The sequence below is a fragment of the Fukomys damarensis genome, unplaced genomic scaffold (assembly GCF_012274545.1).
Source record: "Fukomys damarensis isolate Sample0158 unplaced genomic scaffold, DMR_v1.0_HiC HiC_scaffold_18, whole genome shotgun sequence".
Taxonomy (NCBI): domain Eukaryota; kingdom Metazoa; phylum Chordata; class Mammalia; order Rodentia; family Bathyergidae; genus Fukomys; species Fukomys damarensis.
In genome coordinates, this window is record NW_022900930.1 from 11,503,391 (window position 1) to 11,575,479 (window position 72,089).

Sequence of the window (72,089 nt, forward strand, 5' to 3'; positions counted from 1 at the left end):
CCGCGGCTCTGGGCCTTTCTTTCCAGGGCGGTGTGGGGTGAGTGCTGTGGCTTCCTTTGACGCGTGAATCAGCCTGTGGCTCATGTCTAAGCTCTGCCACAGGTAGGGAAAGTCATGTGGTGGTCCAGGCAGTTCACACTGGAATAAATGTGGCCCAGAAGTTAGACTCTTGGTGTTCCACCACCTTCCCTGCAGCCTTGCCAGTGAGGAGTAGGGACTGTGAGTTTTGGATCCTAACAGATCTTGATGCAGATCTTCACTTTGCAAGATATGGCTGTACAGCCCGCAGGAAAGTACTTAACTTCAGTGAATCTCAGTTTGCTCATATGGAAAGTGAAGATTATAACACCTTACATAAAAGTTACTGGGAATAATAAAGTGAAATGATGTAGGCACGTAGCTCACAGATGCTTTGAAAGATCCTTAGTTCTCTTCGTTTGCCTCTCTCCTCTTTCTCTGTAATTTATCCAGATCCTGGGACACATGCATTCTAATTTAGACAATATTGTAGCCATTCCTCATAAGGTTCATCAAGAAGTCAACCCTGAAATATCAGACTCAGTGCCTGCAAAAGAGAAGAAAACTAGAACTAAGTTCTAAAAGTAGAATTGACATTGGAGCTCACTGGAGGCTTTGATGGGAAAAGGGATTAAGGTTAGAGGACATCGTGGGTTCAAAAGAGAAAGGTACTCAAGATTCCTGCAGTGGTTTCTGAGCACTGTCTGCCTGATGAAGTAGCCACTTGTGCCTCTGACCTACACAGACGCTGACAAGATCTTCAGATGTGAACTTTCAACTCTCTGCTCTCTTCATTGAGCATCAGCCAAGGAGAGGGATGGGGGCCTGATTCAGCAGGAGGGGGACCAACTGAGGATAAGCACACTCTTCAAAAAAGCATGAGAGGGGGCTGGGGATTTAGCTCAGAGGTTCCACTGCCTGCCCTGTAAGTGCATGGACCCGAGTTCAATCCCCGGTACCAAAAAACAAAAAAAAAAGTATGAGAGGTTCAGGGTTGGCATTGCACGGGCTGAGAGCTGCAGGCAGCTATCGCATGTCAGTTTCCCAACTGTGCGATTCTGAAAGAAAACTGCTGCAAGACTTTCACTGCCTGCCCTGTAAGTGCATGGACCCGAGTTCAATCCCCGGTACCAAAAAACAAAAAAAAAGTATGAGAGGTTCAGGGTTGGCATTGCACGGGCTGAGAGCTGCAGGCAGCTATTGCATGTCAGTTTCCCAACTGTGCGATTCTGAAAGAAAACTGCTGCAAGACTGTCCTTGGTTCTCAGATGAGGCCTGAGAGTGGAGGCTGGCAGAAGCAGAGCCCTCCTAACAGTCACCCTGACCAGGGTTCTCCCCATTGTGAGAAAGTTCTGAACCTGTGCAGCTGTGCCACCACCCTGCAGAATGCCTCCTCTTCGCCTGCCACAAAAGCCATTGCAGAGCTGCCCAGCTCTCCAACACCCAGGGCTTCCCCTGCTTTGCTGATTACACATTTGCAGAAGTTGAAACTACTGCTTTCCCCTGAATTAGCACAGCCACAACAATTCAGATCAGTTCCTGAGATGCTTATTGCGAACACAAGGTTAGGACACAGCTGTAATTCTTCCAGGACTTTGTATCCTCTCCATCCACCTTGCTAGATATGCTAGATTGGCCCCAGGGCTTAGGGGAAAGCATGGCTTCATTGTACATCCAGCTGAGGAAAGAAAACGCAGAATGGGCAGGCAAAAGGGACTCCGCTCCAGGTGTGCGGGTGACAGACACATCTCTAGGGTTCAGAAAAGAAAGAATAATTAAGGTTAAAGCTAATTTATTTTTTTTAATTTTTATTTTTTGGTTTTTTGAGACAGGGTCTCACTATGTAGTTGACACTGACCTGGAACTCACTATGTAGCCCAGGCTGGTCTCAAACTCACAGTGATCCTCCTGCCTCAGCCTCCTGAGTGCTGGGATTACAGGCGTGCGCCACCATGCCTGGCTTAGTTAAAGCTAATTTATAAATCAGTGTAGATTGCCTAAGTCTGGGACCTGAAAGGGGAAAATGTGAAGACTAAAAGCAAACAAAATCTTAGCATAAGAAATATTAAAACCAATATTTGGGTTCTTTCCTGACTGTTTCTCAACTGCTTTCAGAGAATAACAGTCTATCTATATTTCTGATTTTGAGGACCAAATAAAACTTATAATAAATTTTTAAGTGTATCTAAAAGTAAGTCAGCTTTACTCTTACAATAGAGAGCACCTGTGTAGTGTTTAAAATGTGAAAAAAAAAAAGCACCAAGAATTAAGTAAAATTTATCCTTAATCCTTTGGAGGTTACAAAGTCTTTGGAGACACAAACTCTTACCTATTGGTAAGGGGAAGCTTGTGACCCTGGAAGTCCACAGGGTTAATTCTATCATACTCTCTAATATCAAGAAATCATTATTAGTCTTTTATTCTTTTTCTTCTGTTTTGAGTGTATAGATATTTTTACATAGTTGAGATTAAATTATACACAAGATGTTAATGCTTTAAAATTTCAGCTAATATATCATTAATGATTTTGATGATGTTGACTATTATAAAGTGCATTGGAATGGGAAATAATTGCTTTTTCCAGTGTAAAAAAAATGATTCATGCTTTTAAAAGAACAAAAATAGAACATGATAAATTTAAGTAAAAATCATGCTGTCAATTTGTTCTCAACAAAGTTGGCGCAGTGGATCCTTCATAGCAACCGGTTCTGCGTTCTCAGATTCAAGTAACTGTAAATCAAAAATATTTGGAAAAAATGTGTCTGTGTCTGCTTCTTATAAATCATTAACTGAAAGACAAATAAGAAGAAAATGGATTTTTAAAATTGACATAAATTTCTGAGGGAAAATGTCTGAGAAACAAGTAAAAGAGCTCAAGCTTGTCTGTTATCAGAGATGCAAATTAAACTATCTAAAATACGTTTCTCTCTCTGTCAAAGCCACAAACATAAGAAGATTAGTAATAGGATTCAGTATTGACAAAAGGGCATAAACATGGCATTCTCGTCTAATATTGGTTGAGAAGTAGGTTAGTGTTGTCTTCGGGAAAGACAGTTTGGCAGTTGGTGTCATCTGTGCGAAAGAATGTATTCTTTCATCTGGCAGCTGGGTTTTAACCCTACACACAATATTTACGAAGGGAACCAAGTAAAGTGTTCACTGAAGCCTTGCAGTTTGTGGCAGCAAGAGAGTGGACTAGAGTACACGCCAACAGCGGGGTGACTCAATGAGCTGGTCGTTCCCACGCCTAGTAGAGGCTCCGTATTCTAATCACAACAGCTAAACGGAAGCAGAGTAAAATCACTGGTACGGAAAGATTTATGACCTGTGTTCTTAAATGGAAAAGATAAGGCTCCGTATCTCTGTATTTATATTTGTTTTTTGTTTTGTTTTGTTTGGTTTGGTACTGGGGAGCAAACTTGGGTTCTTGCGCTTGTAAGGCAGGGAACCACTGAGCTAATTCCCCGGCCCTGTTTATATGTTCTTAAAGATCTGGAAAGACACAAACAAAACTGAAAACAATGGCTATCTCTAGAAAGAAGGGTGGGAGCTAGCATTATTTTTGTGTTTATGGACATGCTGGTGGGAAGCAAGGGCTGAAGGTGGAGGCTCAGAGAACCCTACTACATACTCAATCTTGAAGTCTTTGCATACATTATCTTTCCAAGCGTCTTTCTCTATTATTCACAGAAATAGAGACACATGATGCACAGGGTGACACTGATTTACTTCCTTGTGCATCAGACATTTAAAATATCAACAATGCTCAAGGTTCTTGCATACAGCAATAATCTTAATTTGCCTGTGTTAGTGAGGGTTAGATAATATACTATAAAAATATATAATTTCAAGTGGACACATATGCTACAAAGCAAATAAATGAGTGATCATACTATAACCAAATGCAATATACCCAAAAGTATTTTGGAAAACGTGGCTCCATAATAATATTTTAATAATTGCATTCCATCATAAAGATGGGTTTATTTCAGTAATTGAGCGTTGATGAATCCTTGAGCTACTATACTCATCTTTGTGCACTTGGTATTATTTTCTTCAAATAATTTCTAAAATTGGAATTGCTGCAAATTTCAGTCATTAGTTTCAGTTTCTTCCGAAAATGCAACCAACACAGGAGTGGTGGTATACGCCTGTACTCCCTGCTACTCATGAGGTTAAGGTAGGAGGATGCTTTGAGTCCAGCAATTTGAGACCAGCCTGGGCAACATAGCAAGATCTCACCTTTTAAAAGATGATTTTTCAAAAAGTGCAACAAACACACATTGCTTTCTTCTAGTCACGTGGGTTCTACCTGAGAGTCCTTAAGGAATCTTGCATTCTCTTGCAGAAGAGAGGCAGCAATTCTGTTAGCCTGTTTCCGCAGTTATAACACTAATGTTGCAGAGTAGAAGTCATGGTCTGTCACATGGGGTGCTCTATGACAGAACCAAATACGTCCCTAAGTTATAATGTCAACTAAGTACTACAAGCATTGTCAGCAACCTTAAGGAAAGTGTCCAGGCATTTATACAATGAGTTATAAGTAAACCATCAGTCTCCTAAATTCAAATATAGTGAAAACTTCAAGCATGTCTTGACATCTAAAGTTAAACTGATAAACTACCAATTTGTCACACCATCTCATCTATTATTTGGCTTTTAATTTAATTTTTAACTGACAGATATTATTGCATGCTTTTAAGGGTGAAGGGGGTGAAGAAGGGAGGACAGGGGTATGGGGAAAAAATAAGAACCAAGACACATCATGTAAAGGTACAAGATCCCAATGATAAATGTAACTGTATTGTTTGCTTTAAATGTACGAATAAACTTAATGGGGGGAAAAGAAAAAATATTGCATGCTTTTATGAGGCACAACATAATTCACTTATAATGACAGAACCAAATACGTCCCTAAGTTATAATGTCAACTAAGTACTACAAGCATTGTCAGCAACCTTAAGGAAAGTGTCCAGGCATTTATACAATGAGTTATAAGTAAACCATCAGTCTCCTAAATTCAAATATAGTGAAAACTTCAAGCATGTCTTGACATCTAAAGTTAAACTGATAAACTACCAATTTGTCACACCATCTCATCTATTATTTGGCTTTTAATTTAATTTTTAACTGACAGATATTATTGCATGCTTTTAAGGGTGAAGGGGGTGAAGAAGGGAGGACAGGGGTATGGGGAAAAAATAAGAACCAAGACACATCATGTAAAGGTACAAGATCCCAATGATAAATGTAACTGTATTGTTTGCTTTAAATGTACGAATAAACTTAATGGGGGGAAAAGAAAAAATATTGCATGCTTTTATGAGGCACAACATAATTCACTTATAACACGAGGACTACAGATTCAATTAATTTAGATAATATCTTTCTTATGAGGTGGTTTCTGCTTAGATGGTCAAGGATTTCAAAGAGGATTTTCACGAAGACTGAAAGCATTGATGCCGACTCATCACGTGCCATTCACCATTTTAATCACTCAACAAACATTGATTAATTCAAACTCCATAATAACTCAATGCAGCAGGTATTTAAAATTCTCAACTGCTGGGCATGGTGGTGCATGCCTGTATTCCCAGTACTTGGGAGGCCGAGGCAAGAGGATAGCCTCAAGTTCCAGGCCAGCCTAGGTTACATTGTAAGACCTTGTCTTAAAAAGATTAGCTAAAATAAAATACTCAGCTGAAAGTAAAACAGAGAAATGTATAAATGTCTTGAAATCACACAGCAAGTTTAATAGAAGAAAAGAAGAAGAGACTCAGATATTGCTAAGTGGCGTGCCTGAGTTTCTTTTCTGGTCCATACAATAGAGACTGTACTGCCACCTACTTCATAGACTTGTTGTGAGGACTCCATACATACATACAGCATTTATAATCCTACCTAAAAGGTGGTAATCTGCGTAGCTGTTGTGACCATGGTTGGTGTTGTTCCCCTAGAGGGGTGGAGGCTGCAGGGGCCAACTAGGTCAGTGATGAAAGAGAAGATGCATAGAGATTTGTGGCTTACAAGCACTTTCCAAAACCTCTTTCAACAAGAAGAATTCTTGTCAAGGGCAGTCTTGTGATCTGAAAAGTAGACGGAGAGTCCTACTCCCTTTGATGGAATCAGCTCTACAGCCAGGGGTGATACAGTTGAAAGAGGTGCCGTGGTGTCAGGGGCCCTGCTTTTCAGAGCTCACTCCATCATTTGCTATGAGTATGGCCTTGATCGAGCCCCTCAGATTCACTGAAGTGTGTTTCCAAATCTGTAGAATAAGGGTGGCATTTTTGAGAGGATTCAAGGAGACAGTTTTTGAAAAGAAACTCAGACACACCACTTAGCAATATCTGAGTCTCTTCCTAGCCCCAGCACTTCTTTTCAGGTTGAATCTATGTTTTTTTTAAAGTTGAATTCTCTTCTGTCCCATCCGCCACGCCAGACGGCCGCTGGATGGTGTTTGTAGTGTTCTTGCAGTTGCAGAGGTGGCCTCTCCACCCTGTGTGTGCTTGAGCTGTTTCCTGTCCCATGGGACCTGTACAGCGTGGTGCCCCTTTGCTGGACCCTCATGACCTGTAGCAAGAGGCTACAGTGGCTCTTGGCCAGCCAGGGTCAGTAGTTCCCAGGCTGACTCAGCCCTACTTGGCTCTCACTGGCACTGAGAGTCCCCAAGACTGAAGGTGGATGAGAACGCTACTATGGTCCAGCCTCCAGGACCCTCCTCTCCTTGCTGCTTCTGCTGGCAACATCTACTGGCAGCTGCTCCCCCATCTATCCAGCCCCTGGGGTCGGTGCATGTTCCATACGTAGGGAATTCCGGACGCTTACTGAGCCACATGGCGGAGCTCTGTCCCAACACAGCACTCCATCCATTTTACTCTGTTGCCCTCACTCCACAAACATTTATTGAGCATTTATTATTTCCCAGGCACAGTTTAGGTGCTTGGGATCAGAGAACAAAACAAAGACCCTTTGAGGGGATCACCTCCATGGGTCCCAACAAGAAGTACAGAAAAAGCGCTCATCATCTAGGCCTAATGTGTCCCCGCTCCCAGAGGGGAAAGTCAGACTGAGCCCAGGAGGGAGAGTACTTGTTCCCACGTTCCAGGGGGTCAGAGGTGTCGCACTCTGTTTTGTCACCCTCGTGGCAGGATAGCTGCTGTCTTCTAGTCGTCTGATAGAGGCACAGTGGGGTTTGGTTCTTAAGACTCTTTCAAGGGAAATATTTAAAGTGTAGAAATTTCCTCTTTCCCCACAAAGCTTGACTTTCAGGACTATTGTTTTGATAAATAGGAAGAAAAGTTAACTTTAAGAGTCATGGGAGACCCTTTGTTCTAGGGGTCCTGCCCTTGGATACATTCAGTCACAGGGTTCATTGTTGGAGATATAATGGAAATAGAGAACAAAAGATTTACGGGGAAAGTGAAACTACAAAAGCAATAATAGGGACTCAGCAGCACAAATGATCAAGTCTCATATTCCCAAATATGTCAACAGTAGGTAATTTCTTAATGTGTCCCTGTAGCTGTAATTTCAGCACTCGATAACAGTGACCCTCAATAGATTTTTTTGTTGAATAAACAAATCATTTACGGAAGAACACATTCTAGTTATTCATGTCAAAGAGTATAACGTCTGAAGGCCCTAGAGTCCAGTTGATTCACACGCTCACACACACACACACACACACACACACACACACACCGCACACACACACACACACACATACACACACACAATCCTATTTACACCCAGAATGAAAGCATAGACCAAGGAGAGTTCTGGCCTCATGAGGAGGAAAAGAAAACCAACAGAGATGAAACAATTACCGACCTATTCATTCAGGGAACAGAGAGCAGTGTGGAGAGAATTGTCTAAAGCTTTTCTGGAAGAGCCAGAGATTGAGATAAGCAGAGGAAAGGAGGCAGAGGGCAGGAGAAATAGGAGGTATGTGCAGCGAGGCAGGAGTGGGCATGCTCAGGGCCACAGAGAGGCCAGCCTGGCCAGGCAGAGAAGCAGTGCGTGAAGCCAAGTAAGAGAAGAGGCAACTTAGGAAAGACCTTAATCAGATGGGAGAGTTTGTATTTGAAGTAGATTTTGGTAGGGTGAGGGTGTAATGATAAATAGACCCAAATATTTTCAAACACAATATAAGCTCATCTTGCTGCTGCCCCATGTTACTGGTCAGTAGCTTCCTTCATTATAAAAATTTAGAGGCACGATAAACTTTATTTCCTATGCAACCATCTCCTCTGATTTGTCATCCACACATAGTTGGTGTTCTTTAAATATTGGCACTGACATTCCACTGCCTGGAATTCAGTTATCAGCTACACTGTAATACATGAAAGATCAGGAAATGTAGGCTAACCAGGTTACAAGGAAAAAGAAAGGAATTTTCAGTGCACAGGTGGTGGTCTCTGCTGCATATAAAATTTCCCAAGGAGCTGCTAGAGCTGTTCTTGACACAGCCCACCACCTCCTCTCTCCAGCATGATTTGGGGAGGTTCAGGGAAGAGAAACACCAGCTACAAATCGACAGCTCAGAGATCATGTGTAATATTGTGAAGATCAAAAGTTGGCTGATGGCAGTAGAATGTAGAAGACGCAAAAAGGTTGAGAAAAGAGCAACACAGTTAGAGAACAGAGGACTGATTTTAGGAAAGGAACAAAAGTCACTACAGATTCTGTGACAGAAATGCTGATGGTGGACATTAGATTCAAGGAGCCCATCTGAGGGGAAAGAGCAGTGATGAATGAGTGTCTTGCAAATGCACGAAGAGAGAATTTCTATAAAGGAGATTCATGTTAAATTATCTCAACTTTCTTATAGCGACTGAGACCTCAATCCTTAGGTCCATGTCCTGCTGTCTTCAGATGATGAACCTCCTGGCACTTGGAGGGCTATCCTAGGTAACCTGGTACTTCCTAACTGGTACCTCAGCTTGGCCCTTAACTATTTTAGACACAAGGGAATACACGCTATTTTTTTCAAGTTCCAGAGAAAGTTTCCAGAGAATGGTTCAGGTTGCTCCTTCCACCCCAAAATCTAATACCACATCGCTCAGCTGCAAATTTTAGTGCCTTCCCATGAATCCTTTTCAAATGCAACAGTCTTGCATAACCCAGCTATGGAGCAAGAAGCCCCCACGGGATCTCCCACATGTAGACACTCGGTGATGCACACTATGGTCTTTCATGGATCATGAAATTTCCATGGATCATGGATCTGAATGAGCCACATTTTACTCTTGAACTGTATTTAATAAGTGGCCCCAATAGGTGGCAGGCCCCACTGCTCCCTCTAGTCTCTTCTCCTTGGCAAAATCCCCACCTGCACCCAGAGAGGGCATCTTCTCCCGAGTTCAGTGACTCATGTTTGATTCAGCTGTACTCGGCTTGAGTATCATTTTTTCCTAGCAGCACATCCACCCATTCTTTTCTCCCCATGTCAACCTGAGGCGATGACTCACCTGCACTGTGTTATGCCCAGCTCCTCCTACCTCCTCAAAGACTGGCAGGGCTGGAGGGAGGAGTAGAGGGGATGTTTGTCAGGAGGGCTAAGCTCCCCTGGGATGATGGAGCCCACAGCTAAACATTATGAGGACAGTAGGCCTAGGGGAGGGTCTGGAGCTTGTGGGATCAGCAAGGATGAGGTTCTGACACGAGCCAAGCAGCTGACTAAGCCCTGAACCTCCTTTAGTTCCCTCCGGGGCCCCTGTGTGACACCCACGACTCTCTGCTAGGCTTTGTTGCATGATTCATTGTGTGCATTCCTAAGGTAGCTTTAGGAAGGCTGGAACAAAAGGAAAAGCACAGGAAGAAAGCTCCAGTAAGATGACTTGTCTGCAGAAGTCACATAAAGATAACTTAGGAATCATAGTTACATGAAGAGCCTACAGGCTGCCAGGGATCTGGTTTCACTTGTCATGTGGCCACTCATTGCCTGAAGATAAACATACCCTAGGGCTAGAGTGTAAGAAAAAAATGCAGCCCCTGGGGTCTGGGGGATCCTGGGACTCTTCAAGAAACAAAGCCCCCCACCTTTTAAGGAAGCAAGCAGATTCAGTTCAACAAAGTCAATCATCCAGCAAGTCTGAGCACAGAGTGCATCTCAGGCACAGTGCTGGAATAGAGCCACACTCCAGATTTGGAAGGAGTTCTAGAGACCCTCTAGTCAGAAGGGCCCAGAGAAGAGGAGTAACTTTCTGAGAACACCAATTAGTAGAGACTGAGACAAAAGGATCCCACCTTCCACCAGGAAGTTACTTAATAATAAAGGAAATATACTTACCAGGAAAACTCAAAATTAATAGCTGGATAAAAAAAAACTATACTGAAACTTGTAGGCCAGTGTAGGATGACCAACCCTATAGAGAGTACAAGCCTCTCTCCCGAGTTTCTATGCAAGGACATTTTCTATTCCAGTTCATTTATGTTCCTCTAATCAGGCAGCCTTCCTCTCTTGCTTCATTCTTGAATGTGAACAAGCACTCAGAAATGCGCTCAGAAATGCAGGAAGGTAGCGAGGTGTGGTGGCACACGCCTGTAATCCCATGTGCTTATTCTGCGTATTCCACAGAGGAGAAAGCTGAGGCCTGAGGAAGCATGGCATAGCGAGGTACCACTGTTGGTTAATGCAGAGCCAGGATTTGGACTCAGGCTCCCAGGCCCCTGCTGCTAACGGCTGCCCTATGTCACGGGACAGCAGACTGAGAACAGTTATTATCTATGCCTGTTTCTCACAGTGACCCTTAGATTCCAGCACTGGGCAGGAACATATGAGTCCCTTATTGAAGAGTCTGACTCACAAGGTCTGATGTAAAGTCCAGAGAGCTGGATTTTAACCCTTGTCTCAGATTTAAAAAAAAAAAAATGGGCTGATATTGACTCAATTCTATCTTCCTGTTGCATTTTAAAGTGAGGAAAGTAACTCAGAGGGTTAAGGAAAAGGCCCAGGGTGGCACACCCAGTTCATGGACAGTGGTTGAGTCAGCCCCAGAAGGTTATCCTGGATTTTTCAACCCCTGCCCCCCACCTACCATTTTGTCTACCCTTGTGTGAGATAGGCTGTAAAAACCTCTGCTGACTTAAATAAACCTCTGCTGACTGAAATAATATGCTTCCTAGGGTCTGCTGTGTGCAGAGGTATAGTAGGAAGTCATATATGTCCTGTGATTTGAAGGACTTTGTTATAATTTGGATCAAAACAACTCCCAAAGGCTCATGTGCTGGGGGCGGGGGGGCAGGCAGAAGGTGATAAGATCATGAGGTTGCAAACAGCATCAATGGGTTAATCCACTGATAAGTTTCTGACTGAATGTGCTGTTAGGAGGTAAGGTCAAGTCAGAGGAAGTAGGTCACTGGGGGCATGCCTTTGAAGTCTAGCCCCTTCCTGTCTTCTGGCTCTGTTTCCTGGATTCCATGAGGTGAGTATCCCTCCTCCACCATGCCCTTCCACCATGCTGCTGCCTTAAAGCTACCAACCAAGGACAGAAAAACCTCTGAAGCCAAAAATGTAGATATTTTGCTCACAGCAGTATACAGCTGAGCAATAGAAACTGTAAGTAGCACTTCCCTGCTGCCCTGTTCCACCACAGGTCTGAAGTCTCCACCATTTCCGGACATCCTAAATACAGCATTAAAATGCAAATGGCTTACCCAGATGTAGTAAGATGCTCAAATAATGGTCAGGAACTTCCTTAATCAACAGGCTCAGAGTTTAAAAGCTAGAGGCACAGTATAGCTAGACTTTGATAGAGAAAATAGATAAGACAATGAAAGTGTGAAGTCTGAGTGTCACAACGAAAGTGAAACCAGATGGAAACTAGGTTCCTAAGGTGGGGAGGTGGGTGGGGCTATCAAAGACAAACTGTGAGATCTTAAGTATCTCCTAAAGGCCCTTTGGTTAAAGCCTTAGTCAGGCCTCAGCTTAGCAATCAGGTAAGAGGGCAGACCTTTAAGGGGCAAAGCCTAGTGAGCAGTCTTTAGATCTTTGAGGGCATGCCCTTGATGGGGATTTTTGGATCCTAGCCTTGTCTTCTTCTTCTCTTTCGTGTAAAGCCATGAGGTAAACAATTCTGCCATATGCTCTCACCATGACATGTTGCCCAAGACAGTGTAGCCTGTAGGTCATAGACTGAAACTTCCAAAACTATGAACCCAAAGAAATTCCTTTTCTCTATAGGCTGATTATCTCAGGTGTGCAGTACAGTAATGGAAACCTGATTGACACATAGGCAGAGCATCTCTGTTAGTCAGCTTTCCTTCACAACATAACCTGAGAATCATTTATTTTGGCTCACGGTTTTAGACGTTTGATTCCAGAGTCAGCTGGCTCCATTGCTTTTAGGCAAGACAGAGACATCATGGTAGGAGGACATGGTAAAGGAGAGCTGCTCACTTGATAACAGATTAATATTCCAGAGTCACACCCTCCCACCATCTGGAAGGAGTGACAAAAACCTAACGAGGGCACAATCCTTTTCATTTCTGTATAAAAATTAAATCATTGGTGTAAAATATTCTAAAAAACACATCATGCCATATCTGAGAAAGAAATTTCCTTTATTTCCATGATAAATCAACCCAGCTATTCAAAGGATGGTACTAGTCAGCATCATCCCAAATATTGCCCAAACATTTGGGTTAACAACCTACCATGTTCAACCTCTTATTTGAGTACTAGGATGCCAAAAATGGAGATGATTTAATAGACCATATCACCCAGGGGACACAAACTAAAATGCTCATAGGAGGAAGATAAGTAATGTAATGAGTAATTCAAACCATATGGGGAATATTGTGACTCAGAGAGTTTATACCTCATCTAAGAAAGTAAAATTCAAATAATTTCTTAGTCCTATCTCATTCATAATCCCTTGGCCTTGTCTTTCAAGTCAAGTGTGTTAACTTTCTACATTGCTGTACCTAATTGTCACAAATTTGGTGGCTGAAGGCAACAGAAATTTATTCTCTCACAGTTCTGGAATGTGAGAAGACCAAACACAAGCAGTGCCGTGCTCCCTCTGAAGGCTCCAAGGGAGAATCTTTCCTTGGCTCTTCCCATTTCTGTCTGTTCTACATACCCTTTGGATTATGGTCTTGTATCTCCAATCTCTGATTCTTTCTTCTCATCTCCTTCTCTTTTGTGTGTCTATCTCCTAAGAATGATTGTCATTGTACAAGAACAACTTCTTGTGATAGAGAAAACTTTAATAGCAAAAATCTGTGAAATGTCACAATGTAAAATGACTTCTGCCATCCCCAACAGCAGTTTGCTTTGATTAGTTTAGAATCAACAGGTCAGAGGCATCTAGTCTTATCCTGAGATAACAGGGCACAGCAAGACCCACTAGCTCCAAAGTTTTGTAAACCACATGACTGTAAAGATGAAAAGAAACATCCCTAAATTTGTTTTCCTGACCAAGAAAGCCCCTTGCCCTGGGCTAGAATAGATAGCTAAACAAATCTTAAGGGTAAACTGCCCTAACAAGGAAGTGCTGTATTTGGGTTGAAATTCAACGATCTTGCAACCATGACTTGTACATCAGCAGTGTGGATTGCAAGAATGAAATGTAACCACCTGAATGAGATCAAGGCTGTAAAACCCTATAAAAGAGGGAGTTGTAATCTAGTACTTGGCCAATCAGGGCACTGCTATTAGGTGTGATTGACCCCCCTCCATCGACGGAGTAAACTTTTGTTATTTTACTTCCATTCTGCCCCCTCTCTGTGTCACTTACGAATTCCTTCCATAACACTTGAACATCATACAGCTTTTTAAGGAAATGTGATAAGAATATGGTGAATACCTCTTCTGCCATGGAATGGAAAGGAGACTCACAAAATCCTTACAGTATGTTCCCATCTACATTATTCATCAGCCCTGGCACTGTGTGACTTCTGGCTCTTCCCCAAAGCCAAAATGACCATGACAGGTAAACATTTTAATTGATTCAGGACATTGAGGCAGCCATGATAGTGTAACTAAATACACTCAAGAGAGAACTTCTATTTCCAGGAAGATGGCAGTGTGGTAAGCAGAAAACATCAATCTCTCTGAGATTCAGAATCCAGACACTGGAATAATAACCTAGGTAAGAAAAGAAGGAGAGAGATGGATTCCCAGGACCCAGGAAGGATCTGAAAAGAATGTTGGAGCCCACAGAGAAAATGAAGAGACAGACCTTGATGCGGAAAAATCTACACTTACTACCCAGCTCCTTGCTCACGGTGTGAGAAAAGAAGATCAAATCTACAGAGACACAGTGAAAGCAGGTGACTGAAGAGGCCTCCAGGGAGAAGCACACTGGTGGAATGGAGCAGTGGACACTGTTCACTACAACAGCTGGTGAGTGACACCAGTCCAAGTAACTACAGTGTCCCCTGGAGATAGTGCTTTGTCAGATGTCGGTTTAAGGAGGGTTCAACAGAACCTGGGACCCAGAGCAGCTATGGTTGGCTTCATCTTAGAGCTCCAGTGTTAAAAACCCACAGTGACTAGGTGAGGGACAGCCATAGGAGACATGCAGGGTCAGGGAGTGGTGGGCAGGCTGGCAAGAGACCCAGAGTTATAAGTTATAAATGACTCAGGCCCTAATTCAACTAACAGAGGCTAGGGCCAGCCTAAACTGTGGATTTGAAAGTAGTAGAATTGGCACCCCACCCTAATCCTACTGCAGTTTTACTGGGATTATCCAGCATGGATTTGAGCTCTGGCTGCCTCCTTAGTCTATAAGAGGGAATAGAATCAGGCCTTGAATTGCACACTACCACAAAACTGTAGACCCCAGAAGATAACCACAGGCCTGGACTCATAAAGCCTTTCTTTCTTTCTTTCTTTCTCAGACTCACTCTTCCTTCCTTCCTTCCTTCCTTTCTGTGTTTTGTTCATGGGTTTTTTTTTTTATAGGTCTGAAGAGTGTTTTAGTTTTTGTTTTATTCTTGTTTTTGTTTCTTCCTTACTTCCCTCCTGTCTTCTTCAGTTTCCCTTTATCCTTCATCCTTGCTTCTAATTACTGCCTGTTCTTTTCTCTATTTTTTTCTTCTAGTCCTTTTAAATTTTCTCCACTTAGGGTAAAATTGTTGTATTGTTGTATATTGTTTTATGATTTGTCTTAGATTTTGTTATATAACTATAAATCTAGTACCTGTGGTTAAAGGTGACAAATTAATATTTATTGTAGTTTGTCATTTTCCAGTCTGTGCTTGATGCTATTATTATTACTAATTGTACTACTTTAGCCACAGTGTCCTAGTTGTTGTGATCAACTGATCTTCCTTGTGTGCCAATACATAGCTTGTCTGGGGGATCATAAACTATGGTACAATCCAGCACCTAAGAACTCGTTGGCAGGCCAAACAGGTAGCAACCTTTCATTCCTAATGAGGAGGCCAGATCCTGGAACAGACTCAAAAGCTAAAAGCCAGCTAGCCTAGAAGACATCTCTGAAAAGTAGTTATTTCCTAAAGAGGTCTAGATACTAGTTAAAAAAAAAATCTACCATAAGAAATTTACAAGCTTCAGTGAAGAAAACAAATACAGCAGTACCTCAACTCATGAACTTAATCCTTTCTACGATTCTGGTTGCAAGCTGAATTGAATGAGAACCAAATCAAATTCAATGGTTAGGATCAATGTTGACCTTAGGGGGAAATTTTATTTAGTATCATCCAGCTTGGTTTATGCGCAGTATTGTCAAAAGTACCTTGGTCCATTAATTAATTCTTTCCATGATTCTGAATGCAAACAAAACTGGAGCAGAAATCAAATTTCCCCATAAGATCAACATTGACTGTAACAACTGAATTTGATTTGGTTCTCATCCAATTCATTTTGCAAACAAAATTATGGAAAGAATCAAGTTTGTAAACAGAAAGAAAGAGAGAGAGAGAGATAAGGAAGGATAAAAGAAAAGTGAGAAAACATGGAAACAAGAGGAAGCCTAAAACCCCCAACTCACCCAAGGAAAATCAAGGGGCACTGAGTTCAAAAATTGAACCTAGACCCATATCTCTCACTATGCACTGAACTAAACTAAAATCAAGATGGATCAAAGATCTAAATACAGTAATAACTCAGTTCCTGAATGCTTCCATATGTGAACAGTTTGGTTCATGGACAGAAAATTTTGCTTCCATCAGGTGACAAACACAACTGTAGCCATCATTCCCAGAATTGTGGAAAAATTAAGTGTTTGAACCAAAGTACTACTGCATTACAATTGAAAGACTAACTCTGCTGGAACATAGAGTAGGTAGAACTCTTGAAGACATGGGTGTAAGCAGAGGCTTTATGAACAAAAACCCTGATCACACAAGAAATATTACAAAGAATCAACATCTGGGATCTCATCTTATTAAAAAGCTTTTGACAGCAAAAGAAACCACTAACAGAGTGAAGAGAGTGGGAAAAGAGTTTTACTAGTTACTCATCAAAGACTAACATCTAGAATATATAAAGAACTCAAAACAATCACAACCCCCAAATTTAACGATCCAGTCCAAAAATGGGCATCTGAAATGAACATTTCTCAAATGGAGAAATACAAACAGGAAATGAATATATGAAAATATCCTGGTCATTCAAGAAGTGCAAATTAAAACACTGAGTTTCCATCTCACTCCAGAAACAATGGCTATCATTAAGATATCAGCCAATGACAAATACTGGGCAGGCTGTTAGCAAAAAGCAACTCTTCTCCATTGCTGATGCAAGTGTAAACTGGTACAGCCACTATAGAAATCAGTATGGAGATTCCTCAAAAAACTAAAACTAGAAGTGCCATTTGACCCAGCTGTTCCCCTCCTAGATATCTTTCTGAAAGTTAAAAGCATCATACCACAATGATATATGCATACCCATGTTTATAGCAGCACAATTTATAATAGCCAAATCTCAGAAATAGTCCATATGCCCATCAACAGATGAGTGGATAAAGGAAATTCAATATTTGTATACACTGGAATATTACTCTGTCATAAAGGAGGATAAATTTGAGTCATTTGTGGAAAAATGGATGCGCCTCAAGGTCATAATCGTAAGTGAAATAAATGAGACACACAAGTTTAAATATCAAGAAAGAAAGAAAAAGAATGTCTAGAATTGCTTCAGAAAGTGGCAACAATGATAGAATGTGTTTGAAGTGAGGGAGAGTATCCTACGGGAATTAATGGCAATGTATCTTTACATAGTAAATTTTTAAATTCACCACATTTTTATCACACCTCATATTTAGCTCTTATCCAAACAATCCAGAATGGTTTTGTATCAATATCTTTAATTTGATTACATCGGCAAAGGCCCTTTTCCAAATAAAGCCATATTCATTATTTCCAGGTTTAGGCTGTAGACACATCTGGGGAGAAGGGGAACCATTCATCCTACTGCACTAGAATGAACGGAAAAGTCAACAAATGTCATGACCTGTGGCAATGTAACTTCCCTTAGTCTGGATCCTAAGATTGATTGGTGTCAAGGCTTGTTCTTTAACTTTGTTAGTTGAGACTTTCCTTAAAATGTCTCTGTGAAGTGAAGAATGTAATAACCAAGAAGCCAAGCTCTCTTGAGCTGCTATAACCTGGATTCACAGTCTCCAGTTCTCATAGGCCTCACTGCTTTCTTCCTTTTCTACTCCCCTCCCCCTCCCCCACTCCTCCATAACATTCTGCCCTTTATCCTCTTCCCCCGGCCTCCTGTGCGCCCCTCACTCTCTCCTCCTCATTTCAGCGGTGCTCTTCATTCTTCCTTTCAGTTCCTTGGTGACTGCCAACCTCAAGAGTCTCGAACTCAGTGGTTTCCCGATTTCAGTGTGCTTCAGAAGCGTCAGAGCACTTGCCCAAGTACACATTGTGGGGCTCTACCCCCGGGGTCTCAGATACTGTAGACATAGTGGGGAAGCAGAGTTCACATTTTCATGCTGGTAGATGTTATGCTGCTGGTTCTGAGGCCACCATGAGAACCACGACCCATGCTTGACCCCATTCTTCTTGTTCTCCCAGTGGTTTTTCCTTTCTTACTCTCATCCCATTACCACATGCACCTCACTGTCTTCATTTGCTCCCTCTTGTCACTTCCTCAATCCCATCTCCCAAAATTAGTTTTAATCCTATAGCCATAGACTCCTTCATATCTTTTTTTTTTAATTTTATTGAGTTTATTGGTACATTTTAGGGATACAGTACAGTTACATTCATTGTTGGGATCATGTACCTTTACATGGCAAGTCTTGATTCTCATTTTTCCCCTTACCTCTGCCCTCCCTTCACCCCCTCCTCCCCTCCCCATCTACAAACACTTTATTTTCATCTTTTCATTCTCTCACATTTTTTTCTTTTCCCTTTTTGTTCTTCCCCTACACATCACACCTTCCCTACACCTTTAGCGCCTTTCTTCAAATTTCTAAATGTCAGTAATCTTATTAGAATCTTATGCATTGTTGCAGAATATTCACACCAGGGAAACTATTTGGTATTTACACATGTATTAAAACAGAAACATTAAACTTGCTGGAAGGTAAGTTAGGCAGAACTCTGGAAGACATTGGTATAGGAAAAGACTTTATGAACAAATCCTCAGTAGCACGGGAACTAGCAGAAAGAATCAACAACTGGGATCTCATATTACTAAAAAGCTTCTGTACTTCAAAAGAAACCATTAGCAGAACTAAGAAACAATCTACAATGTGGGAAAAAATTTTTACCAGCTGTACCTCAGACAAAGGACTATTATCAAGGATATATAAAGAACTCAAAACAATCAGTCCCCCCAAATATAAAGACCCGATCCAAAAATGGGCATCCGAAATGAACAGACATTTCTCATACAAAGAAGTGAAAGCAGCAAGAAAATATATGAAAAAATGTTCCACATCACTGGTCATTCGAGAGATGCAGATGAAAACAACACTGAGATTCCACCTCACCCCACAAAGAATGGCTGCTATCAAGAAATCACACAATAACAAATGTTGGCGGGGTTGTGGGGAGAAAGGAACCCTCCTCCATTGTTGGTGGGAGTGCAGACTAGTGCAACCACTATGGAAATCAATATGGAGATACCTCAAAGAGCTTGGACTGGAGGTTCCATTTGACCCAGCCATCCCTCTGTTGGGTATCTTTCCAAGAGAACTAAAAGAATCATATCACAGAGAAGTATGTGCACCCATGTTTATAGCAGCACAGTTTGTAATTGCTAAATCTTGGAAACAACCTATTTGCCCATCCGTTGGAAACTGGATAAAGAAGTTGTGGTTTTTCTATAAAATGGAATATTACTCAGCCATAAAGAGCGAGAGAATAGATTCATTCATAGGAAAATGGATACATATTGAAGATATACTCCTAAGTGAAATAAATAACTCCTTCATATCTTGATGTTCAAAAACCTTTCCTCCATTTTTCCACCCTCTTACTTCTCTAAGTCAGTCTGAGGAAACTCAGGTTACTAGGTACACTTGGAAGCCCTCAGAACATGAGCAAATCTGATCCCAAGCATGGAGCAGCTTTGCTGACAACACTGACTTTAAATGAACTAATGAAGTAGATAGCCTGGAGTTGGCTCCTGGTTGGTGGAGAAAGATCACAGAGAAAGCATCCAAGCCTGTCTCCACCTGTCCATCAGCCCATGTGCCTTCTGTCCTCACCAGATCCACGTGCCCCAAAGCACAGCAACTCAGTTCTCTAGAGTGAGCCTCCAGATGCCAGCCGACTGTCTTCCCAGGACATTGAGCAACATTTGGTGATTATTTCCAGCATTCGTGCACTCCCCAGAAGCCTGCAAAACATTTTCTCTAAGGAGTTTCAACACATATAACTAGTGCTTTGTTCCAGTGTGAATGAGGGTTTGTCTGGGTGCCAGTGTTTCACCATACAGGAGATTAGCAAACATGATCTGAAGCCTCCGAGCGGACCATTTCAGTCTCAATGATCTTTCTTCATACTATGCACAAATGTCAAACCCCTCTAGAAAAAAAGTGTGTGGGGGTGCCAGTCCCACTTGTGGATCTAATTAATCTAGACAATCTGCTGTTACAAACCCTTTTAATGTCAAGTATCCACTATCAATTTTGCAAAAGATGGTTTGAGCTAAGCTTGACTGTACCATCATCAGAGTTCTGATAATAGTGTGTTGACACTCAAAAGCTTCTCACACTTTCCCCTTATGCCCTCATAAATAGAATTTTTTTAAAAAATAAGAGGTCAAGAAATCATGGTGCTAGTTCACAGATAGCTCTTATATTCCAAGTGAACAGTTGTGTTCTACAGGAATGGCTTGGAGATCCAAGTGGAAGGGAAGATCTGACTTAGGACAGAGGTCATTGAACACAAAGAACTGGCTAATGCTGGGCTGGCAGGTTTCCTCCCCAAACAGGATTATCCCATATCTCAACTCCTTGCCCTGTGGCCTCAGAAAGTTTTATTAAAATATCTGTATCACTTTCTGGGGCTCTCATAACAAAGAACCACACACTGAGATTAAACAACAAAAGCTTATTCCCTCACAATTCTGGAAGCTGGAGGTTAAAATCAAGGTGTCAGCAGGGTTGGTCTCCACTGAGGCCATTCTCCTTGGCTTATGTATGGCTCCCTTTGCCCTGTGTCTTCACACACTGAGCCTCCCTCACATGGTTCATATGGCTCACCTTCTAATTGCGTCTTCATGGTTCTCCCTCTATCTGTGTCTGTGTCCTAATCTTCTCTTCTTATGAGGATCCTAGTTATGTTGGCTCAGGATCTGCCCATATGAACGCATTTTACCTTCATTACGAAAGATCTTATGTCCAAATACAATTTCATTCCAAGGTACTTAGAATCAGGACTTCAGCACATAAATCTGAGGAGAACAGTATTATCATTCATTAAAACCACTGGCCACATTTCACTGCTTCTCAGACACGTTCCTCGACATTTTAATCATCTATGAAATCAGGCCCTGTCTAACAATCTACAGCGTTCTGCTTAATTGGCAGGCATTTGTCTTCATTAGTGGTTCATAAAGTAATGGGAAATGCCTTGGACTTAATAAATTATGATAATCTTTGCAATACCCTACTGAATTAGATACTGTTTTATCCCCATTGTGCAAATTAGAAAACTGAGGTATGAGGCTAGTAAGTGGTGGGTCTGGGTTTCGTTACACTGGACTGTCTTGTGGTGCTGCTATAAAGGTGAATGAGTCAGTGCCCATGAGGCATTTAGAACAGTGAATGCAACAATGTACACACTCACACACACACACACACACAATAGTGTTATTAATCACTATTCTTTATTTGGGGAACCTGAAATGGTATGCATGATCCTAATAGTCACAGTGTACTAAGCATGTACTCCTGATAGCAGAGTCATTCCTACATTGATGCATGGCCCTGCTACTTCCCACCCTGTAAGCAAACATTTTCAGTCCTACAAAATATAATGAAAGTTTAGTCATTGTTCTTCCAACCTAAGAGCGTGCTTTCAAATCCTATACAAGCTTTGATAAAACTTCGAATGAATGTTTTTGAAATGAGAGGCTGAGGACAGAGGATCACAAGTTCAAGGTAGCCCACACACTTTAGGGAGACTATCTTGAAAAAAAATAGAGGGCTAAAGATGTACCTCAGTGGTGGAGCAACCTTGAGTTTTATATCCAGTGCTGAAAAAAAGTCAGAAAAAAAGGCTCCTGTTTTTAAATGGCTTGGTGTCAAGTTGGGGAAGAAGACAGCAGGTGAAGGGCATACCACTGGTGTGTGTGAAAAGTGCTGTATGAGAAAGTGCTATAAGGTTTAAAGGATGGGCTTTGATTTTGGCTGGGTGACCAGGAGGGTGGTGTATAAGAGGTGGAGGCAGTTGAACTACACTTAAATAATGGGTGTCTTAGTCCATTCTCTGTTGCTGTATGAAAATACCTGAGACTGGGTAATTTGCAAACCAAAATAGAGGTCTATTTACCCCACAATTCTGGAGGCTAGGGAGCACATGAGCAGGGCTCTGCATCTGGTGAGGGCCATCTTTCTGTATCATAACATGGTGAGGTGTCACAGGGTGGGGTGGTATAGCATGCTAGTTTAGGTCTTTCTTCTTCTTATGAAATCACTAGTGCTATCATGGGGAACTAACTCTCCTGACTTCATCCAATCCTAATTGGTTTCCAAAGGCCCTGCTCTCAGATACCATCAACACAATTTGGGAACTAAATTTCTAGTTGATGAACTTTTAAAGTACACATTCAAATCATAGTAGCCAGTAACCTTTCAACAGGTAGTGAAAGTGACCACGAGGTAATCAGAGGCAAACAACAACTCAAAGATCTGAAACTGAGAATAACTTATGGGAAGTGATAGTCCAGTTTGACAAAAACTATGTCTAGAAGAGTACTGGAAGATAATTTTAGTAAGGCAATGTTATGGACTGAATGTTTGTGTTCTCCCAAAATTCTTATGTTGAGGCTCAAGTGAAATGATATTGGAGATGGCATCTTTGGAGAATAATTAGATGTCACCATGAGTGTGAAGCCCCTAGGTGGGGTAAGTGCCCTTAGGTGAAGAGGGGCAGGGCCAGGAATGTAGCTCAGTGGTGCCTGAGCTCTATTCCCCATACCAAAAAAAGGTGGGGGCGTGGGAGATATCAGATATCTTGCTCTCTGCCATATGGGCATGAAATGAGAAGGTAGCCTTTTACAAGCAAGGAAGCAGCCCTTACCAAGAGCCAAATCTGCCACTGCCTGGATCTTGAACTTTTTGTCACTAGACCATGAGAGATAAATGTCTGTTATCTAACATCTCAGTGTGTAGTATTTTGCAATGGTAGTCTGGACTGACTCAGACAACCATTTTGGGGCCAGGTTGTTATGGTTTCTTGAGTGCTACAGAATTAATTTAAACTAATTAGAAAGAAAATTAATTTCTTGAAGGTTGAAAATTTGGGAGTGAAAACAAAGGTTTATTCAAAATTATAAGTGGGGACATTCAACTGGACCCAAGGTGAGACGATCTGTTGAAAGAACAAACTACAGACTGAGGCCAAGAGGATTCATTGCCATGGGCCAGGAGGAGCTTCGCAGTGCATTCTGGTTTGCCCACTTTAGTGTGGAAAGTCCTGTTGTCCTTCAACCCAGGCAAAGTAGGATGGTCACTCTGTTAGCAAGGACATGGCCTTAACACTACCCCTGTGGTGAGTCGTGGGCATAAAAGTCTGTTTAGAGAGCTGGAGAGAATGGGAGGGGGGAATATGGATATGGTAAGGATAATCAACTCTTTCAAGAAACGTTCCGGCTTGGCGTGGTGGTGCACACCTGTAATCCCAGCACTTGGTAGTCTGAGGCAGGAGGATTGCTGTGAGTTCAAGGCCAGCCTGGGCTACACAGTGAGGCCCTGTTTAAAAAAAAAAACAAAAAAACAACAATAACAACAACAAAATGAACATTCTATTGTGGGAGGAGAGGGGACAAAAAACAGCAATATTATTGAGAGAGGTGGCATTAGAAGAAGGAATTTGGCCATTTGTCTTTTTTAAACTGAAAACTGGATGTGAAAGGGAGAGGTGCAAAGTCCTAGAGCTGTGACTTGAGAGAGCAAAGCGGGCATAGGAGGTTGAGATGGGAGTGCAGGGTCCACCTGTAGCTGGGGAAGGCGGAGGACAGGAGCAGACGTGGGAAAGGGTCCGATGGAGCGGTACAGTCTGTGGACGTCCTCTTCTGATGCCTTACGTGTTCCCGGCGGGAAGTAAGAAGCCAGCTAATCCACTGAGAGTGAGACCAAAGAATAGTGTTTGAGAAGGAGAAAGGAAGCACATGTAACTGTTTAGGTTGGGAGGAGCGACTGGGACAGTGCTCTGACCTGCTCCGTGACAGTATTGAAGGTCTCGCCGAGGATGGTCGTCTTGACCTCAACGTGAAGCCAGTGAAGGAGGCTGAGTGCTTCTTTCCAGCTGTATTCAACTGCAGAGATGCAGAGATGAGGCAGGTGGAAAATACGGCAGGTCCAACGTGAGCTGTGACTTTGTCAGAGCAGAGCTATGTCAGAGAGAGGCTGGGGAAGCCGGAGTCCTTTGTCGAGTGGTCATAATGATTAGCCATGGGTGTAAGATGGGTAAAGAGGGCAAGGGATCTGTGCGGGGTGTGCAACAGTGAACAAATGGCAGGACAAGGTGGATAAGAGGTTGGGAAGTCTTGGAGCCAAGCTCCTAAGGAGAATAGACAGGAGATAGTGGTCTGAGATTGGGCTGCATACACTTGAAGTACAGAGGAGGTACAATTATTGGTTGATTTGGAACATAACATGGGAGTGTGTGGCTGCACAGCTGGGGACAAAAGCTTTGGAAGGAAGGAATTCAAGGAATGGAGAGCCTAGAGCACTAAAAAGATCGTCTATCAGAACCTCAAAGTCACCAAACATTAAGATAGAGAAAGGCTAGAAAGTGATAGAAACCAGGAGCTAAACAATCTTCAAGAAATGAGAGGGCCGGGGAGAGGGAGATCTTCTTAATACACTGTAGAAACAGTGAAGGCCACTGAGTGAAATAATGTGGTCTAGTCTGACATGAGACTTGGGGAAGAAGTCGGAGGACTTGGAGAGACAGTGAGGATTATGAATAGAACCTAATTCTCAGCCTGGCAGGCCCAGGGGCAGACAGGCTACAGGAGCACAAAAGCCTCCCTGCGAGGGCCTGCACGGTCTTCTGGGGAGACTTGGGTAAAGGGAATAGTGAGGATACTGGGATTTTTCCAGTGGGGGACCAGGAGTGAGACAGAGGCCATAATGAGATTAATTCTGCTGTACTCGGACACTCGTGATAAACCTGTAAGTATCAAAAGGTAGAGAGGAGGCATCAGCCTCCATCTTCAGCCACAGAGTTGGGGGACATTTAGCCTAAGGAGGCAGGATCCTAATTCCTGAGCTCCAGGAGTATCCCAAATACCTTTAAGTGACTCTAAGTTCTGAGTCTCCTTCTTCATCTTTGTATGTGAGGTTACAGACATTTAGGAAAATCAAGTGCTTCTCTAAGTCCAGCTTCCATTTGCCCTTCATATCAATGAAGGGTAAAAGGGTCATTGTTTTTCACTTTATTATAACAGATATAATGAAAAATATTCAGGGGATTTAAGGCATCAATAAGAAGAGAAAAAAACAACCTTTAATTACGCAGAACTGTTGAAATTGTTTTCTGATGAGAATGCAATCAGAAGAGGAAAATAAAAACTTGTTTGGATGATAAAATTCTGACTTCAATGTACTTAGTGTTGCTGGGTGTGGTGGTGCACGCCTGTGATCCCAGCCCAAGTCAGGAGGATCACCATGAGTTCAAGGCCGGCCTAGGTTCCACAGTGAGTTCACAACCAGCCGGAACTACATAGTGAAACCCTGTTTTAAAAACCCAAAACCAAAATAAAACAAAAAATGTATTCATTGTCAGCCTCAGAACAATGAATCTGAGGAGGGCCAGGGAAACCATTAACAAAAACTGCCCCTGTCCTCCTTTTCAGAGTCTACTGTATTCAATCACATCATCTTGGGAGATCCCTTTTTATATTTGTATTGCTGTTTCTTTTTTTCAGCTATTTCCTGTCAGGCATGGCTTAAACCAACAGGACAAAGCAAGCAGGCTGCTTTCAGCAACAACAGTGGCTTCTCAGTAAATAGGTCAAATGGACTCAAAGTGAAGTATACGACCCCCCTGGTGCCAAAGAAGTCCAGTATTTGTGTACACTTCTGAGCAGACCATCTTTGGGCGTCCAAGTCATAAATATTTCACCCCAGATTACTTAGCTCCTTCAATATCTATATGATCCTAATTCCTTTCCCAGTTAGTTGCTAATACCTGGCCCAGTGCTAGTCCATCCACTCAAGGATGGAATCTCTCCCAGTTAGCTGCTACTGTCTCTCTCTAGTGTCAGTCCATCCACACATAGATGTGAGAAGCTCGGCTTTTCCCAGCTAGCTGCTAGTAAAAATTTCCTGATTTTAGTCTCTGTTTTCTGGATAAGCTTTCCTTTCAAAAGCCTGTTTTGACAAGTGGATTCTTTATGACACTTACATCTTTACTTTTGAACCTCCCCATAAGCTCCTAGAGTGATGTCTTCTGCGTAATTGTGACACACAAACACATACTTTATGTCAGTACCATTGGTCTGATCCAAGTCGACAAGCTCTAAGGGACTTACTGTCTGAGTTTTCTCTCTTACTTTATGCTTCCTGTTCAGAGTTCTTCTTTTGCACTACTCAGCAGTTTGACCTTTGTGAAGAGATTCTTAGTGAACGCGAGCAATCGATTCCCCAGAACCTGCAGGTGAGGGGTTTCAGGAGGCATCTTCTCTCACATTCCCTTGATAGAGTCTCTTGTTAATGGTAAAATGCTCATGTCTCTGATAATCTTGAGTCCAAGAGATAGAATGATTACAGAGAAAATGGGTCCCTGGAAAGCATTAAAGGAAGAGTGAATGTCCCCTATTTTCTGACTTTTGGTCTCATTTATGCTATAATACCCTTTCCAAAAAGAACTTTTTAGGTTAGGACCAGCTGTCCCTTCTCTGTGCTCCCAGCCTCTCTTGCACCAAGGTATCCTTTGGAATTATCGTCCTCCTCCTTTTCATGTGTGGGATTATATCCTGGGTTCAGGGTGCACGCCCTCTAAGCTCTTCTCCAAGCTTGGGGACATTTTCTGCTTTTGGGAATCACTGTGTGCGGGGTGTGTGTACGAGGAAGGAGGTAAAGGTATGGGGGCGGTGACCATGCTACTCTAGACTGAAAATTCCTTGAGCACAGATACTTTGTGTTTTGTTTTTCCCTCTGTTTGAATAATAGTCTTCCCTCATTGTTTACTTCATGAAATCCTACTCAACTTTTAAGGGTCACTGCCTCTGCGATCCAGCCAACATACTCCAAGTCAAATCAGCCACAGTCCCTTGTCCCCACAGCCCTCTGACTTTCCTTACACAATCACTTTATCCTTCCTCCGCAGGTTTTTCTCTTGAGGATCTGTATTAGCATTCATTATTTCAGGGTTCCTGCTGATAATTTGGGACTCCAGCCCTTTCAAAGCAGATTCATAAAGCCTCTTATTACATATTAAAATATTATGATTTCTTTAGTTATAAATCTACCTTTCACTAAAAGGCTGAGACTTTGTTTTTTGTAGTGCTGGATATTGAACCCGGGCCTTCATATATACTAGGCAGGTTCCCTACCACTGAGCCATTTTGATATTTTATTTTGAGACATGGCCTTGCTAAGTTGCCCAGACTGGCCTTGAACTTGCAATTCCCCTAAGGCTGTGACTTTGATATTATTATTTCCATTTCCTTACCTCCTTGCCTAGTGTCCAGAAAATATTAGGGCTTAAAAAAAAATGCTTCTTGAATTAAAGAGATTTCACAGGCAAAAGTCCAAGTAACTAAGATCAGATTTACATAGTGTGACTAGGATTCTGGAAGATCTTTCCTTATCCCCAACAAACTTATTCTTCACCTCTGACCAGGGCAGGAAGTTGCATTTGTCCCTTTAGTCTTTAATGCTTTAGTTGGGTCTTTTGGGTCTCCCAGGATGGGGGTCTGTTTGAAGCTACCCTTTCCCAGGAAACTTGGAGGGTCATGACACTGAACATCCAGACGTTCTGGGAAACACACACTGTGTCTGCCAGAAATTGGCTCAGGGTATCAGATTCCCTACCATGGTTCTGCAGCAACAGTCAAGACCATGATGAGGAAGTGGGCAGGAGTAAAGAGAGATCAACCAGAGAAAATCCTTGGAGGGAAGAAATGGGCTACAGAGAAGGTAAGAAATGAGAGAATCCTTAACTCTACAATTAATTTCCAACTCATTTTTTTACCATCATCACTATCACCCACCCATGAACTCTGTTAAGTCCATCGCCCTGTAATTTATAAAATTAAAGCACTTCTTGCCTTGCAGTACATGTAACACACACTCAGAGGAGGAATTTAAGACTCATTAATGCCAACCCTCCTTACACAGGTTAGATAGAGGAATCAGAAACTGATCTCACCTTTGACAGAATTATGCTGACTGCTTTGAGCAGGACAGAAGTAGACTGAGACATGGGGAACAAGGTGAAGCCAGTGCGGTGATAGAGATGGAACAAAATGAAAGTATGCTGTTGGTGTAGAGGCAGACACAGTGGGCATCCTGTGGAGGCTGGCACGCATTCACATGGTGATCCAGGAGGTAACTACTGGGTACAGCTGATGCCCTCATGGGCCATGCACATCATGGGCTGATCACCTGATGCCAAGCAGAGGTGTTGGGAGTTTCCTTGATAGCTTTGTCTGCTCTAAGAAACTAGCACTGCGGATAAAATACAAGAATGATTAAGTATGCTTGTCCATTTCTATGTATTTTCCTGCATAAGCCCATGTTACATGGATGCTTTTCCATTTGTTTTACAAAAGAAACAGAAAAAAAAAGAGAAAGAAAAACAAAGGAGAAAAAAGAAATTAACTTTTAAGTATATAATAAGGATATTGCCTTTTCTTTTCTCTTGTTCCTTACCAAATCCCCAACCCCAGCCATCCCCCAAATCTGATGAAAAATGTAATTGGCTCAGTGAAAAGAACAAAGATGGTGAAGATGGCGGTAGGGTTAGGAATACAATAGACATGAATATTTGGTGACCTCTATTCAAATATTGTATTATTTGATGAGAACCCCTAATGCATCCATCACACTGATAGGTGCTGGAACAGTTGTAAAAAAAAAAAATGCATGTTCTCTGGTCCCTACCCTCAAACAGCTACATGCACATTCATAGTGATTCAAGGCTCCCATTAAAAACAAAGCATTCTATTGCACTATCTGATGAATAGCAACAGCCCTTTCTAATGGCCTGGCCCCTTTCAGAGAGTTTCAGCAAAAAGGACCCAGCACCCCAAGTCTTTAGTGTTTCCACCACTGATCTCAAACAGGATCTGGGGTGGTTCAGATTGTATATTTGTGTAATTACCAAGCTTTACCTTATTAGCACTGCATAGGAACCAATTCCAAACATTTCACATTATGTTCGACTAGATGACTTCCTGGAAAATAGTTCAATAATTCAGCAAAGCAGCAATCAGTGCTCTAGGTATGAAGCTAGTACCCTTCTCTTCTCCCCAGAGTCTTATCCTCAGGCACAGCCTAGGCCTCTCCTCTACAGGTGTTCCCTGCCTTACAAGTGTTTCACCTTCTTATAGGATATCCTTGAACCTATGTGTTCTGGGTTCCTCAAGTCTGTGTTTTCTAGACTGCATCCTTGATCAAGGCTGCTCCCATTAGATGTGTCCTCTGGGGGCACATTTCTCTTTAAAACAAACCTCCCCCATCTTCACACACACACATACTTTCTAAAATATACTTATAAACTGCAACTTTACTTCCTCTGAAACATGGCATTGGTACATAGTAGGGTAGGGAGCAGATTTAAGGGAAATGATTTCAGTTTGAAACTTTTAATTTGAGAGTGGCTGTGAATTAGTAATCTGGCAATGTTTCATTTGCAGCTAGATAAGTGTGTCTGATATTCACAAGTGAAGTTAGTATGCTAAAGGCGTAATATAGGAGATTCATGAATATGTAGGGATGAGTAAAACAACACAAAAAAACCCCACAATCACAACACTGGAGTGGATAGAGATTGCTCAAGGAGTGCCAGAAGAGGGAAGAAGTCTGCAAGTGGTAGCCCTTGAAGGATACAAATACATTTAGAATGTGGGCAGTGGCCTGAGGGAAAATGAGAAAGATCTAGAGAAATAGGAAAGCCATTTGGATGTAGAGTCATGGGAGGGATGGGAGGAGACATAAAGCACTCGTGACTATCACTGGCCACCAGAAAAATGGCAAATGTAAGGATGAAAAGGGAATTGATTTTGGCCACCACATTATGGGTCCCAAATTCATGAAATACACAAGTTTCAGAGAATAAAGAACCTAGTGTGTTAGGGTGAGGATTAAAAGAAAGGTGAGATATCAGTTATAAATCCTTCTTTTGAAGAGCATTAACCAGAAAGGAGTCAGGTATTGGCTTGAGGACAATGTAAGATGAAAGGATTTTCCCTATTTTTTTTATTGTGGCTGTTGCTTTAATATGAGTTAAAGAGTTGAACAATTTAGGAGCAAGAAACCTATAGACATGGAAGGTTGAGAGTCCCAAAGGGGATATATAATTGTGGAGCAAGAACTGAAAGAGATGAGATTTAGGAATGTAGGTAGATTTTTAGCCTCACACTTATTTCTCAACTCTAGGAGAAGAGCAGCCAAGGGTAACTTGACATGTGAGAATGTGGCCAGAGGGCTTTGCTGTTTCTTGATGAAGGAAGAGAGGTCATTATTTTCTAGGAAGAAGAGGGAAAGGGCTAAATATATAAGGTTGAAAAAAGCGGTGATGGTTTGAAAAAGCAGAAATAAATGGGAGGAAGAATTGACCAAGGACAAGAATAGAATTATTGATCTGTGGTTCAAGGACAGCTGAGACAGTGTGCCACCAAATCATGCATCTGTATGCACAATTGTCTTGAGTTTCTGTTCCTGTGTCTGGAAACATCTTTCTCTATATATAGAAGCAGAGAAACAAGATCAAAAATTGAACTCTATATGGGGAAGCATTGTTTATTGGGTCATTGCATTAGACTATTTTCTGCTACTATAATAAAATACCTGCAGCTGGATATTTTATAAGTTAAGAGTTTCATTTGGCTCATTATTCTAGTAGCTGGAGGTCTAAGCAGCACTGTGTTGGCATTCTAGTGAGGGTCTCCCATCTGCATGACAACATGGAAGAGAAGTCAGAAGGGAAGTCACATGCAGAAGGGACCTCCTTGAGGGATCATCTTGATCCTTTCTTGAGGGTTCTACGAGAGCTATGTTAATCCCAGCTCAGAGTAGAGCCCTTAATGATCTAATCACCTTTCTCTGGGTTCCACCTCTTAAAGGTTCTTCCACTTCAGCATTGCTACACTGAGGACCAAGCTTCCAGCACATGAACCTCTGGGAAACACAATTAAACCATACCCAAACCAACTAGAGCAGTTAGTGAGCAGAATCTTCTTTCACTGAGATACATGCCAAACAAGCATATGATATGAGTTTGTTTTCCTTGTCTGCCTTTCTGCTACTGCCACATCCTCTATGGGGTTACTTAATGCCTGATTCACCATTGGTGTCGCCCATACAATACTGCTTTTCTCAAAAGAATGTATTTTATAGGAAGAGAAGGTCATATGTTTGTGTTTATGCTCACAAGATTTTCTGATCTTAGTGTGTGCCTTTCATCTAGAAATACGTGACCTCACAGAACAGGGACATGGTCACTAAAGCTAAGTTACTGCATTAGCTAGGTGATAACACTTAGCAAGTTTGTGGGATGTGGTATATGCTCCAAATCAGCAGCAAGTGATGATGATGTTTCTCCCATAGCCAGGATGCTAAGCCACAAGAGCCAAGTGTTAAACTCTTGCTCAGTCTTACAACTGATGACTTATTTGCAAAATATTTGTTTCCTGTTCCTGAGACCATGCTCTTCAGTTTTAGAAATCACGACTATTCGGGAGATATAATACTGGAGCCAGTGAACTACATGCTGAGGCTGCCATCTAGCAATATTGAGCTCTTCCTGCCACTAAACAGTAAACAAAAAAGGGCATGATCTTATGGTATCAGGCTAATTGGTCTTGGTGACCAAAGTGACCAAAAGGTTGTTGTTGTTATCCAATGTAATCCAAAGGGCAGGAGACTATGTGGGAGACCTCTTAAAATGGACATATATATAGTGGCAATAAAATCTGTAGCAACCCTGTAAAGGCAAGACCATCAATGACTAGACTCCTCGGGAATAACCATTTAGGGGACCCAATATATAAAAAACTTTGACTAATTGAAGTAGTGTCTCAGAAATTGGTAATAGAAAGAGGAAACTATAGATATGAATTCTAACCTTGGTTAGCATTTACAGAAATCAAGGCTGTAACTGTTTCCCATATTTCATCTCTCCTCTCTCTCTCTCTCTCTCCCCACCCCCCCCCCCCCCTATTTCTGTAACTGTGTTACCATATATACATAACATCTTTAATCTCTCTTTTACTGCTAAAGTTGTGATAGCTGTCTTTCTAATTTATACCATAGACTAGAAGACAGTAAAATTAGATTGTCCATGAACTAGAGGAGGAATAGCTCATAACCCAGACATGAATGTTCTGACCAATAAGACTTTTGGAAAAGGCAAACATGTAAGTGCTTGATTATACTTAAGCCAGTTATGAGCCACACAAATTTGAACTCTTTAGATCAAAAAGGCAAATATCAGCACTTTCATAAGCTCCAACCTGATACCTTTTGTTAGGCAGTGTAATGGATAATTTTATGTAACTTGACCAGGCTATAGGATGCCCAGACAGTCAAACATTATTCTGGGTATTCCTGGGAGGATGTTTCTGGATGAAGTTAACACTTGAATTAGTAAAATGCATAAAATAGACTTTCCTCTCTAACATGGATGGTCTAAACCAATTGCCTGAAGGCTTAAACAGAACAAAAACTTTGACCTTTCTGTGAAGAAGAAAGAATTTCTTCTGCCTGCCTATGAGCTGGGCATTGTTTTTTTCCTGCTTTCAGAGTGGAACTGAAGTATCAACTTTTTCTGAATCTTGAGACTGCTGGCATTTGAACTTGAACCAAAGTGTCAACTCTGCTAGGTCTTCAGCTTGGTGACTGCAAATCTTGGGACATGTCAGCCTCCACAATCCCACAACCCAATTTCTTATAATCAATATATACTATTGAGTCTGTTTCTTTGGTCAATCCTGAATAACACAATCAAGAACATATGTTGTTGTTGCTGCTGTTTAGAAAGTTAAGTCTAGGAGATGATGTGTGTAAATGTTGGATGGATTTTGGGCTTTGCTCGGTATTTGTTTGATACTCATTTCAATTTCTCTGGTCCTATGGATGCCATATTTCTCAATATGCAATAGTGAAGATTCAGTATGTGAGTCAGGATCTGTCTGCCATTCACTTGCACTTGTATTAGTCTTCCACTGTGAATTGAGTTATGTGAGAAGAAAAACAAAGTGAAAAGCACTTGTTTTTTGATGAATGGACCAGTAAAAAGAATTATTTTTCTAGATCAGCTGCTATAGTGATGGCTTTTTGATTGGCTTCTTTTTCTCATTTTGTTCTTTTCTTCATTGAGTTTGTTGGTACATTTTAGATATACAATATAATGACATTCATCACTGGAAATTTGTACCTTTACATAGTCTAACTGGGTTCTTATTTTTTTCTCTATTCCCCTGCCTTCCTTTCAACCCCTCCACCATTCCCTATTTACAATGACTTTGTTTCCATTTTTTCATTTTCTCATATTAATTCCACACCCTTCTTTCTTTTCCCCAACCCATCTCACTTCCCCTTTGGACCTTTTCTTCCTATTTCACATTATAAATTATAAATTTTGATCCTTATTTACACTTTTAATTTTTCACACCAGAGAAACTATTTGGTATTTACTCGAGTTTGTCCTATTTATTTCATTTAAGAGTATGGCTTCACATCCCTCTGGCTGGGTATCTTTCCAAAAGAATTAAAAGAACCATATCACAGTGCTATATGCGCACCTATGTTTATAGTGGCACAGTTGGTAATAGCTAAAACTTGGAAACAGCCCATTTGCCCATCATTTGGAAACTGGATTAAGAAGATGTAGTTTTTCTATAAAATGGAATACTACTCAGCCATAAAGAATGAGAAATTAGATTCATTCATAGGAAAATGGATACATATTGAGGATATACTCCTAAGTGAAATAAGTAAGTCATACATGTGTAAATACTGAATAGTTTCTCTGGTGTGAAAAACTATAATAGTACATAAGATCCTAATGATATAATTGACAATGTGAAATAGGAAGAAAAGGGCTAAAGGTGTAGGGAAAGTGGGAAAGGTAGGGGAAAGGTAATAAGGAAAAAGAAAAAAGTATGAGAAAATGAAAAAATGGAAATAATACAAAAAAAAAAAAAAAAAAAAAAAAAAAAGAGAGAGAGAGTATGGCTTCAATGTACAAACATTTAGCTATAAATGTTTCTAGTTTATCTTTCTCTGTGGCTGAGTAGTGCTTCATTTTATTTTTAAAAAAACACACATCTTCTTTATTCAGTCTCCAGTTGATGGGCAATTGGGCTGTTTCCAAGTTTTCGCTATTACAAACTGCCACTATGAACATGGGTACGCATATATCATTGTGATATGATTCTTTTAATTCTTTGGGGAAAATAACCAGCAGGGGAATAGGTGGGTCAAATGGGACCTCTGATCATAGTTGTTTGAGATATATCTATAATGATTTCCACAGTGGTTGCACCAACAATGGAGAAGGATTCCTTTCTCCCTACAACCCTTCCAGCATTTGCTATTTATTGGTTGATTGATTTATTTATGTATTTATATATTTTTATTTTTTTGTGGTGCCAGGGATCAAACTCAGGACTCTACGCTTCCAAGGCAGGTGAAGGTACCACTGAGCAAAATCCCCTGCCCAGTTGATTTCTTGATAGCAGCCATTCTTTCTGGGGTGAAGTAGAATCTCAGCATTATTTTCATCTGCATCTCTACAATGGCCAATGATGTTGAATGTTTTTTCATATATTTATTTGCTGCAGTATTTACTTCCTTGTCTGAGAAATGTCTGCTCATGTCAGATGCCTTTTTATTTTTTTATACCAGGGACCGAACTCAGGTCCTTGTGCTTTTGCAGGCAGCAAAATCACTGAGCTAAATCCCTCAGATGCCCATTTTTGAATTGGGTCTTTATATTTGGGGAGTTTTGATTTTTTTTTTACGTTCTTTATATATTCTAGATAGTAGACCTTGTCTGAGGAACAGCTGGCAAAATTTATTCCCTCATTGTAGGTTGTCTCTTAGTTCTCTTGGTGGTTTTTCTTGAACTGCAGAAGCTTTTTAGTAAGATGAGATCCCAGTTGATTCTTTTCTCTAGTTCCTGTGCTGCTGAGGTTTTGTTCATAAAGTCTTTTCCTATGCCATCATCTTCAAGAGTTCTGTCTAATTTATCTTCCAGCAAGTTTGGTGTTTCTGATTTAATATTTAGCTCTTCAAATCCACTTAGATTTTAGTTTAGTGCCTGGTGAAAGATAGGGGTCTAGTTTTAATATCTGGCAGGATGAAATCCAGTTTTTCTAACACCATTTACTAAAGAGGCCATCTTTCCTCCAGTGAGGATGGATGGCTTTTTTTGTTACAGATGAAGTAGTTGAGTATGTCTTGAGTTGTTTGTACATCTTCTCATCTGTTCCCCTGATCCTCAGGTTTGTTTCTTTGCTGGTATCATGCTATTTTTATGGCTTTGTAGCATGGTTTCAGGTTGGGGATTGTGATACTCCGTGCCATGTCTCTGTTACCTAGAATGGTTTTTGCTATTCTAGGTCTCTTCTGGTTCCAAATGAATTATTGTATTATTTTCTCTAGTTCTGTGAAATATACTGTTGGGATTTCAGTAGGGATTGCATTGAATCTGTATAGCAGTTTTTGAAGTATGGCTATTTTCACTATATTGGTTCTTTCTACCCAGAAACAAGGGATGTCTTTCCATTTTCTTATACCCTCTTCTATCTCTTTTTTCAGAGTGCTGTAGGTCTCAATGTAGAGGTCTTTTGCTTCCTTTGTTAGGTTGATACCTAAATATTTCTTTTTTGGGGGAATGTTATTGTGAAAGGAATTGTTTCCCTAATTTCTCTCTCAGTGAGTCTGTTATTTGTGTACAAGATGGCTACTGATTTTTGAGTGCTGACCTTGTGTCCAGCTACTCTACTGAATTTGTCAATTAAGTCTAGAAGTCTTTTGGATCATCTATGTAGTAGAGTATCATATAATCACCAAATAATGACAGTTTAACTTCTTCCTTTTCTATCTTTATTCCTTTTATTTCTTTCTCTTGTCTAATTGCTGTGTCTAATGTTTCCAGAACTATATTGAACAGGAGTGGTGGTAGTGCACATGCTTGTCTTGTTCCTGATTTTAACATGAAGGTTTTCAGTTTTTGACCACTTAGTATGACTTTGGCTCTTGGTTTTTCATATATAGACTTTTTTAGTTTGAGATAAAGGAAATTTTCTATAGGTTTTTAATCTTGAATGGGTGTTGAATTTTGTCAAATGGTTTTTCTGCATCTATTGAGATGATCATGTTTTTTGTTCTTGACTCTGTTAATATAGTGTATTACATTTATTGATTTATGTGTGTTGAATCATCCTTGCATCCCTGGAATAAATCGGACTTGGTCAGGATGTATGATTTTCTTGATGGCCCTCTGTATTCTGTTTGCCAGTATCTTATTGAGGATTTTTGCATCTATGTTCATTAGTGAGATTGGCTTGTAATTCTCTTTAAGGTGGGTCTTTCTCTGCATTTGGAATCAAAGTAACGCTTGCTTCCAGGAATGAATTTAGAAGTATTGCTTCCCTTTTGATTTCATTGAAAAGCTTAAAGAGTAATGGCTGTAGTTCTTCTCTAAATGTTGTGTACAGTTCAGCAGTGAATCCATCAGGACCTGGACTTTTCTTCTTTGGTAAATTTTTTATTACATTTTCAATTTCACTGATTGTAACTGGGGTGTTGAGAATTTTTTTATCTTCTTTGTTCGACTTTGGTAATTCATATATATCTAGAAATCTGTCCATTTCTTCTGTGTTTTCCATTTTATTAGAATACAGGTTCTCAAATTAGGTATCTATAATTCTCTGGATTTCTGCTGGATCTGTTGTGACTTCCCCTTTTTTGTTCCTAGTTGAATGTATTTGAGCTTTTTCTTTTCCTTTTTTTGATAAGGTTGGCTAAGGGTTTATCGATTTTATTTTTTCTTTTGAAAAACCAACCCTTTGATTCATTGATTTTGTATCATTCTCTTAGTCTCCATTGCATTGCTTTCTGTTCTGAATTTTATAATTTGCTCCCTTGTATGAACTTTGGGTTTGTCTTGCTCTTCTTTTTCTAGGAGCTTGAGGTTCATCATTAGGTTGTTTATTTGAGCCCACTCTGTTTTCCTAGTGTGGGCATTCACTGCTATGAATTTCCCTCATAGACCTGCACTAAAAATGATGGAAACACTTTGAGATCCTGTGAAGGAATGACCTGAAGCCAGGACTGTAAGGCTTTTTGCTTCATGGACACATGAGTCACAGTTACCAATAGACCTTGAGCCTTTCTATAGAAAGTGATTGGCTGCAGTAAACTTAAACTGGGCTGGGTGTGGAGCACACAAAGATAAATCATACAGAATTCTTAACTGAGGAGCTTGACCACCTTGGTACATGCATTAACATAATAAAATATTATGGGCTGGGGATTTAGCTCAGTGGTTCTGCCACCTGCCTCGCAAGCACAAGGTCCTGAGTTTAATCCCCTATACAAAGAAAGAAAAAAGAAAACCATAATACAGTATTGAACTTTTTTCACAATGCTTAATAAAAGTGCTATTTCTCTGAAATTTGGTGAAAAAAGATCTAGAAAACAATCCGATGTCCTGTGACCTAGAGCAAATTCTCTTGCCATCATATCTCGGGTTCTTCTTGGTAAGATGTTGCTTATCCCATAAGTCACAGTGACAGACAAATGAAATGGTGGATGGAAATTCATTCTGTAAATGTTTGAGTGCTACACAGAAGTGAAGTTGGAATTCAGGTTTTTCTCTGAGCTCCCCAGAGTCAGGAATTCTGGAAGGTCTACTTCATCCTGGTGTTTTCAGAGCCCAGGAACTGACTGCTGCATGATGATGGAAACATCGGGGGCTTGATACAACTTCTGTCTTTGGATCTACTGTTTCCTAGCTGTGTGACCTCCAACAGAGATTTGCATTCTCTGAGCCTTAGCTTTCTCATCATTAAAGTAGGGCAATATTTGCTCCTTAGAGGACTGTCTTGCAGATGAAGTGAAATAGTGCATATAAAATATCTAGTTAAGTGGTCGGCACATAGCAAATGTTGAAAAGAACTGTTCCTGGCCAACTTCTCCAGTGTCTTCCAGCTACCAGGACTCTACCATGTGTCACTCTCATCTAACCTTTTTTATTGCTTTCAAACTGAGAGTCTTTGCAATGAACTACATTTCTAGCTTTTTTTTTTTTCAATCTTAAGACAAAGACTTGCTAAATTGTTCATTCTGGACTCAAACTCACCATCCTCCTGCCCTAGCTTCGCAGAGTGCTGGGATTATAAATGTAGGCCACCATCCCTGGTGAGTGTAGCTTCTATTTATGCAAGACTCACCATTACACAGAGATTTTTTTTTTTGCTGCCTAAGTCAAATTCAGGGTAGTGCATGTGCTGGGCAAGTGATCTGCCAGTGAGCTACAACCCCAGTCCAAAGATTTTAAATTGACTAAGTGGTCCAAGAAGCTCTTTCATTTTCCAATCCACTTGATTCTTACTTACTGAGTCCCCTGTAAGTGTCACAGGGGGGCACTCCTAAAGTAGGAAGAGCTTCAGGAAAGAAGTTCTTTCTCTGGAAAGAGCTGCAGAGTGATGAGAACACACTGTGCACAATAAACCTATCTAAGGACAGTTGTTCTGAGGGCCAAGTAGTGAAGAACAAAAGGGTATCTCAAGCCACAGCCAGCAGTATTGGCTGCCTCTGGGGCAGTGGAAACATCCTGCCAACCTAGTACTGGCCCAGCAGGAGACCAGCCCAGCCCACTAGACCACACTAAGGTTCACAGTGTGCCAGGAACACAGAGTTTTGAATTAAATCCAGGCTGTGCACCTGGGTAACAGAAGGTGACAACACTAAAGGCAATGAGCACTGTTCCCTGGGCCTGGCATCCTCCTTGTTATTTGCATTTAAAAGGCTAACTGTGGGCCAGGAAACACTGCAATTACCTTGGGAGAAAGAGGGGAGCAGTTAGGATAAAGGAAGACACTGTTTGCTGTTTGCTTTGGGCCTGGGATTGGACACGTGGCAGCCAGCTGTCCATCCTGGGAGCCGCCACCAAGATGGCTCTGCCCACATTTGTTGCTGACCTGCCAATGCTTCAAGCCACTGCCAAAGTCTTGAAGAACTGAGACACCCACCTGAGGAGTTAGCAGGGCTTCCCATCAGACTCCTTGGCAGGCAAGGACTGTGGGGAGGTAGCTAGCTGACCTACATGCAGGTCCAGTAACTTTACTGAAAATAATGCCATGATACTTGAGCATCCTACTAAAAAGAAGAAAAAAGAAAAAATCAAAAGACATGCAAAGCATCCTTCAGAATTTCTGTGAGCCTCATATCCATTATCTTTTATTTTAGCATGAATGGATTTAATAACCTAAAGAGATGCCAATTCTTAAGAAAAACCAAACTCAAAGATGGGAAAAATGGCTAATCCTCGGTCATAGCTATCATCTTAGTTTTAGTTCTGTTCTACTTGGACACCACCAAGTTAAAATTCTCTCTTAGACACATTGGAACTGTTACTCATTGGGGTTTCTTGGCACAATTCTAAATCAACCCCTTTCTAAATCCTTTTTTCTTTTTGACAGAAATCCTCCAAGATCATAAATAATGCAAAAAGAAGAGGAGGAAAAAATGACCTTGACCATGAGACACGGAATTAGGGGAAACAAGTGCAGCATAGGACCTGTTGTTATAACCAAAATCTTAATAAATAGTAAATTGTTCTCTTCTCCTTCTTTGCTTTGCATATCCAGTAACAGTAGCTAAAGCTCCATCAGGGAACGAAGCTCTAGACTCCCACTGCTATGTCAGCCAATCCTGAACTGGTAGCACCTACCTCTACAGGCCCTACTCTCCTACCCCGTGAGTTATGATATGCAGTGGTGCTGTTTGCATTCTTCAGAGCGTAATTGTCTGAAAAGCATGAGCAAGTTCAGAAACTAATGTCTCATCATCTCTCTCATCTATGTCAGCACCTCCCATCAAGTATGTCTCAGAGCATTCTGCTATGTCTTTGGTGTCTGTATATAATTCTGGTCTTCTTGTTCTCTCACAGGGTTCAGTTGGGTATTCTCCTGGTCTCAGCTGAGAAGGGACTGCTCATTTCAGGGTCTGTTTTCCTGTGTCCCCATATCTGCCATCCAAATGCTGCACGTTAAGAGCTATATTACTCCAGCCCTTGCAGTGCTAGAGCCAGGCTGGTTCCCTGTAAAACTATAGTTGTCCCAAGGTGTCAATGCAGGGTGTGAGGAGTGGGGGTAAAGAAATGATTCTAAGACCTACCGTGGACACCAAAATCCAGGTGCTCAAGTCCCTTGTATGCAATGGTACACTATTTGCACATAAGCTACCCACATCCTCCTATATACTTTAAATCATCTTTCAATTACCTATGCAAAGTAAATGCTATGTAAATATATATTATACTGTATTGTTTAGAGAATAAGGACAAGAAATAAAGGTGTGTGTACATATCAGTACAGATGCAGCCACCGTAGGACATAACCCATGGTTGGTTGAATCTGCTGATGTAGGACCTGTGGATACAGATGGCCAGTTGTACAAAAATAAGGAGGATATTGCCCCTTTCCAGAGAGGTTTGTCTAGACACCCCTCCACCACTGCCACATCTTGCCCTAAGAGTCTTAAGCATCTCAAACTTCCAACTCAAGGATCCTCTTTTGTGTCCTTCTTCCATGTAAAGTAACTCACCTAGGGACAGGAGTAGGGGGGTGGCACCCATTCTCAGATTAAGTTCAGCCAAGACCACTCCAGTGAAATGTAAAAAATCCAAAAGCCCACAAAGACCTCCAAGGTGATATTTAGAGAAGACTCACAGAGGAAATGGGACTCAGATGGGATTTTGAAGCAAAGGAGCCATGTAGGAAAGAGGGTGGAAAGACACTACATGAATTGCAGGATTTTTGTGTCTATCTAATTACTGAAACGAAAAGGACAGGATGACCAAAGGAGCAACAGTTCCTAGGAGCCCAAGTCTGGGAAAGGTTTTCTGTTTTATTTTGGTTTGGTCTGGGTTTTTTTGGTATATGTTATTTCTTTTAATCCAAAAAATAACCTTATTGATTCTTGTTGTTGAGGTATATCACAGGATCAAAAAACCAGGGCCTTGAAAGATTAAGTCATAGCCTTTGTTGGCACCACAGATCATACTTTAAGAAGTGTCACTCCAGAGGTACTTTTGTCAATCAGGACTTGGGGGCTCAGGGGTGAGTGTGGACTGGAGAAATGGAGGCACCTGGCTTCCTGGTTGTTTGCACACCAGTCTCCTTGGTCCATACCTGCAGCTCCTTTGGGCATTATTACATCTGCAAGATGACAAAATCCTACACAGAAAGTGTTGGACTGAAAATACTTGACAGTCTCTTTTTCATATAGGCAGAGGATCCTTAGGAGAAAATAAAGCTGGTAATAGCTCTGTTTCTAAGTGTAATGGTTTTTGTACTTTCCCTAGAGCTGACTCACAGAATAGGAGACCCATGCCATGGCTTTATTTGGATTGATGTGTCTGAATTCAAACTAGAGGAATTATTCAAAGCTATTTAAAGTCCTGAACCACCAGTAGGAAGGGAACTGAGCAATGCAAGGGCCAGGCAAGCAAGGTTTTGGGTTTCTTTGTCATTGATGAAGACAACAATGCATTTGCCGTGTGTCTTCAATGGATTAGTGTTATTCTAGGTGCTAGGCTTGGGATGAGAGCAGGATCCAAGGATAATGAATTCAGGGTTTCTACCTTTAAGTCAATCAGTGAAAGCCCCCCTCCCCCCAGTCAAAATATATTTGTTCCGTCCTCCTTCCATCCTTAACAAACAAACTGATATAGCGGCATCGCCAAGTATCTTCCCCTACTGGAAACATTCATGCCCTCAACTTCTTCAAACTCACCAATAGTTTCATGTCTCTTCCCAAGTTTTAAAAACTGGTACACTACGAGTTAAAAAATATGCCACTGATGAAACAAGGAAATAACTCAATTGAGTTTTGCAAATCCCAAACACAGTTTTCTCTGTATACAAATGAACCCGGAAGCATGGATTGGAACAAAGATGACCCTGTAATACAATCTTCTCTGTGCAAATAAGAATGAGTGAGTTGACTGAGACTCTTACCCAGGGGAGTTGGGTGAGGCCTTGGGCCTTCAACTATAGTTTTATTGGAGTTCAGCAACCTATGAAGACCTGGGGAGCAGAATGAGCTATTAATGGGGAAACAAAATTCACCAACAGGGGTTCAAATAAAAGTGATCAAAGGTTTAAATTTGAATCATAGCTCTGCAACTTACTGACCCTCAGTTCCTAGGCAACTCACATAAGCTGTTAGAATGTCAGTTTTTCTATCTGTAAGCAGAAGACATGGTAGTGATAATAACATCAGCTCTGATGACATAAAAGCACAACTGTGAGATTCTCATCACGTATTTGAAACCATGCTGTAATCTGCCTAAGGCATGACAAATATAAGAGACTGCCACCATTGCTATAATGGTCTACAGAATGGAATATATTTAGAAAATTCAAGTAGTCTAGTTGTGATTCTATTTGTCTCATACTATTTCCTTCCCATAGAGGTAAAAACTGGCCACTTGCTAAACAGAAGGGCAGACAACAAAGAGATGGACAAAAATGTATGAATTCTGTTAAGTTTCATTGACCTAAATAGCCATATTAAGTTATCAGATATAAGACATAATTGTTCAGACATTACACATGCACTCTTTTTTTTTTTCTCATTGAGTTTATTGGTGCTCTTTAGGTAAACTGTACAGTTGCAATCATCTTTGGTATCTTGTACCTTTACATGATGTATCTTGGTTCTTATTTTTTCCCCATACTCCTGCCTCCCTTCACCCCCTCCACCCTTCCCTATTTATAGACTTTGTTCCCATTTGTCCTTTTCTCATATTTTTTCCTTTCCCTTCTTACCTTTCCCCTACCCTTCCTTCTTCCCCTACTCCTTTAGCCCTTTTCTTCCTGTAAAAGTTGGATTTTTGAGAACGGGGGATTTAGCTCAGTGCTTCTGCCACCTACTTTGCAAGTGTAAGGTCCCGAGTTTGATCTCTGGTTCCAAAAACAAACAACCAAAATAAACCAATAGTTTCTGGGCCAGGGATTTGGCTCGGTGGTTCTGCCGCCTGCCTTGCAAGCACAAGGACCCAAGTTTGATCCCCAGTACAACGAAAAGTTGGATTTTGAGTTGCCTTTTTAGATCACTCTGTCTTACAAAGATTTCCACTCACCTTATATTTCCTAAACATTCATCTTTCACAAAAGTTTTGTGTTATCTCTCAGTAGGTTGGATGTCATTTTTCTGTTTTAGTTCCCACAGTCAAGGGGTCAGGTAGATACAGGCACCCAGCTTGGGTGGCCTCTCCTGTCACAACCACACTCTGCCTTTGAGTCCAGTCCAACTATCTTTGTTAATTCGTATTTTTATAGTTTCCCTCTCAGGTACATACTCAAACACCTACAGACCAAAATTTGCTACACGTTTAGTTGCTCACCTACATAGTCTGGACTCATCTGAAAGCCAAGATATAAACAGCATCATCTTTTGCTTAATACAATATATAGTTCTTTACAGGTGGCCCAAGAAAGCTGAACCTAGAGTAAAATGAAAGCCCATACCCATCCAGAACAAATATTACAAAGCTAATTTTCTTATTAGAGTCGGAAGATTCAAAGGTTATCTTAATATTAACATTTACTGAGTACCTTCCTTAGTCAAGACTCTGCCAAGCCAACGTAATAAAGGGAAAAAAAAACCTGCAAACAGATCCACCCTTTGTTCAACAGAGAAATGGTTCAGAGACCAGCTAAGGCAGGTGAGGCAGAGGCAGTGTGGACAGTGGGAAGAGAACTGGTTGTCACTTGGGTTTTGCCCAAATCTGCTGTGTCATCATGAGCTACTCCCTCACCCACTCTGACACCGGCCTTCTCATCTGCAAAGTAGTGACAGTCCTTTCTTGATTGTACATTTTGCTTTTCACACTGAGAATTTTTCTCATCTCTATATATTTAATGAATCAATGATAGGAACTCAAGCCTTTTATTCTCTGGCAAAAGGAAATGTTTCATGATGCCAACCTCATGCTAGTGTGTAGCTGATGTTTGCATTAAAATTCACTCAATCTACAACTAAATTAGCAATTTTATAATGTGAGGACGAAGGCACTCAATCAGGTCTTCCTTGTTATTCCACACTTTGTCTTAACTTGATCTGCTTTTCCCTGGCTTTGGTTCTTACTGTTTCCTGGGAGAGGGGGCAGGGAAAACTCAAGTGTAAATATCTTCATTAATTGTATTTCTCAGTTCCCTTGTTAGGTTCTTATAATCCCTCTACTTGTTACCCTTTAGCCCTACTTCTCACTCTTACTTCTTTGCCCAAGAGCTACCAATCTATGGGTTTAATGCATGCTGTTTTATTTGAATGTGCTCTTATACTGTGGAATTTCCTTCGTGTGCATCTATTTTAGATTTCTGTCAACAGTACTGGGCTGTATATTTCTAGTTTCCTGGGGAAGGTGGCAAAAGAATCCCTCTCACCATGCCTCCTCTTCTCCACAAACAGTGACTTCAAGCAGAGGACCTCTGCTAATACTCTACTCTCCACAGAGCAAAAGAGCATGTAGTATTTGCCTTTGCAACAACAGGAAGGGGAACGCTATGGCATGGTGATTGAGAACACAAGCTTTCCAGTCAAGCCGACTTTTGTCGGAATCCTGTTTTTCCACGTTTATATGACTTCAGGTAAATTACTCAGTCTCTCAAAAATCTCCCATTTCTTCATCTGTAAAATGAGGGAAAGGGTAAAGTGTAAGGATACTGTGAAGATTAAATGAGATAGACTTAGAACAATGAGATTGGCCAAGAGTAAATTCTAAATAAATGACACTTGATTTTGTAATAAATACTTAGAGTGCTCACAGATGTTGAGCCCCACAGATCCCATGCATAGGAGAGAGTTTAGGATGAAGATGAAGTTAAGAATTTTAAAGACAGGTCTGGGGGCATGGAAAATTGCATGACAAAAATCTTCCAATCATTAACCCTTCAGGTCTTTGGGATAAAAGATTCTGATGCAGAAACTGTTAAAGTAACAGAGCTGATCTTTTTGGACTAGCAAGAAGAAAACAGTAGTCTTCCAGATGTGGAATTTTTAAAAAATATTAAAATATGTACTTTGAAGCACATATTTTGTCTCAGCCTACCTTTCCCCCTTCCCAAATAAGTCTCTCACACATGTAAATTTCCCAACTAGCTGATATCAACTTAGTCAATAGTATTGTACCAGAGCAACCTTTATTCTGAGGTTTCCTAGTCAAGGAAACTTTGAGTTACAGGAAGTTAGAGCCTAGAAGGTCCTTAGAGACCATCTGTCCTGCCCTTTGTCCCTGAGGCACCTGAGTATATGAAGCTGCTTCTATCATTGTCTCATGCTTTGTTTAATGTGCTCCACTGGACAGGAAGAGATTGTGCAAATAACTCCTATGACTCTAAGTTCTGTTGCCTCCAAGTTCACGGACACCTGCATGAAGCCAGCAGAAGGAGTCCTGCTTGATGTTTCCTGAGAGTCAAGAGGTAATCCAGTATGGATTCTGGAGTCAGAATACAGGAGAGAGGAATGTGGTTTAAACTTGGCAGGTCACATGTTCTCACGCATTCTTGAGCCCCAGGGCCTTTCCCATCCCCCACCAGTTTAACCTTTAAAGGGCAAGCCTCAGGGAACAGTGAGCTCAGTCACTGCCCTTCAGCACTATGATCTCTAGACTGTGTGTAAAGCAGTCCGAGCCAGGTGAGTCAGAAAAGCGATGCCCAAAGCCACAGTGATCTGAGCACGATTACAAAAACCCCAATCTGTCGCCTTAGCCAGGGAAGGAAGCTACTTCTCAAAGAAACGTCTTTGATAAGCCCAATGACTCATCGGAGATCAGAAAATATGTTATGCTTCTATTTATACTTTCCAAACCAGCTTAACTGCCCTTATTAAGTGTTGCTAGCATATGAAAATGGTATCTATTGACTTTTGGCAGAATGATAAACTTATCTTTTCTCTTTGTTTCTCAATATAATACTTGTGTGCTTGCTCTCAAACAGCTTCTTTTAAATGTGTGATCAGCATCCGCAGATATCTCAGTTTATTAAGTCAGAATTAGAAAAGTCAGTACACACGTAATTAAACAGCTTTCGATGACAGACTTTAGATGGAGGATGAATTTTAGTCATAATTAGTATCAAAAATATAACAAAGAGAAGTATGACTTTATACTGTTCCTGTTAAAGCTACTAGAGAGAATAAATATATGAAATTTTATGGTTGCACAACAATCTTTAAGGTTCAGTTCTGCAATCATGCTGCAGGAAGAGGAAGATGTCAGAGATTGCAGTTTAACTGAGGACCAGAAAGTACTCAGGACCAAGTATACTCCAGTCTTTCAGAAATATGAACATTTGGATTGTTCAGCAAATGTTTATGCGCATGGGGAGAAACTCTGCAGGGAGTGTTCAAGCAGTGTGCCGGCCACATTCAGTTGCATGAGAGACACTGAGATGACTGACACTGTCTTCTGTTTCACTTTTTGGGTGAATGGCTTTGTAAGTTTAGTGCTTATGAATTCTTCATAACCCACAAAGTGAAAGTATTTGGTATTGATCAAAGAAATTTCAAATTACATTCAATTGGGTGGGGAGTAGAATTCTCACTTTCCAATCATCCTCAGGGAACAGAAGTTAAAATAATAAGATATTCAGCAGTACCCATCTATAATGAAGAGAAACTGGAAGTTTTTGTGATCATTGCCATTTAAGACACTTTAAAAAAACAGACTTCTATGAAGAGCTGCTTTTTACCTCAAAAAGATAAAATAATTTCATTTCTATAGTATCTTTTGATAAATGGAAATTTATAGAACATAAAATTTTAACTTAAAGCATGACTTTCAGAAGTAGAAAATCAGCTGGGCATGGTGGCATATGCATGTCATCCCAGCTACTCTGGAGGCTGAGGAAAGAAGATTGAAAGTCAAGGCCAGCCTTGACAATTTAACAAGCGTTTGTCTAGATAAAAAAAAATCAAAAGACGACTGAGAAGGCTGAACGTGGTGGTGCACACCTGTCATCCCAGCATTTGGAGACTGTAAGTTTGAGGCCAACCTGAACTACATGGCAAGACTGCCTCAGAATAAATAAAATAAAATAGCCTCAGTGATAGAGCATCCCTGTGTTCTAAGCACAGTACTGGGGAAAAATAGAAATAAATGGAAAATCAGGGAATTAAAAAAAAATCTTTGATACATTTTAGAATTTAGTATGTTTCATCACTCCTACTGTTTAGGACATAATGAAAGGACTTCCAAAAATTTGTCAATTTTTTTTTTTTTGCTCAAATTCAGGTCTTGTAAATTCCTTATCAAATAAACTGCATTTATTAAGATATAATCAACCTATTTTCATATTTTAATCATCTAAGACATATATAACTATAATCACAGCTTCAGATCAGCATGATAATCAATGTTATCAAACTGAATTAATTTAACTCTAATCAAAAGCAAAAATGCCATGACATTCTAGTTAATTAATGCTGTTTTATTTTAGGAAATATGCAATGTCGGTGGGACTTTTTGCAATAATAAAAATAATGTTTAAATCCCTCTGCCTCCTTTATAGACCCGTCTATGGCTCAGTGACTTAGGCTCACATAAAGGGTCAAATTATAAGCTTTGAGTATCATAAAGGGCCAAACCTTCGACATTAATATAACCTAGATTTGAACTGGAAGGCTTGCCTTTTATTACTCTGTCTTCCCAAAACAATATACATAAACTGGGCATGGTGGTGCAAGCCAGTAATTCCAGCACTCCAGAACACCAAGGCAAGAAGACCTCAAAGGCAAGCCCAGCAGGGCAACTTTGTGATTTAGAAGAACTTGTTTCAAAATTTTTTTAAAAGTAAAGAAATTAAAAAGAGCTGGGAATTTACCTAAATGTGAAGATCTTGGATTCAATCTCCAGTACCCTGCCTCTGAAAAAAGATATATGTAACCAAGACATGAGCACGCTGCTTACTTTTCTAGTCTTGATTTTACTAACAAAGATGGGGAATAACTAAGAGAAAATTTCTAAAACAAAAAAAGAAAACAATTGAAAGATCTGCACCTGGGGGTAAACGACAGCTGTAGAAGAGAAAAAACATTTGGGTGCTCTGAGTTAAGGAAGAACTTTGGGATACTAATAGTTCGTTTCTTCTGGGACACAGATACTCAACCTGTTTGAAGTTCTAAAGTATTCCAAAGTTACAACTAGACAAGATTAATGCCATATCAAGTGATTTGAATGTAATGATATTCAGGGAAAAAAATAGTACAAGACCAAGAGGGAGAAATTATTTTATGAATTCTGGATCAGTGACGAAAGCCAAATATTTTAAGTCAAGTGTGAAAGAGACTCAATTTTATTTCAATTAGAAATAAAAATGGGTTCAATTATATCCATATATTCTTCTTCTAGCATGTATGGTAACTGTTTGGAGTAACTCCTTAGGAAATACAGCTTTTAAGTACATAGCTAAAAAGAGCTAAAAAGATATTTTAAAAAGCATACTCATGGGCCAGAGATTTAGCTCAGTGGTTCCACCACCTGCCTCGCAAGTGCAAGGTCCTGAGTTCGATCTCCAGTGCCAAAAAGAAATAAAAAGTGTACTCATAAGACAAAAGTCCCCTAACTTCAGATATTTCTAGAAGTTGCTCTTTGGGTTGAATTCCCAACCACACATATTCACTCTTATGCAAATAAGCCAACTGTCCATGCCAGGTGCAAAAAACAGAAAACTCTAACACAGGAACAAAAACTTTATTTACTCAGAGAATTTCAAAATTCTAAGCATTAACTCTAAACTCATGAAAACTTGAGTGCTAAAGAAGTTGAAAGACTCAGACATTTTAGCCCCAGGAAACGAAAATGATTCCAACAAGATATAATGTTCCAAAAGATCACTGTTTCTTCTTTTCAGCAACATCACCCATTGGCCAACTATCTACTATATAAGAATCTCCATTTTTGCAGAAAAGTGATCTTTGTCTCTCTGATGAATCAAAAGAAAACCTATAGGCATGGATTGCACTGTGCTGTCTTTGGTGACTCACTGGTTTTCACTCAATGGAAAATCTGAATAAAGTGAGCTAATGAATGAATGTAAAGATGTTCACCAACAACTTGCTATCTCACTGTTCTCATTGAATGGCCTAACATGAAGTCCAGGCTCTTTTACCTACAAAGCTCTCCTAAACCTCCACTGTCTAGCATTGCTCCAGCAAACCTCAGTCTCAAACTCTGAAGCACACACTCTGTCCCAGTCAGGACCAGCTCTTTGTTACATCTGCCAGCAAGTGCATTCCTTCCATTGCTGTATCTGCTCTTGATATGCCCCTGTCTACAATGCACTGCCACCCCCACTAGTCTACTCCTCTTCAATGTTAGTCTGTCCCTGAGAATCCATCTTCTCTGTGAAACTCTTTGCACTGACCCAGCCCAAAGATCATTCCCTTTGCAGTTTCTGTTCTGCTTACAGCCAGAGTCACATACATTAGTAGCAACCCACGATTTTCCAAAAAGCCAAGAAACCACCTAGTTGTATTTCTGCTGCTTCCTTATAAATATGTACCCTTATAAGATTACAATATTATGAGGTCCCTAGGGAAGAGATACTCTTACATTTCTTTAGCATTACTTCTCCACAAAGTCACTGACTTCTGTAAAACAAATCTACTGATAAAGTTTTTGTAAAAAGGGAAGGGAGGAGGGGGTGAAGGGAGGGCAGGGACAAGGGAAAAATGAGATCAAATCTACTGATAAAGTTTTTGTAAAAAGGGAAGGGAGGAGGGGGTGAAGGGAGGGCAGGGACAAGGGGAAAAAATGAGAACCAAGACCTGTCATGTAAAGGTACAAGATCCCAATGATGAACGTAAGTGTACTGTATACCTAAAATGTACCAATAAACTCAATGAGAAAAATAAAATAAAACAAGTCTACTGAGACCTAAGTCTACTGAGCCTAGAATTTCATGAATTAAGAATGGATCCAGTTTCTAATTAATCTAGCAGACCAAATAGACTTTTTTTGTGCTTTTAAGTTTATAGTAAGGTAAGGACAAAATTCAGACTCCAGAGTTAAAGAGATAACCTTGACAGAGATTTCTATTTATGCATACAGATTCCTAAAATGACTTGCTTTATGGCATGATGATCATCTAGAATGATAGAATTAATATTGCTTACCCAAATGTGAGTAAAAGGAAATCAGAGACAACAGAGATGAACTTACCTCTTTTTAGTAAAGGGATCATTTGTGCTGTACACTGTGGTGGCTTCTTGGCAGAAATTCACAATATTTACCTCAATAGATGCTTAGAGCACCTCCACATTTCAGAACTGAAGTGTTATTTCAAAACACATTTCAAGCTGAACCTGGGAAAACATAAAAACCTACAATTTCTTATCATGCTGAATGCTTCTAAGCTATTTGTATTTGTCACCCTGAAACATACCTGCTGACTTAAAGTCAGGTGCTTCTATGTCTAACTAGTAATACCAGGTCCATTTAAGACAAACAACACTTCCAGCAGCCTGGTATCTAGGAAACAAAACAAACAGCAGGAAGCAAGTTATAGATTATACAGCTTAATGTCTTAAGAATGATAAGCAATCCTCTGAAGCATGTGCTAGCAGCAAATTCTTAGACTCTACCTCTACAATCTGAATCAGGAAGATCAGGGTAAAGTCCAAGAAATCTGTATTCTCAGCAAGCAATTCTGACATTAGAAGTTCCTCGTCACATTTTAAATGGTACTAATTTAAAGGAAGGCTCTTATTTTGATCCATAAGAGCTGAAAAAAAAAACAACAACTGAGACAAAATGGAAAAGTAGCTTCCATTGCCTCCCACTTTGTTTACATATTATTTATGCTCACACACACACACACACACACACAAATTTAGGGATAAATACATAACCTCAAAAACTGGTGGTACCAAATTATGGTGGTAGTTGAGTTAATGACTGAAAATAGATTTGCTAGAAGGTTGTTAAACAGTCCATTTCTGATCTAGTACAAAGGCTCCCACTGGACCTGCACAAATAAACTTTGACAAAAATTTAAAAAATGTATCTGAAGTACCACAGTGTAAACAAAAGCAGGCAGGTTCAACGTTGACATTTAGAAGATAAGAATGGCACAGGCAGTAAAGTAAGTTCCCATTTTTGTGTGTCTTGCTTCTTGGACATAGGGCAGGCAGCCAGGTGTCACTGCTGAAATTCCAATTAAAACAAACAAACAAACAAACAAACAAACTGTTTTTCTGACCTGAAAAACCAGGGAAAAACATTCTGAGCAACCACAACTACTGGAAAATAAGAGCTAACATTAGAAAGGAGAGGGCCAGAGAAGGGGAGCCCCAAAATATAAACTATACAGATTGACAATGCTGCCCAAATAACTGGATGACTCCTAAACTGCATATGTACAGGGCAAATTGTGAAAAACCCAGCTAAATACGTAAGAACTAAAAGGAGGTTTGAGCTGCCTTCCGAAATCAGAGTTTTTAATTTGAATCCAAAGCAGACAATTGCTACCTAAAACAAATAAATAGAAGACAATAACACTCTTTCAGATTATGCACGAGGGAATTTATAGAATATGTAGAATACAATCCAAAATGATCCAACACATGAAGAAAAAGAAAAATGTGATCCATTCCCAATAGAAAATGAAGTGACCTCAACATACCCCAAATATCTGAAGCATGCAAACAATAACTTTAATGTATATAGTTATTATAACTACATTCAGTGATGTAAGAATATACTCAGAATGAAGAAAAAGATATGGAATTTTAGCAAAGATATAGAAACTATAACAAATAGAAGTTCTAGCACTGAGGAATATAATTGCTGAAATAAAGTATTTACTATATTGACATAGAATAGAACAGAGATAACAAAGGAAATTGTCAGTAAACAAGAAACCAGATTAATATAAATTATGCAATGTGAAGAAGAGGAAAAAAAGGAATTACTGTTTCCACATCCAATTTAATCAGATGACTCTTCTTCCTCTACCCCAGAAGAATAAGGTTTAACATTCTTTAAAGAAGGCAAAACAGAGGGTTTCTAGACTAAGAGACCAAGCATGGATCAAGGTAGTAACACAATATTAAAAACAGAGAAATAGGGCTGGGGAGTAGCTCAGTGGTAAAGTGCTTGCCTAGCATGTGCAAGGACCTGGATTCCATCCCCAGCACTACAGAAACAGAACAAGTGGAAAGAAAACTTAAGTCGAAATTGACATACTGAATGTTGACAAAAGCCCCACCTCCACCTAGCTCTTTTCCTCAGAATGTTATCAACAAGGCTCCCACCATCTAAACAAGACATTAGAATATTCTACTTTGGGGGAATCTTACCAAGCCAGAAGAAAGGACCTAATAATCTAACAAAGTTGTATTCCCTAACAAAGTATGCAACCAGTGCCTGTCTAGGAGACCATTACCTGAATGATTGCATTCCAAAAATAAAGTGGAAAAGGGAACTGGGAATTCTATCAGTATGCAAAGTCTTATAAAATACCTGTTTTAGCCCCGAGCCTCTCTTTCAACCCCTGATGTGCCAAATATCTCCACCAAGGAGGTACACTGACTAGGGAGTGAGAGCCAAAGGAGATTGTCTTCTACTTATATTCTCTTTCATAATTTTGAATTTTTAACTATAAGCAAATATTATTTATTAAAAACTAAAACATTAATGTTTAAGTGCTCAGAAGATCAACAAATATATTTGAGGCAACATCTCCAAAAGTGGAATAGCAAGGAAGAGATGAAAAGTCAAAGGATAGAAGTAGGAAACTTAGAAAGTCATTTCAAGAATTCTGACATCAACTAGTAGGAGTTATGAGAAAAAAAATGAAAGAAACAGAACAGGAAGACATGTGAGAGAAATAATAGCAATCTTCCCAGGACTGAAATAATAAATGCTCAGATTGAAAGGGATCATACAATGCCAAGCATATGAATGAATAAACAATGACCCACTTTAAAGTACATTAGGTGTGTTAAAAAAAGAAGAAAAATATCAAAAACATTTAGAGAAAACAAAATAGTCACATGCAAAAGAAATCAGATACTCAACAACAACACTGGAAGGCAGAAGATGTTGAATCTAGGTTAACTTCTAAATTCTAAGGGAAATTGTATTTATACTTAGATTTCCATAGCCACCTAAATAAATGATTGATCAACTATGAGGATAAAGACCTTTTCAAATACGCAAGGAATGTATAATTGTATCTTCAATGTACCTGTTCTTAGTAAACTTCTAGAGGGTGTGCTAAAGAAAAATAAGGCAGCAAGGCAAGATAAAGACATAGCATACAGGACCCTGGGGATTTAGCTCAGTGGTTCGGTGGCCTGCCTTGCAAGTGCAAGGACCCGAGTTCAATCCCCGGTACCAAAAAAAAAAACAAAAACAAAAACAAAAAAGAAACATAGCATACAGGAAAAGTGTAAGGAAATCTAGGATGGAGCTGGGTAGCAGGCCTTGGGTTGAATTAAGAAGTATAAATTGGAGCAGGAGAATAAATAGTTTAGAGGGAAGCCTTTTGAAACACAGTGGGATTGGATGATTATCTAAATTATTTGAGTATTTGAAAGCAAAACACAGTAAAACCTTGTATTGTGAGTAACTTATTCTGTGAATAACTTATTCTGTGAGTGTTCCACCAAATGAGTAAACATTTCTGATGAACTTTAACTTGATAGACAAGTAATGTCTTGCAATATGAGTAGTATGTGATGCTGAATGTCCATAACCAGTGATTCTCCATTCTGATTCTCCATTCTGAGCCAGTGGTTCTCCCTCCACACACACTGGGGATTGTGGGTGATCGTCTCCCCACAGCAAGAGGTTATAAGGGAGATCTCATTAGAAGAACAGGAGGAGAAAAGGAATCCTGCAGAGGAAATTCTTGCAGAGGAATCCCTCACTTCTCATGAGATTAGGGAGAAGTGTAAAATGTGGGAAACAGAGCAACATTTTGTAGAAAAGCACTGCCTGAATAAAAAGGATGAAGCAATGTGAGCAATCTGTTTAACAATGATGCAGTGTCACATTTTTGTGAAATCCTCAAAGAAGCAATATAGACAAGTAATGTCTTGCAATATGAGTAGTATGTGATGCTGAATGTCCATAACCAGTGATTCTCCATTCTGATTCTCCATTCTGAGCCAGTGGTTCTCCCTCCACACACACTGGGGATTGTGGGTGATCGTCTCCCCACAGCAAGAGGTTATAAGGGAGATCTCATTAGAAGAACAGGAGGAGAAAAGGAATCCTGCAGAGGAAATTCTTGCAGAGGAATCCCTCACTTCTCATGAGATTAGGGAGAAGTGTAAAATGTGGGAAACAGAGCAACATTTTGTAGAAAAGCACTGCCTGAATAAAAAGGATGAAGCAATGTGAGCAATCTGTTTAACAATGATGCAGTGTCACATTTTTGTGAAATCCTCAAAAAGAAGCAAGAGCAAGTGTAATTGGATAGGTTGCATGAAAAGAAAAAGATTCCACTGAGCTGATAGATGGCAGTGACTCCATTAGTCATAATAAAAGTCACTCTACATAATAACCCTCTCCCCTAGGGTCTCCCTCAACCCCCTACACAGGTTTTAAAAGGCAAGTCCATGTTAATGTTTCTTATATTTTGTATTTTCTTTATTAATGTATATTATACTGTTGTAATCATTTTTATATAATAGTTTTGGGTTGTGGAACAAATCATCTGAGTTTCCATTGTTTCTTATGGGGAAATTCACTTTGATATACAAGTGCTTTGGATTACAAGCATGTTTCCAAAACAAATTATGCTCACAGGCCAAGGTTTTACTATAGGTTTTGGCAGATGTTCATGATCATGAGGTCAAAAGACATAAGGAAAGGGAAAGATAAGGTAATCATTGTCTCTACTAAAAATAAAAATTTCTAAAATGAATAAAATGTAGTTATAGCATACTGGTTGACCCAAAAGTAAACAACAGATACACAGTCATAATAAACACTAAATATGATTTAACCATAAATTTGTTCAAACTACATTGATAGAGTCAGAGAAGTAGAATCCACGTATGGCGACGCACAGCTGTGGTCCCAGTACTCAGGAGGATTACCGTGAATTCGAGGCCAGGTTGGACTACATAGTGAGTCCAAGGCAAGCCTGAATAAGTGAGATACTGCCTCAAAAAAAAAAAAAAAAGATCAGAGAGGGAGTGTTATGGCTTGTATCTAGATGTCCTCCCAAAGCCTCGTACAGTCATAGGTGAATCTTTTTAGAAGATGACTGGATTTTGGGTGGGCAAATGTGGGTTTAGGGAGCGACACTAGGATTAAAGGCATGTGGTATTGGGTCAGCCCACTAATTGATTACCATAGTTCTGGGTGTAATGGGAAGCCCCGCCTTGGGTGTGTGGCACCTACCAAAAGGCTTGCAGCCTGTACAGAATAAAAGGGAAAGGGAGGCTTGCTGCTGCACTTGCTGCTTGCTGCCTTCTGCCTGCCAGGACAAGAACTATTTCTCCTCTGTGATGCCCCTTTTCCATACCACTCTGCCTTGGAGTCAACTAACTATAGGCTGAAACCTCTACAAACTGTGAGCTGAAGTAAATTTTCCTCCTTTAACTTGTGAATGTTAGGGATTCTGTCTCAGCAATGGGAAAAGTAACTAAGACAGGGAATGTACAAAAGCTAAATTTGCTTGCTATCAAAGAAACTAACTGATCACAACTAATAGCAGTAAGTCAAAAAACTAAGAGTATATGCATATCATGTAGAATCAGGGAAGTAAATCCTTGAATCATCAGCTAAAAGAATGGATTGGAAGCCATCATCTCTGGACAGCAAGCCTGCAGATTGGTTGTGGAAGGGATAGCAGTCCTTAACTTTTATATACAATTTGATTTTTAACCAGGTCCTATACAACTTTAATAAATATGTATAACAAAATGAAGGCTAAATTGTCACCCATTAGAAATATTCTAAAGAATAATTTCAAGAGAGGTAACAAACAAGCTGAGATTTAAGTCATGTTCATTATCTGTCCATGTTCCTCTGAGCACTTAATACGCGTTAACTGATTTAACTTGCACAGCATTCTTGTGTTATACCTTAAGTTTCAGTCAAAGGCACTTAGGCAGAGTGAAGTCAAGTGAATTCTCCAGGATTCCTGCTGCAGTTAAAGATGTGAGTCAGGATCTGGCCTGAGGTGCAAGGCTCCAGAATCAAGCTAATTCACCACTAATTGACCGTTTAGGGAAAAAAAATTATTTAGCTCCTGTCTTTGTTCCGTTTTATTCTTTACTTAGATTGAATGATATCAGTGTACATAGAATATGTGAACATAAACTTCAATGTTTTTAACTATTTAAAAAACAACACTTTGTAAGAATTTTTTAAGTTAAATTTTATTGTTACAAATTATATAAGTTATAAAATGGTATTACCCACCACATAAGAATTTATTTCAAAATCAAAAACAGAAAGAACCCATTGCACCTCTCCTAAAGCTTCAGCAGAGCTCTGGATCTAGACAGAGAAGACAACCAAAAACACACAATGGGCTTATAAAGCTTCTGCCATATTGAAACCATGAAACTCTGAAGATGCTTAAATCTTGAAGCATCATCAGGACAAGAACACAATGTCACATCAACATCCTTCCCTGGTCTAGAAGGGTTATTTCCCTGTGTGTGAGCAGTGCAACAGTCATACTAACCGTTACACAAGAAAAGTGTTACTAAAAAGAAAAAAGAAAGAAAGAAAAGTATTATTAGCATCCCTGTGCCAATTATCATAGTCCTGGGCTATCTAGGGTATCTGGGCTACCTGGTCATCTAATCCCAGGCAAATGGGCTGTGCATGCCAAGGGATGAGTTTGAATATAAGATGCAGCATTCCCATGCAGCATTCCCTTAAGTCATCATATGCTGTATTGGTTTGTCAGAAAACATATTTTCCCAGATTCATTTATTTATTCATATACATAGATAGAAAGATAGATATCTTGATTCAAGAACTTAATTTATATATTACATTATATAACATACGTATATGCAGTACTGTATTCTCATTTCAGAGCTCTGAACTGTGTGAGAAGGCTCATGAATTACTCTGATTGTAATCACTGTGGTCTGTATGATAAGTTCCTTAAAGAAAAATATCTCATTTATTGAGCATGATATTCATGTGCAAATCCATTTACAGTTTATAAACGTGCAGGGTAATAATGTTATCTTTATTTTAGAGAAGACTAGGCTCAGAGAGCTTAAGAAACTTCCCCAAAATTAAACAGTGGGATCCCAATAAGTGTAATTCAAATTCAGTTGAATTAATAGATGTCACCATTACCCAAAATGTTCTTGGTTTCTCCTGTCTGTAAGAATAAAGCCTCAGTACACTTAGATGATTCAGACCCGTGGGATATTTCTCAAAGGTCACTGTCTTCTCTTGCCAAGCAGGTGCAGGAGCCCTGATGAAAAATGATTACTTTCAGCAAAGATTTGAGATATAGTCAGAAGCATAGAAATGTCTCATCATTTATTAAAATCACATAAACTGATGGTCAATATGGCATTATGAGCATTGTCTTGGGGGTTTTTGGAGAAGAGGGAAAAAGTGTGGTGCTTAAATCATTGAAATGAACCTGAGGTTTCCCTCAATTTCAACATAATTCATTAGTGAGTTGATGACACTTCCAGCTTTCAAGAGTTTTTGCATATATCTGATGTTCTGCACTTTCCCTTCCTTGGAAAGAACATTAGTTATCTTCCTGAGAGTTCTGGGAACACTGTACAGGTCTATGCATCTTTCAAGGGAAATGGTTTTTTATGTAAAATATTGTTTTAAACATTTGAAGTTGTCTTTGTTAATCTTTGATTTCTTAAAAACTAGGACATCACAGTGACATTATAAGAGAGCATTTGTCTATAATTTGCACAGCTAAATTTGGCTTCCGGGTTGTCAAATATGCAAGTGTATTATTTGGAATAATAGTTAATAATAGTTTCCAAGTGAGTCGGAAATAGAGCCACTATCATTTAAAAGCTGGAGCCAAAATGCAAGTGCCTCTCTAGCAAGATAATGAGTTAATGAGGAAGACCTCTTTCAAGCCAATAAACAACACCAGCATTCAGAGTTATCTGGGCGCCTACTACCTTGAATGTCAAGTTGCTAACCCATCACAATGTGATTACTAAGAATAGACCCATTACCGCCTCTTCAGCAAGGCTTGAGCTACACAGCTGGCACTTGTATCTGTGTTCTGCAGGAAATGATGACTACAATAAGAATAAAGCCCTGGTTTACAGAGCTTCTGTGGAGAACCAGGGCAAGCTGCTGGATTAAGAAAAGGAGCGAATTTAAGACTTTGAGATTCAAGGAACCCGGAACTGCTCCCTGCACTGCACTGCCCAGGAAAGCTTTCCTCTAATTCCCCCAGCACAGGTTTATACTGTGTCTTCTCCATTTTTCCCTCGGAAATCACCCTCACATTCTGTTCTTTTCCTCTCTGCTCTGTGCCTTGAGAAGCTGGCCTCTGAGAGCTGCATCCACGTAGCTCCTGTGACCTCTGGTCTCCTCTTAGAATTCCACACAAGGGATCAGAGTGTGCTGGGAGAGTGAGGATACAGTATTGACACCCCTGAAACCGTAGGACCTGGGTTCACCTCCTTAGAACTCTGCTCAGTACCTCAGCTACTGTTCTCACCAGCTCCAGTGCCCACAGCCTCCACCATGCCCTCACATTCAAGGGTGACAGTGCTGTCCTGCTGTTGGCCATCCGGGTACTTCTCCATCCCTTGCTGTTTTTCATTAAACCTGGTCTACCTTGGTAAGTGGCCCTTCTGTGGAACTCTCATGGGTCACCCCTTCTGGGTGGCTGTCATTTTCTTGGTGGGCCTCTGACTGCTATCTCGGTCCCCTTTCTTCCCTTGTAGCTAACATAGGCTGGCTATTGGATAGAGATTTTGGAGAAGACAGAGCCTCACTTCTCTAGCAACACAAGGCAGTCTTTGTCAATGGATGCTACATCTCATCCTTACTTTGCCTTCACTGAAGTGCAGAGCATAATTCTTAAGCCATAATAAATTCAGTCGTTAAATAAAGGGTGAAACAACTTGGAAACAGCCCAATATATGTAAATTTATGTTGATGGAAAAATATAATTATCCATGAATTTTATGACCAGTTTGTCTTCATTTTCTGGTATAGACTGACATTTTTTTCCTATGGAAGTATAACATATAATCCTGATATGTAGATATCTGTGGGTGTGATTGTGTGTCATTATGTATCTATCCATCTATCATTTGTTGATATACTCCCAGCCAGGGATGCAGCGGTATGGACTTAGTCTTCTGAAGACAGCAGAGCAATGATATAAAAAGGTGGACTCTGCTCAGCTTGGAGTTACACATCATATCCCAGCACTCAGGCAGAGGATTGCCGCTAGTTTGCGGCCAGCCTGGGCTACTAATGAGTTCGAAGCCAGCTTGAAAGTGAAACCCTGTCTTAAAAAAATCAAAAATGAAGGATGGGTTCTAGAATATAGCTCTGAGTTTCATCTCTTAACTCTTACCACTTGTGTTACCTTGGGCAAGTTGCTTATATTCTCAGATTCTTTTTCCTCTTCGGTAAGGATGGTAAAAATTCCATCTCTGGTGCAATTACTTTTGAGGCTTACTCATTTTATATAAAGTGCTTGACATATAAAATGTACTTGATAAGCATTCATTTCCTCTTCCCAGAATCTTGGCTTATACACAAAAAACACTGTGAAAATCCAAGGAAGTTCTGTTTTTTGTTTGTTTTGTTTTGTTCTCTTCAAGATTCTTCTGTTTTTTGAGTCAAACTGCCCAGAACCAGAAGGTCTGACACTACAAGTCTTACATTTGACAGAATAAACTTTCTATGCTGAGACTTTTAAATGAATATTATCAAACTCCCTCAAGGTCAGATGCTTAATCATCAAAATTTAGGTATTAGTAAGACTAAGGAGTGGAAAAAACTTAGTTTTATTGTCTTCTGGGTTCTTAAGAAACTGGAGAAGCCTCTAAGAAGTAACCAGCAGGGTGCAAATCAGCCTGCTGCTAGAGTCTTCAGTCCAATGCACCTACTCTCTAAAAAGAAAGCAGAGGTGAGAGAACACTTCTGAGGCTGATGCATGTGTTTCCTGCTTTGATTGTGGTACTGGTTCATGGGGGAGCAGGTCTGCACATACATGCAATGTATTATTACATGCCAACTGTGCCTCAGTAAAGCTCTACTTTCAAAAGTATTCACAAAACATTTCATAAAAATGATTTTGAAAATAAAAATATTTATTGCCCTATACACTTAGGTATTGTATGTTTTATTGTTAAATTATATTTCAGTGATGTATAAGTATATAAAGTAAGGTGTCAAATAATGAATACAATATGTTATTTTTGGTATAAGAAATAGAATTTAAAAATACATACGTGCATGTGTTGATAGTTTTAGACATGTCCTGAAAAAATACATAAGAACCTAACAATCACCGCTATGGTCCAGGGAGAGCAAGGGAAGGTCAGGAAGGAGTGCAGCTTTTCAGCATATGCCTCTTTGTTATGGTTTGATTTAAAGTGTCCTACAAAGGCTCATGTATTGGAGGCTTGGTCCCCAATGTGGCAATGATCAGAGGTGGGGTTTGGGGGCAGTAACTGGATCATAAAGGCTCTGATCTCATCAGTGGGTTAATTAAGTGATGGGTTCATAATTTGATGACCTTGTGGGAAGAGGTAGAAACTTAGTACTGGAACCCCGTTAAGGGACCTTACAGTTAAGGGTTTTGGGGAGTGTGCCCTCGGGGACTGTCTTGTCTCGTCACTTCCTCTCTGCTTCCGGCTACCATAAAGTGAGCAGCTGTGTTTCCCTACACATTCTCTGCCACGAGACTCTGGCTCATCTCAGCCCAGAGACCAGAGAGCCAAGTGATATGGACTGAGCCCTCTGAAACCATGAATCAAAATAAACCTTTCCTGCTTTAAAGTGTTTCCCTTGGATATTTTGTCACAGTGACAAAAAGCTGAATAACACAGTTTGTCTTACTCCGTGAACTCTTGAAAACAAAGAACTTTTTAAAAAAGAATAACCAGGTGATTGGGGTCATAAAAGAAGCTGTTATAAGGAAGAGAAAAGGATAAATGGGCATTTTCTAAACTCAGAAATACTTTGGAGTAGAAACAAAAACTCCAAAAGTGGGAGGTTCTGTGATATTCAGTGACAACCATCCTCCTCCACTTGAGGGCATTGAGTAAATGTGACCTACAATCTACTTGCCATATGACTTCACTTCTGTCCGGGATTATAAAGGTATCACTATACACATCCCTCAGGATCTGGGGGGAGACTGGTTCTAGGCCCCACAGATGCCAAAATCCATAGATGCTGCAGTCCCTCGTATAACATGGCGTAGTATTTGCGTATAATCTGTGCACACTGCCACACATGTTTTCAGTCTTCTCTAGATTATTTATTATACCTAGTGCAGTGTACATAAATACAATAGTACAGTGTTATATAAATAGTACACATTGTATAATGTTACACAAATAGCTGCTATACTATATTGTTTATGCAATAACGATAGGAGAGAAAAGTCTGTCCTTGTTCAGTACAGATAGAATTTTAAAAAATATTTTTGATCCAAGGTTGATTGAATCTGTGGGTGTAGAACTCTTGGATTTGAAGGCCAGCCAGCTGCTGAATGATGAGGTAAAGTTCAAGGATGTGGAGCCAGCCAGTAATGACATTAGTGACTTAATTACCCCCTCTTCTGTGGGCTTCACAATAGGAAAATGGGCACAGCTCATCCACAGCCAGGAAGGGATCAAACCTGGCCAGTACACTGTGTGGCTGTTCCCTTTGCTCATCTTCAAGCCAATGCCAGATATGCCCCGCTAAGAGCCCATGTCATTGGTCCCCCTTCCTCCTCACCTGACCGCTCCCTCCTCCAAGGCCTGGCTTCATCCTGACTTAGCTTTCTGGGTTCCAGCTAACAAGGCTTATCTGCTGGTAGATTATTTTCCTAGGGCTCTTCTAATAAGGGACCACTAATTAGGTGGCTTAAAATGGCAGACCTCTTTCTCTCATAGCTCTGGAGACCAAAAATCGAAAGCCTAGGTGGCATCAGGACCTTATTCCCAATGAAGGCTGTAGAGAAACCTCCTCTGCCTCTTTCAGCTCCTATAGATCTGGGCATTCTTCTCATGGCAGTGACGTTACAAACCCTGCCTCTTTTGTCACAAGGTGCTCTTGCTGAGTCTGCCTCTCTTTTATATGGACACCGTTATGTTGGATGAAGGCCCCACCGTACTCCAGTATGACTTCATTTTAACTTGAACATCTTAATTATATCTACAAAGACCCTATTTCCAAATAAGGTCACATTCACAGCTGTCTAGGGCTAGGGTTTTAATGTCCTGTTTTTTATGGAGCATAGTACAACCCACAGAATCTGGGACAGGTGCATTTTACTGAGCCGGACCTCCACAACATAAACAATGCTCTTTCTTGTCATTTCAATAGCATCCCAAAGCAACATCTCGGTGAGTAACGATGTGAAAAGCTTCCCTCACCACTATAGGGTGGGATCGAGATAAAGGGTTAAAAAGGGAAAGAAACCACATCCTTCTGCCTTGAGGAGAGGGAGCAAAGGCAGAAGGGCAGGAGAGAGACCTGCCTTGACTCTGTTAAAGGTCTGCTTTCCTGCTTCCTGTCTTCTGAGCGCCTCTGATCTGTTTGAAGTGGTGCCAACTTCAAGGCTGTAGTGGAAAGAAAGGTAGAACTCTGCCTTACCATCACCTCTGATAAGGTGTGTAACCTTTCTGATCCTTTGTTTCCTTGTCTGCAAAGTAAAAGGGCTGAATAAAATCACTCCTGTCCTTTTTAGCTTGCAGTTTTAGGGTGACACTTAAGAGTTTCTTGCTGTCAGCAGGTATGTTGGGCAGGCCGGGAAGGAGAGGTTGGTGTACTGCAGTGCACTTGGGCTGGGAGATCAGAAACCTGAATTATCAAAAAGGAAGGGCCAGCTCTGCAAGGGTGGGAAAAGTGGTTCTACACAGAAACCATAGCTCAGCACCCTTGATACTCCAGTCACTGGCCATCTGAGTTTGTGCAGCTCTACTGTTCAGCCTTGTCAATTTCCGTGCTGGCTGGTACCTCTCTCAGAGAAAGGCAAGGGAAACGGAAATAGACCAGTGAGGCTTCTTACCCATTAATGCTGGACTTTGAAAGACTTAAGCAAAACCTTAGATTTCCCAAAACTTGACCCCATGCAGTCTCGTTGCTCACCTCTTCTCCAGTGCCCCCTGTTCCTGTGGGCTCTCCTGGTAGCAAGACATAATTGCTACCTCCAGGGGACATGTGGCCCAATAGGAGTAGTTAAGGTTCAGAAGGCCTCTATTCTACCTGAGCTTTCATAAGAGGGGCATCAGGAGGACAGTGAACCAGAGATCAAAGGGATACTCCTAACATTGTCCTTTACAGAGTAGATTCGGAACCTAGACCCCATAGAGCTTGAAGTCCCCTGGCCTGGAGGACGGAACTCTCCACTGAGAGTCTGATGGATACTAGAAGTGTGTTGCATCCCTTAGGCCATGTCTTCTGTGAGTTAATGTCTCCAGGGTCACCAAATCTCGAGTCACTGTGGACTATGTATCCATCTTCCTCTTCGGCTCCCTTCCCTGCTCCAGGGGATGTTTTTCTCTGGCAAACACTCTTGGCTTCCTTACCTCTCCACCTCACCCCAACTCCCAAGGCCCCCGTAGATCACAATTATTCCAATCATGTGCCTCCTTCATGGTCAACACTGACATCCAGGGCTTATGATCAGTAGAGTTTCATTCAGATTACAAAATTTTTTCCACATTGCAACACAAGCCTGGACACAAGATTGATCTCTTCCCTCTGCTGTTAGCATTTCTCAAGTCTTGATTTCAGCCCAGCAGCTTTATTTCAAGTGAGTCCAAGCGGACTTCCTGTTTTAACTTAATTCCATCTGAGGAGAAACTGACCTCCAAGAGCATTAGAAGAGGTCAGACTCTATACTGATGCTGTCTTGTAAGCCTCGAGAAGACACATTCTCTTTATTTTTGCCTCTGTGGCATCCAATGCAAGTCCACATCTGCCCGTGGATTCATTTATTTGAGACTAGTTCCTTGGAACCTTCTTCCCAGCATGAATACTGGAAAAGGCCTATAAACTAAAAGGACTTGTGTAGAGGAGAAACTTACAGGGTCACAGGAAGCTGGAGATCCAGCTATGTTCATTTCTGACCACTTTCATGAACATCATAAAATTACCAATCTATCCCTACAGATCTAGTTCTATATTTCTGCAAGCAAACCACTCCAAAATAAAAAACTAAAACAAGAACCAGTTAGTTTACACCCACCCCCCCAATTGTATATTTGGAGCTCATCTCTGCTTGGCATGGTATCAACTGCAGGGTTTCAGTTTAGGATTGAAGGATCATTTCCAAGATGCCATATTTTATACCTGGGAAGGCAGTGGCTACTAGAATGGAGGCTTGTCTAAGAGGCCTCAGCTTCTCTCCACTTGGACCTCTTCCTAGGCTATTTAGATCACTGTCAGCACAGCAGGTGGCCTCCAAAAGCCAGTGTTCCAAGAGAACATGACACTTTGCAAAGCTATAGTTTGATCTACTGTGATGCTTAATCTTGGTTTTTAACTTGACTGGATTGAGAGAGGTCTAAAAGTTAGTAAGTACACTTGTGGATGTGTTCATGAGATTGCTTCCAGAGACAATTGGCTTATGGATCCACAAACTAAGAGGAAGACCCACTCAGAATGTGGGCAGCATTGTTCATTAGGCTGGGGGCCCAGACAGAAAAAAATGGTGGAAGGTAGAAGAAACATAAACTCGATTCTTCTTGAGCAGATGTTTTTTTTTGTTGCTGCCATTGTCCCAGATATTAGACTCAAGATTATTTAGCCTTTGAAGGAAGACTTGTCCCTGTTCTGAGGCTTCCAGCTTCTTGTTTGAATTGCTACTGGTTTCCTGGCTTTCTGCTCTGCAGACAACCATTGAGGGACTATCCAACCTCTGATCACGCAAACCAACCAAACACGTCCCATTATAATTATACACACATTCTGTGGTTCTGTCCAGGTGGAGATCCCTGACTAACACAGTACCTATGTTCAGGAAAATAACGTGTGAAAACATCAAGGGTGCTTCCTGAGTTGACACTGTCATCTCAATTCAGGTAAAATGCACTGTTTCCTCTGCCCGTTTTTCAGGATGCTTTGCTATCTGCAACCACCCGTTGTGTGAAACCCACCTGATCCAGCTATGTGACTTCTCCTCCCATCTTCTGAGCTGCCTACCTACTCAGGTGGACACATTTCACTCCTTCAACACTTGCATTTGTTCTGTTTCCTAGCCTGAGTTGCCTTCTTCACTTGTCTCCAGTTTTGCTTTTTAATTTATTTTGTACAGGATCACCAAAGCAGTCTTTAACAGGCAGGGCCTGTGCTGCAGCCCAGGCGGTTCCGTACACAGGAGGGAGCCCTCCTAGACCAAAACTGGAGACTGCTGCTTTTAGGGCAGCTGCAGGCCTGTTTCAATGAGGGGCAGGGCTGAAAGCTTACTGTGAAAGTTGTGTATCCAAATAAGGGGCCCAGGTCCCTCCCTTCTTCATTTAAGCCAGCTCAGGGTGGCTTCCTGCCTTTCTCAAAAAGGCAACAGTAGCATGGGGTTGGGTGGACACACTCCCTAACTGGCAGCCCTGGTGTTGGAGTGGAGAGTGGCAGTTCCATAGCCAGGGAGGATACCACTAGATAGGCAGAGAGGACACTGAAGCAAGTTGTCCCAGTCTATTGGGGGCTTGAGGGAGGGCAAAGGGAGGCAACGGACAGAGGGGTGACAGTCACCAGCCAAGCCATGGGAAAAATGAGAAAGTCACAGGTGCTACTCATTTGCCTCACCCCTCCTTGCCCTAGAGACTTCCATGTCCTTCATCCTAAGGGGAGCTAAAGAGCAAAGGTCCCCTTTATTCTGTAACTGCTTTTTAGCTGATCTGGGGCAGTTAACCTCATTTCCTGACCAAAAAATATCTGCCAATCTCTCACTCCAAGGAAAGGCGGGGTCCTGGCTCCTCCTCTGGACACACTGGTTGAAAGCCCTGCATGGTCATCAGCTTAAGGTGGGATTTATTTAGTCTGGAGTGATACAAACCTCACCAGCATTTAAGTAAAAGGTAGTATGATTATTCCTAAAGGACACTGGTGGATCTTCTTTTCCGCCGGTGGCATCACAACTTGACCCCTGCAACAGCAGGCACCTGCTCCTCCCAGTGCTTCTGGTCTGGAAATTCCCTCCAAGCCTCCATCCCCTTTCTCATATGGACAAACTCTTGCCAATGTTGCCCATACTTTGATGCCTTTCTCTATCATCCTCTCCAGGTGGCCATATTCTGTTGGAGTAGAAACTTAATCTCAGAGATGCCCCCTGTCTTGTACATTAGGGATCTTTCTATCCAGAGGCAAATCGGCTCTCTTGCAATCATGGGGCTTTATGACTGCCCCACCCAATTCATAAATTACCAGTCACTACTCTAAACCCCAGTGATCCCAGAATTGGAATTAGCCACCTGACAGCCACTTCCATTTTTATTATCCTTACAAATGGAACCACCATAGACGTGCTTAGGCTCAGAAACACATTCAGTCTAGTTACTATTCTAAATAAGCTCATCCGTAGTGTGAACACCTCAAAATCAAGCCTTTCTTATCTGCCAGTACCACTTATTCTCTGGCTATAAAACCTTTGGTGCACCCAAACTGCCAACTGGAGGACAGAGTAAGCATCAGAGATGACTCCTTCCTCTAGACTTTAGAAGTCAAAGCTTATATGGCCATTGGAGACAACTCAGAATTCATGAGTGAGTAACTGTGACTACTAGATTGAAAGCTGTATTTATGGAACAATGTATATTTTCACTGCCAGGCACCATCCCTTACCAAGAGCAGCAACTAATTTGGAACCATTATATCAAGTCTTGTTTGTTGGCAGCAGGAGAGAATCTTATCCTGATGGCAGGAGTTATAATTTTGGGCTATGTGAGCCTACATCCTATGGTTGTATACACACATACAAGGGCATTACACAAAACAGAGTAAAAGCTTTCATCCATGCAAAAAAACTCACCATTTGAAGAGTTGAGAATTTCCCCTGGTTGTGAAAGGGAACTCTCCTTTCTACAGCATGCACTCATGCCCAATTTATGGCTGGCAGCAAGTACTGCTTTGCCTAACTATAGACAAAGAAATCCAGCCTGATGAGACTAACCATCGTTGTCCTTAGACAGAAGTCAGCTCTGCATGCACATCCTCCCAAGCCTCAGCACTTCTTCCAGTGGGATACCCAATATCCCTTAGCAGTAGCAGCACTGTCATGCCCCTCCAACGTGCTGCTCTCCTCCTCACTGACATCCCACCAAAGGGCGTGGTGGAGACCCAAACAACATAGGAGCTTACTGAATATGAGAGAGGAGAATGTGCTGCATACATCCAACACTGCTGCCTTAATGCTTCCCCAGATGTCCAGAGCCACCCCCAGCAAGACCGTCTATAACTATCTGAATGCCAGAGTAGAATACGGCTAGACTGCTGAAAGCCCTCACAAGACCACTGTGAAGAGACACATGTTGCATGTGAGTGGAGATTTATCCCATAGCTTTATCTGACATAGACTCCCTACGGACTTGAATCAACACAACTGGAATACCCTGGGGGAATCTCTGTACCTGCAAATCTCAGACCCTCTACTCTTTCAATCAGAGCACTGGGGACTCTGCTCCAGAGGTTGGTCTAATATTTTGGCCAACAACCCTCCTGGCTGTACTGTTTTGGCTGCTTTTTGAGTACAAGTTATAGTCAATGTCACTACATAAACAAATTTGCTTTAATAAGCATAATCTCTGGGAAATCTTCCTCTATTTTAATCCTCTGGCAAAATTTCGCTATTCAAAATTCTTTCTTATGCAAACACATTCTCCCTTCTATCTTTTTTTTTTTCAGCTTTAATTGAGTTTATTGGTACATTTTAGGGATACAGTACAGTTACATACATTGTTGGGATCTTGTACCTCTACATGACAAGTCTTGGTTCTCATTTTTCCACCCTTACCCCTGCCCTCCCTTCACCCTCTCCCTTCTATCTTTATATCTCATTCGTTTCTTTCCCAATATCTATACTGTGTGTGCCTTCCTATAGTTTTCTCATCAAAATGCAATGCATTTCTTTTCATATCGCACCTTCTCAACAGAAGAGCCTGGTCTCACAGAAATTTGGCTGTACTAAATTCTAATTCTCTGATGTCCTTTTGCTCTTATGACATCTTGACCCTAGTGAGGGATCTGTACTTCCAAAGACAACCTTGCAGCTTTTCTTAGCTGGGGTCTTGGGGGAGGAGGGTGTAGCTGCAGTCACTGCTCTCAGACAATCAGACCATCCCATGGTCACTACACATAAGTACTAGGAGAAATAGGATACCAACCAAGGGACATCTCCGAGTCTTTGAGTAAGGGCTTGTATTGTTACCTGATATGGCTTAGAGTGCCAAAGGGGAACAGTAAGACTTTTCCATATCAGGACAACACAGGTACCTAGGTGTAGCAGAAGCCAATCGTTCCCAGAAAGACCTGAACCCTTTTGACTTATATGCTTACTGGATCTTAGGTGACAGGGGCTCAAAGTAAGGGCGCAAAACTTGGTGAACTCTATATTACACAAGCTAAACAAACAAGATGCTTCTAGACAGAATTTCTGTAACAATCAATATTTTTCTTTACCTGCCATGCCAGTGGTTACCCACAGCTCCTCTGAAGTGATGGTGATGTCCTTCCATTGTAGTGGAGCCTGGAAGACACTCACCCTTCCTCAGTCTTGATGTCAAGTCTTCCTTTCAGGACTGTCCATTTGATTCTAGGCTTCAAATGAGTTATTGTCCTCCTTCCAGTAATGGGCACAGTTTTCTACCCAATCCTTGCCAAAATCCTTGTTTTGAAGAGGTTGATGCAGCAATTAAATTTGAGCAGCCAAAAGCTGCATCTTTTTCTCTAACCTCCTCTCCTTTGCTTCTTCTACTTGGTCCTAATTATTATAGGCCTTGCAGACTGCCTCCACCAAGGTTGGAAGCAGAGTTTGGGGTCCTGGCAAGTTTTTGTAACTTCCTTCTGATATCTGGCACAGACTGCATTCCTAACTGCATGGCCATGAAAGCTTTTCCTTTTGCCACCCCTGGGTCAGTACTGGTATACCTTTGGAAGGCCTCTGACAAGCAATTTGAAAACACAGTGGATTCTCTTCCTTTCCTTGGGTTGCCTCTTCTGTCATAACCAACGGGCTTAATCAGAGTCCTTCCCATTCCTTCACAGACATAAGTTACAAACTGCTCCATTCTCCCCTTAGGGATAGAATTTTCAGGATCCACCAGACTCCTTCCTCTGCTGGTCTCTGAACATCATGGTCTGGCACATTAGCAGCCAACCTATCAGGTACCTCAGCATCCTTTTTAAGCATAGAGTACATCCAGGCATGCTGCCACATGCCTGTAATCCCAGCACTTGGGAGGCTGAGACAGAAAGATCCCTGAAAGTCTGAGGCCAGCCTGGACTACATAGTGAGTTCAAGGCCACTGAACTCACTGAACTAATAGTGAGAACTTGTCTCAAAAAAAAAAAAAATGCAGTGTGTTCTTTCTCATCAGGAATGCAGTAGTTAACACTGCAATTATATTCTACCAAGTCTGAATGAAATTTACACTCACACAGGAATACCTTGTCTCAAAAAAAAAAAAAAAAGGCTCTTGCCAGGTGTGATAGCACACACCTATAATCCCAGCACTCAGGAGGCTAAGGCAGGCTGTACATTTGAGGCCACCCTCGGTTCTGGGTTACCTAGTGATTCAAGAGGGAGCCTGCGCTCATAGCAAGAGCTTGTCTCAGAAAACCGGAAGAAAGTTGCACTCATCTAATGAATTTATCCCTAAACTTGTCAGAATTCTTGGGAAAACTGCAAAACCTTTCTTTACCCTGAGTTATGTCTATTATTGAAAAGGCAACATGTAGTCTGATAACGCTGCCATCCCCCCCTGACACTTCTCGTAGTGGGAACAGATTCCCCTAAGTAAAGTGGGCTGCTAGTTTGTTTCCTGATCTCAGTCCTAACGGAATTGATAGGGCAGGTGGTGAAGGTGGCTGGGGAAGAAGATAGGGGATTTAGAAACTGCTCTCACACAAATAGTTTCATAAAAACCTGGGTGTGACAAAAATCTTAACACTTCCCTTCCCTTTTACAGAACACATGTAGCTGAAGAATGGTATTGTAATTCAGAGATCCATATTTTGGGCAATATTCTTGGTTGTCAATTTGTACCAAGGCCAAGCTGTGTTACAAAAGAAGATCAGCCTCTTTTTCTTTCAACTGTGCTCTTTAAATTTCCCCCAATTAGCCAAAAGGCATCCTAGTGGCAAGTCTTTTGGAATACTCTGTATGTTTTCCATGTTTGATAGGATCTTTACCAGACAAACCTGAATTTACTACCTTTTGGCTAAAACTTGAGAGCTACAGCAAACAAATACCCAAATCAAGAGCTCTTTCACACAGTACACTTTTAATATTCCTAAGATGATAACACCACTACACAGAAAGACAATCCCAACAAAGACAATCACAACAGATTAGATGTAACTATGGTCAGTATAACAAAAATATTGGAATCAATATTTCCAGACAAATACACTTTCCAAAGTAAGTCACAAATGCTGGGAAGCTTCACCTGCCCTATTGCCCTAGCATGCTCTTAAAACCAAATGGTTGGTTTTTCACACTTGAATTCAGTCAGGAGAGGTAGTACAGGGTGATGGGCTCTGGATTTAATGCTGTGCATTTATGGGTTGTAAATCTTCTTAAACTACTGGAGAAAAAAATGCAACTGGCTCAGGAAGCAGGGAAGGAGATGCTGATTACCTGGCCAGTAAGGGGGATGCTAGCACAGATCCAAGGGGTGCACATTATCTAGGAAGACTGCCTCGTGACAGCCTTGGAGATCCTAGAGTTGTATTGTGACCTGCTGGTGGCTCAACGTGGCCTCATCCATTCCATGAAAGAGCTAAATTCTGGTCCAGCTGCATCTGTGTCTACATGGATAGAGGCTGCCCCTTGGTTCCAGTCAGAAATGCCTGAGTTGAAAATAGTTGCTGATCAGCTCTGTGTTAAGTATAGCAAAGAATATTGCAAGTTATGTAAGACCACTCCACTTGGAATTGTCAACGACAGGCTCATGAACAAACTGAATGTGGAAGCCACACCTAATATTCTAGTGTTTTAGCCTTGGGTTGAGGTTGCAGACTGAAACAAATCCTTCTGTGTAGGGGAATTGTGGTGAGAACCAAGGCTATGTTTTCTCACTCTAATTTGAGTAGGAGAGAGAGAAAATTTTTCCGGAAGCCAAAGTAATGGATCCTAGAAGCTGGAACTTCCCCTTGGCATATACACTTCTTGCTGCAAGGCACTGTTCCAGCTAGATCCAGTTATAAAGGTTATTTGGAAAAACTTGAAGCCCTCTCTTAATTCTACTGGCTTCTCAGGGAGTCCTCTGGCCTTTTGCTTTATTTCAAGTGCTCTGTTTCTCTTTTACCAGAGCATAGCACCATAGAAATTTCTTTCCCCCAACAGCCTGTTACTAGCAAAGGAAGAGCAGGTAACATGTTGGGTAGAAATTGCCATGCAACCCTAGGGTGGGCTTCTAGCTTCCTTAATAGAAGTACTCAAGTCTTTAGGGTAATAAGCTAGAAATCCAATAGGAGAAGAGGAACATCTATTTTCATCTGAAAACCTTATGATTAAGGGTATCTTTAAAACTGATGTCAAACTTATAGTGCCCATTTAACTGTACTTCACTGCCTCCTGGGTGGATGACAGTCTTCCTATAGTAACTTATGTGCTTTTTTGTTCCCAAGCTAAGGCCATACTTCTCCACAAGTTTGGCTTTGGGTTTAGAAGATACAAT

At 40.8% G+C, this 72,089-nt stretch overlaps 1 long non-coding RNA gene and 1 pseudogene across 2 annotated transcripts; one reads left to right on the forward strand and one right to left on the reverse strand.

The window, feature by feature from the left end:
- Positions 1 to 23,335: 23,335 nt before the first annotated feature.
- LOC104860698 lies at positions 23,336 to 50,498 on the reverse strand. 2 transcript variants are annotated; one of them, XR_002025276.1, is made up of 6 exons: positions 50,480 to 50,498; positions 50,257 to 50,399; positions 28,003 to 28,301; positions 26,162 to 26,412; positions 23,838 to 24,798; positions 23,336 to 23,372 (listed from the first exon to the last, which is right to left on the reverse strand). It is a non-coding gene; the product is annotated as an uncharacterized LOC104860698 (long non-coding RNA). The 2 variants fall into 2 exon arrangements; XR_779772.2 differs by having other exon boundaries at positions 50,257 to 50,492.
- On the forward strand, positions 46,286 to 46,743 carry LOC117286734 (annotated as a pseudogene).
- Positions 50,499 to 72,089: the final 21,591 nt, after the last annotated feature.